Source organism: Equus caballus, chromosome 25 (genome assembly GCF_041296265.1).
Source record: "Equus caballus isolate H_3958 breed thoroughbred chromosome 25, TB-T2T, whole genome shotgun sequence".
NCBI classification, from domain to species: Eukaryota; Metazoa; Chordata; class Mammalia; order Perissodactyla; family Equidae; genus Equus; species Equus caballus.
Genome location: NC_091708.1, coordinates 44,784,725 through 44,854,496, shown reverse-complemented (window position 1 = coordinate 44,854,496; position 69,772 = coordinate 44,784,725). Strand labels below are relative to the sequence as shown.

Genomic DNA, 69,772 nt, shown 5'->3' with positions numbered 1-69,772 from the left:
GAACACTGGAGAAATGAAGCAGGACTCACACAGGTCCACACGCACCTGTCACTGCAGCTCTAGTCGCAGCAGCCAAGAGGCGGGAGCAGCCCTGATGCCCATCCACTGACCGATGGATGAGCAGCACGTGGTCCATCCAGACAGCGGAGTACTATCCAGCCGTAGAAAGGAACGAAGCCTGACACGTGGTACCATGTGGTTGAGCCTCAAAAACACGACACTCAGTGGAAGAAGCCAGATGCAAAGGGCCACTTGGTGCATGACTCCACTTAGACGAAATGTCCAGAACAGGCAAATCCATCGAGACAGAGAGCAAATGAGTGGTTGCCATGCACTTTGGGAGGGAGCAATGAAGGAGCGATGGCTGATGGGTACAGGATTTTGTTTGGGGTGATGGAAGTGTTTTGGAACTAGATAGAGGAAAAAATCATTGTAGGACATTGTGAATGTACCAAGTGCCACTGAATTGTTCACTTTAAAAGGTTTAACTTCATGTGATGTGAATCTTACTTCAAAAAATATATATATAGGGGCTGGCCCCGTGGCCGAGTGGTTACGTTCGCGCGCTCCGCTGCAGGCGGCCCAGTGTTTCGTCGGTTCGAATCCTGGGCGCGGACATGGCACTGCTCGTCAGACCACGCTGAGGCAGCGTCCCACATGCCACAACTAGAGGAACCCACAACAAAGAATACACAACTATGTACCGGGGGGCTTTGGGGAGAAAAAGAAAAAAATAAAATCTTTAAAAAAAAAAAAAAAAATATATATATATATATATATGTGTGAAGCCAGTCCCCAAAGAGGGTGCCAGGGGGTGCGATCTTACAGGCACACTGGGAAACGTCTGGAATTCAACCCTGCCAAGGGGTGGGGAGCTGGGATATTGATACCCCACCCCCCAGTTATGACGGTGAGGTGTCTCCAAGACACAGAGATGCGGCCGCTGTGGGGTGAGCTGTCTAGAAGAGGACACTGAAAGGGGAGGGTGGGGGGGTGTGGGTGGGCACAGACACCACTGCTCTGTTCTTTATAATAATAACAGTAACAAAACAGCCCAGCCTGGCAACACCCCCGTACACCTGCTGATCCCAGCCCGCTCCCCAGAGGCCATCTTTCTCCCGAATGCCGTGTTTACTGTCCCCCTGTGTGGCAGAGAGGATAGTGTCCCCAAAGGTGTTCTAATTCCAGACCCTGGGACTCTGTGACCTTACGTAGCAAAAGGGACTTTGCGGGTGAGACTGAGTCAAGGATCCTGAGGCGGGAGAGGATCCTGGATGACAAAGGGGCCCCATGTCATCACAAGGGTCCTCATGAGAAGGAGCAGGAGGCTCAGAGTCAGAGACAAGACGTGAGGACAGAAGCAGAGGTCGGAGGAGAGAAGACCCTGCTGCCCTGGGACTGGAGGGAGGGGCCACGAGCCAAGCAACGTGGGCGCCTCCAGCACTGGGGAAGGCCCAGAAGCAGGTTCTCCCTGGAGCCTGCGGGAGCCAGCCCTGCCCATACCTCGACTTCAGTCCAGCGAGACGGACTTGGACATCTGACCTCCAGGGCTGTCAGATACTAAACGCGTGCTGTTCGGAGCCACTGAATCCATGGTGATTTGCTGCAGCTGCAGAAGAAATGGTATTTGTGAAAGGAGCATTGATCAGCCATCTTTCTCCCACTCGCCTTTCTCTCTCAGCTGTGTCTGATGTTCACCCACATTGATATATGTAACCATTACTCATCCATTTACTGCCGTGGAATCTTCTGCCGCATGGACACGCCACCACGCATCTGTCCTGTCACCCGATGATGGGCGTTGGAGCTGTCTCCGTGCTTTGGTGCTGTAAACGATACTGTTATAAACATCCTTTTCCCTCTTTCCTGTTTTGTGGACCGGAGTTTCTCTGGACTCATATGTTCTGGTATTTATTTATTCAGTGAATACTTCTCGAGCATCTGTGCTAATTACCAGGAATGCAGCTGGGCAGGAGCGCGAGCACGCTGGGCTCCAACGCAGCTGGGCCGCCACCCACACCCCCGGGGGCATGAGTCAGGCTGCAGGGGGCTGGCTGGTGCCCCTTTGCCTGGCCTCCCGTGAGAAGGAAGGCCCCCCTTCTCCATGGCCACACAGCATCCCCACAGATCCCTCAAGAAATTGTCACCGCCACCTCTTGGAATGGATGCTGAGCTCTCCTTCTATGTGCCCTGGAGCAGGTGAGGCACAAACTGACAGGTGGTTTGGAACCTATTGTTCTTGGTATTTGTGCCCTTGCCCCAATTCCAGGACAAGAGGAAAGTCATGTTTAGCAGACGCATCAACACCCATCAGACCAGGAGCGCTTTTAGACCGGGCACCAGGTGGCGAAATGACGTATGGTACACGTGTGGGCCTTATTCTTCTCAAATGGCAGGGCCTTCTCTCTTCTCTCTTCTGCAGAACGAACTTCCCCTCTTCATGGGACTGTTCCCTGTCCCCGGATCTCAGTCTGGTTCATTTGATGAGCGGGAAGCCAGTCTTTCTATAGTCAGGACCCAGGCCAGAGGCTCAGAGTCTCTGTGCGCTTAGAATACATGGGACCGAATTTGAATAGGGAAATGATTCCTTCATTTCTCCCAGAAATATCCCCTGAGCTCTGCCGTGTGCTGGGATGTGTCAGGGAGCAAGACAGAGGGAGCGCCAGCCTCAGGGGGATCAAAGTGGGCCACTCCCACCGGAACACGCAGAGTCTGGTTCCCGCCTTGCACCAGTCAGGGCCCCAGCAGATCAGAGGCTCCCTCAAGTCAAGATAAGCAAGGAGGGCTTATTTATACAGGGATTACGTGCAGTGGTGTGGGCGAAAGGGAGCCCCAGGGACAGTGCAGTAATGGGGCTGTCATCCCAGGCCCCAAGGGAGGAGGGGAGGAGAGTTTCCAGACCCCACATGGAGAAGCCACCTGGGGAGGAGCAGCCGCCTTCACTCAGAGGCCCCGCCAGCCTGAGACCACCTCACAGGGAGGGTGCACAGTCTGCCTTCCTCTCCCCTGGCCCCACCCATGGCTGGGCCCAGCCTGAAGTCAGAGGGCTCTCTGATGGAGTCTACACGGACCACCTCCCAGGGCTGAGGGCAGAGCCGAGAATGGGCGACAGCGGGTCTGGAGGGGCAAGCAAAAACATCAACGGCTGTAAAATGGTACGGCCGCTGTGGAAGACAGTTTGGTGGCTCTTCATAAAGCTAGAAATAGAGTTTCCATGCGACCCAGCCATCCCACTCCTAGGTGCATATCCAAGAGAATTCACAACAGAACTCAAACAGATACTTGTACACGCGCATTAATAGCAGCATCATTCACAATAGCCAAAAGGTGCAAACAACCCGAGTGTCCGACAGCGGGTGATGGATAAACAAAATGTGGTCCATCCAAACAGTGGAATATTATTCAGCCATAAAAAGGAAAAGGTAGTGATTCAAGTTACAACATGGATAAACATTATGCTAAGTGAAAAAAGGCAGATACCAAAGAACAAATATTGTATGATTCTACTCACATGAAATCTCTAGAAGAGGCAAATTCCTAAAGACAGAAGGGAGACTGGAGGTTAGCAGGGGTGGGGGAAGGGGAAATGGGGAGTTAACTGCTTAACGGTTACAGAGTTTCTGTTGGGGTGACGAAAATGTTTTGTAAATGGATGGTGGTGGTGGTTGCACACATTGTCAAGGTAATTAATGCCACTGAATTGTACATTGAAAGGGGTGAATTTGGGGGTATGTGAATTATATCTCAATAAAGCTGTTTTTTAAAAAACACCCAACATGTTCCACCCCTTCTGCTCCTCAGCATCCACCAACCCTGAGCTTCATTTGGTTGGAAGGTTCACATCGCCAGCACAGAGGAGGCACGAGCTCCCGTGAGCACCTCCGTGGGTGACGTCAAGATGATTGCAGGATGCGCTCCCGCCAGCTCTCTTCACGCAAGGTGGAGTGGAAAGGGACGTGGGGGAGAGGAAGAGTGTGGGCACAGGGCAGGGCTCCCCAAGTTGAACTCCAGCTCCCTTCCTCCACCTCAGGTTCCATGTGCCCCTTGACCTCTGCCGTAACTTCCGCTGGTGGGGTGACCCAAGGCTTCACTTGCAAAGGATCTGAGTCCTTGGTGGCCCTGACTGTATTCTTTTTCCTTATAAGGAATTTCTTCTGTAAACAGCTCATCCCTGAGTTTGATATATTTCTCCAACGTGTCAATGTCTTTTAACTGGTAAGTTTGGTCCGTCTACATTTATTGTGATTATCGGCATATTGGAAATTACTCTGCCTTCCTTTGTGCTTTCTTTTTATCCCGATTTGTCCATGCTCTCCACTTGACACTTTCCTGCCTTTTTATGGATTGAAGTTTTCTTCAGTTCTGGTCTTCCCCTCTGCTCTATCAACCTATTTCGGCTATCCAACCTATTTCTATTTGTTTGGGACATATATACCTAAGTCTCGTTATGGTTGTGACGTATACACCTAAGCTGAAAATTGACTTCTCTCCCTTTCTCTGAAACAATAAGAGGAATCTAAAATACTTTAACTCCTATAAACCCTCCCATCTTCTGTTATTCTGGGATAGTATTTTGGTTCTTTTTTTTTCTTTCTGAGGAAGATTCCACCTAAGCTAACATCTGCTGCCAATCTTCCTCTTTTCCTACTTGAGGAAGATTAGCACTGAGCTAACATCTGTGCCAGTCTGTCTCTACTTTGTATTTGGGTTACCTCCACAGCATGGCTGATGAGGGGTGTAGGTCCACACCCAGGATCCAAACTCATGGACCCAGGCCACCGAAGCAGAGTAGGCCAAACTTAACCACGAGGCCACAGGGACAGGCCCCCTTGGTTCTATTTTTTTGACCCCTCAAATTAGAGGTGTTTTTTTTTAAAGATTGGCACCTGAGCTAACAACTTGCCAATTTTTTTTTCTTTTTTTGCTTTTTCTCCCCAAATCCCCTCAGTAGATAGTTGTATACTTTTAGTTGTGGGTCCTTCTAGTTGTGGCATGTGGGATGCCGCCTCAACACTGCCTCATGAGCGGTGCCATGTCTGCGCCCAGGATCCAAACCAGCGAAACCCTGGGCCACCAAAGTGAACTTAACCACTCGGCCACGGGGCCGGCCCCCAATTTAGAGGATTTTTTTTTACAGTCATAGTGGACAATGCTGGTGTTGGGCTGAGTCTCTTTACCATTTCCTCCAACAGCATCACTTCTGGCTCTTTGTGTGTGTGTAGTGACCTTGGGATGGTGGAGCCCATCTTGCCTCTGGGGGATGGGATAATGGACGCGGGCTGAAGCCCTGTCTGCAGGCTGTGCCTGAGACCTCGCCCTCCCTCCCCCTCCTCACCGACCTCCCGGGAGCCCTGCCTCGGTCGGTGTTTGGTGACCATGTGAGTGACTCTAAACATCGCCTTTGCAAACCGTCCCTTCTGGCGTCTCCTTTTCCCTTCTCGTCCTTCTGTCTCGTCCCGAATCACATTCTTCCTGGGTTCTTTTAGGGAGGGTCTCTGGGAACACTCCATCTCAGATTTGTTTCTCTGAAATCGTCTTCATCCGTCACTATTCAAATGACTCTTAACTGGGACTCGATTGAAGGTGACAGTTTTCGGAGATATTTCCTACTCGTTTTGGCTTTCCGTTGCTCCTTGAGAGCTTGTTGTTGCAGAGTTGTTCTTTGAGGGGGGATCGGTCCTCCCTGACTGGCTGCTCCAGGACTTTCTCTCCGCCTGCACTAGGTCACTTTACTGTCGCGCGTCTGAGGCGGCTTCCCTGTATTAACCCAGTTTGCCTTTGCTGACCTTCCTGGACCTGAGGATGCATGTCCTTCCTCAATTCTAGACACTGCTCAGCAGGGATCTCTTTCATCACTGCCCCCCTGTCTTCTCCGTTCCTTCCTCCTGGGGTGGGCAGCCCCCAGAACGGCGGTCCCCTCCCACACTGAGTCAGGGCTGGCCTGTGTGGCTTCCAGGACTGGGTTACAAAAGTCATTGCAGCTTCCCCCTTTCTCTCTGGGATCCCTCACTTTGGGGAAGCCAGCCACCACGTCACCCTGCCGCTGTGAGGATGCCCAAGCAGCCCCGTGGAGAGGCCCACGAGGAAAGGAGGCGAAGCCCCCCGCAGACAGCCTGCACCAATTTCCCCACCACGTGAGTGGCTCCTCAGAATAGAGACTAGGGGCTGCCTAGGACTTGGGGGAGGAGTTTGGGGGAGTGACCGTGAATGGGGGTTCCCTTGGAAGGGGATGAAAACGCTCTAGAACTGCATTGTGCTCATGATTGCACAACCCCGTGAATGACTAAGAACCCTTGACTCAGACGACCTAAAGGGTGAGTTGTATGGTGCGCGAGTTACGTCTCAACAGAACTATTCAAGAAACTAGATCACTGTCTCGCTGAAGTGTGTCTTCAGAGACCCCGCATCCCCCGTGTGTCTGAGACCCCACAGTCCACAAACCACTGGCACAAGGCCTTACCCCCGTCTCTAATTCCAGGTGGCTGGTTGTGGCCCATCCCAAGGAATCCTAAGGGTTCCTTGATCGGGCTCAGCGACGTTTTCAACGCACGCTTCCCCTGCCCCCACTCTAGGGAGTGTGGACTTTCCATCAGTTTCTGCTGTGTTCATTTATGCATTTCAAGGGAGATTTGTCGCAATTTATCCAGGACTTCTAAGTGTTTTGGAGTGGGGAGGGGATTCAAATGTCATATTGGCAGAAGAGCAGGGGCCTCAGGCTGGCATCCACCACAGTGATTCTACCGGAGGCTTATCAAAGAATGTTCCAGAACAAAGACTTTGACAGCAGACAGAGTGGGCTCCAATCCCGGCTCTGCCACTCAGCAGCTGTGAGACCGTGGGCGACTCGCTTAATTTCTCTGAGTCTTGGCTTCCACATCCACACAATAGCCCCCCTCGCACACACAGACTTCCTTGGCCATGAGCATCTGCGTCGCCTCTCTCTCCTCCAGGAAGTTTCTGGAACCTCCGCAGCCATTTATTTCTCCCTTCTCTGGGCGTCTTTCCATCGTTCAGCCCTTCAACTCTCCGTGCATGTCCCATTGTGTCATATGTCAGACATTCACTCGAGTGTCTTGATTTGTCCGCAGTTGATCAGTGTCTCTTTTCTTGTCTCCCTCATGGTGTCTGGTTGTGGGCCGTATCTGGTGCAAGGGCTCTCTGGCCCCCACGTGAGGCTGTGTAAAATTTCTTGGAGAGTCACTGCCCCAAAACAGACTTCCCCCAAAGAACCCACACGGCTGTCCTCCTGGAGAGGGACACTGCGTAACTGGCTCCCTACAGCCGTGGGGCCCCAAGGATGGGGACCCTTTTCATCTCATCGTCGCCAGCATCGTGTCCCCATGCAGGTCCCGACACACGGGAGGGGCTCAGTTTATATTTTCGGAATGAACGTGAACGGGGTTTTCTTTCCCTTTGGCGGCCGGCGGAGGAGTGCAGCGCAAACCACAGCCGTGTTCCGTCAGCCGAGAAGCCCTGTTGGCTCGGACCCGGCTTCCATTTCTCCCCGCTCCAGTTACAGTTTTCCCTGTTCCTGAGTTTCGTTTTGTTTTAACTTTTTTTTTCATTATTATTGTGGTAAAATACGCATAACATAAAATTGACCATTTTAACCACTTTAAAGTGTACAATTCAGGGGAGTTCAGTAAAGTCACAATGTTGTGCAACCATCATCACGACCGGGTTCCAGAACATTTGGCCCTGAGTTTCTAGTGTATTCACACTTTCATATTTCACTCCCTGTGTTTCCCGTGAGCTCCCTCAGATCCTCAGGGAAGGAGGCAATATTTCCACTAAGAAAAGACCTGAATTGAAAGGATTAAATTTAGGTTCTTCCAAACCCATGATCCCCCTGAAAACGCACGATGGGGAAAAGGCTGCACCGCGGGTTTCCAGGCAGCATCGGTCTGGTTGTCCGGCTCTTCCTGAATTTTGGCAACGAGGACTTCTTTCCACAGACGCCCCCAACCCCCAGCTCCCGTGCGCCAGGCCCCTCAGTGGCGGCCGACGTCCCCAGAGCTGCCACAGACTCCAGATTCTCTGCATCCCTTGGTTACACCCTAAAGTTTTGTCCCCTTGGTTCTGTGGAGGGGCTCTGTGTCATACCACTGACCACTGCCAAGAGGACATGGCCGTGAGCTGGCGTCCGGGAGCAGTCCAGCTCTGCCCTGCACTCTGCTGCCTGCCCATGGTGGGCCAGGGCCGGTCGGAGGAGACCCTGTGGAGGCCCCCGCAGCAGCTGCCTGGAGGGTAGAGCCCCCCCTGCCCCACCCCTCCCGAGTGGCTGCCTTTCTCCGCTGTTCCCCTCGCAGCATCTTTGCCAAACACTGAGTGGAAACATCTGAGCAGCGCTGGCTGGGGCTCGAGGCTGGGATTCGGACACCGTGATTTCGTCCTGGGCTGCAGCTCGGGGCTGCCATCTGGGCAGCGCATCTCAGCCTGCCCTTCCTGAAGCTTTGCGATGAGAGGTCTTGGATGAGAGACCCGGGTTCTGCCTTCTCCTGCAGCATGTCTGAATCCAGGCTGGCTCCCTGGAGGAGGAGGCAGAGGGGGAAGGGAGTGAATGGGAGAGGACGGGGAGATGGAGATAGCTGCTGACCCTCCCACCCCGTGAAGCTGCGTTTCACCTGTGATTTGGTCATTAAGTCTGGTCAGGAGTGCCCATGAGGCCACAGGAAGCATGAGGCCAAACGGGAACTCCCCAGCCCACTGCCCCGGGACAAGGCCTGGGCTCTTAGACTGAAGGTCCAATGGGCCAGAAGCAGCTGGACAGTGTCCGTCCCCTCCACTGCTTGGGGGAACCAGAGAAGAAATGAGGTCACTCTGCAATCACCGGGCCCACCCAGGATGGTGCGGGCCATGCTCAAGGCACCAGGCAGTGTCACTGGGTGTCCAGCAGAGCTGCCACAGGGTGGCCTCAGCCCTGTCGCCCCCACGCCTTGGCAACACCAGGCCTCCCTTGCGGCAAGGCGGGAAGGAGCGAGCTGGGCCCCAGTGGCTCCCGGCCCAGCCAAGGAGCCTGGCTCACATGTTGCTGGAAGGAGCCCGCCAGCGCTGGAACGGCCCCAGGGCCCAGGACGCCATGCGGCACGAAGTGCCGGGATGGAACAGGCAGCATCTTCCCAAAAACCTTCACTCCAACTGAATCCAGCCTTTAGCGTGAAATAAGGGGGCGGGGACAAGGAAAATGACACCCAAGGAAATCCAGGCAAGATAGTCTACCAGGCAGCCCACTCGGTCTCCAAACCATCTGTGAGCCGTGTCGTGGGAAAACACGAGCTGGGTGGGGGGGCCCCAGAGAACCCGTCAGAGACGGAACCAGATGTGGTACGTGAAACCATGTCCCGTGTCCAACATGTCAAACGACATAGGGTGCACTTTGAACGTGAGGGAGTGAACTGCGGCCTGGACAGTAGACAGCGGAAGCAGGTTGCCAGGTTTCCTAGGGGCCAGGAAGGAGTTGAGTGTGGGAAGGAAACGGTCCTTATTTTTAAGAGAAGAATGCTGAAGTGTTTGGAGGTAAAGTGTCATGATGTCTGCAACTTTCTGTCAACTGGTTGTTGGGCCAGAAAGGAGGAGGAGGGGGAGGAGAAGGAAGAAGGAGGAAGGGGAGGAGGGAAGGGAAAGAGGAGGAGGATGGGGAGGAAGGAGGAGGAAAGAGGAGGAGGATTGGAAGGAGGAGAAGGAAGAAAGAGGAGGCAGAATGAGGAGGGGAGGAGGGAGGAGGGGCAGGAGGGAGGAGGGCAGGAGGGGGGCAGGAGGAGGAGGGGCAGGAGGAGGGGGAAGAGGCAGGAGGGAGGAGGGGCAGGAGGAGGAGGGGAGGAGGGAGGAGGGGCAGGAGGGAGGAGGGGAGGAGGGAGGAGGAGGAGGAGGGAGGAGGGGCAGGAGGGAGGAGGGGCAGGAGGAGGAGGGGAGGAGGGAGGAGGGGCAGGAGGAGGAGAGGGAGAGGAGGAGACTCACACAGCCGTGAGTCAGGATCCAGACAGAAGGCACAGTTCGACTGGGTAGCTGAGGCCGTCACATGAAGGGACTAGTTACAAATAGTCTGGCCTCGGAGATGGAGACCCGGGAGGGTGCCAGCCCTGGTGGGAGCTGCTGACCCCCACTCAGGTCTGAAGAGGGCAGGGAGCAGGGGTGGTGACACGGCACGGGGCGCCCTGAGAGGAGCTGCAGCCTTCGGCCGAGGGTGCCGCTGGCCCTGCCACCCCGCGAGGAGGGAGCCAGGAGAACCGTGGAATCATTGTCGAGCCTGACTGGTGGCCACAGGGGTGACCGTGGTTCTATTTTTTTCCAGTTTTGTTTGAAATGTTGAATGTTTGAAAACTTTCATAATTAAAAAAAATGGGGGGGGGGCAGGGGGGAGTGAAGAGAAGGCCAGAAGAAAGAGGATGGAGAGCAGACCCCGGCTTGAGATGGGCTCCCGGAAAATCATCTGCAGGCAGAGAAGGGAGCAAAGCTCCTCCCCGGGCCGCTCCCTTGGGAGCTCCATGGGCCTCGCCCTGGGCGACGAGGGCACAGGTGGTCCCCAGGAGGCGGAGCAGGCACGTGCCTGCACACCCAAAAGTAAATGGGCAAAATGCGAGTAGCAAGGATCTCTGGAGGGAAAAACAACATTTTAGGCAAAACCAAACTCCCTTAGACAGGCTCCCACTTATTTTATGGCTTAGCGCTCTTTTTATTTGGAATTCCATGGGTGTGGGAGAGTTTTGGAGCTTGGCCCTCGAAGCAGACCCCGCCAGGTCCTCTGATCAACAGAACCAGGCAGAGCTTAGGAAATTCCACAGATCCTCAGATCTGCTCAGATGCGGCCCCCAGAGGTCCGAGGCCAGGCCTGCGGCCGTCACACAGACACACAGAGGGCAGGGTAACCCAGGGCCCAGATGGGAGTGGGAGCCTCCCCAGAGCCACCACCTGGCCCTCCAGACCATCCCACCCGGCCCTCCATGTTGTCCCGGCCCACAACGGGAAGCCAGCAGCTCAGGTTTGTGTCTCGGCTGCTTAGTGCCAGGAGCCGTGACCTCAGCGGCACAGAGAGAAGATGCAGCCCCCTGATCTGGGGAAGCTGGAGTGGAAAGAGAAGCAGGGCTGAGGGACAAGCCAGTGGGAGGCACGCCCAAATGTACAGAGGAAGCAGGAGGGAGCCCCATCACCCACCCTACACCAGGTGTGAAATGCACAGGCAGAACAGGCTGAGAGCATCGCCCTAGGATCAGACAGACCGGGATGGAACCCAGCATCCCTCTTCCAGGCTGAGTGCCCTGGGCAGGTCCCCTAGCATCTCTCAGTCCCTGTTTGCTGCTCTGTAAAATGGGCTTCCTAAAAGCACCTACTACACAGGCCCCTGGGGAGCCGCACATGAGACAGCTACAGTTGGCTGGCTTGGTGCGTTAATGTCCTGTGGCTGCTGTGACAAAGGGCCACAAGCTGGGGGCTTCAAACAACAGACATTTCTTCTCTCCCAGTTCTGGAAGCCGCAAGTCAGAGATGAAGGTGCCGCAGGATGGGGAGATGGGGAGCATCCCGACTTGGGCAGCAGCCCGAGGACTGGGTTCCAGCAAGGATCCGCGCCGGGGTCCAGCCCAGGGCGGCAAGAGCAGCAGCAGCTGGAGGTGGCAGCACCCAAGACGGGGCAGCCCGGGCAGGCCCAGCCCCACAGCTCCCGCCAGCTGCAGCCACCGGGGCGGAAGTTCTCAGGACAGGAAGGGGCTGCCCCAGAGGGCCAGGGACTTGGTCCTCCACCAGCTGACCTCCTCTGGAGCTGGGGTCACCTTTCACCGCCTCTTCCTCACCTCCCGAAGCCTACAGAGCCTGGGTGCTCCTCCCAGCCCTGGGGCTTTGGGAACCAACCAATGTGCACTGGCTTTGCTGGGCCCATGGTGCCGCGGAGGGTCACGGGGCATCGGAGCCCTCGGCGCTCGGCACCACCAGCTCCGGCACGGCATGCCCACCCCAGGAGGGGGTCCTCCCACTTGCTGAGGCTCCCAGGTTGTGCTTCTCACCAGAAAAGAAGAGCAGGACTCAGACCCAGGGCTGCCCCAAAGCCGTGTTCTTGGTCTTCCTCGCGATCAGGGTGGGGTGGGGAGGGAGCAAGGCTGATGGTGGACCCAGGGGGGCGTTTACCCAAATTGAGAAGGCAGGGGACGCGGGGGACATTTTAGCCCTTCTGAGGGAAAGAAGGTAGGATCGTTTCTCTGTTAATAGTTCAAACACGAGGAAGACACTCAACAAAGCCGAGCAGGTCAGAGGGCAGGAGGCGCCCCCGAGGCTGGGGCGCACGGCGGGTTGGGCACAGGAAAGCAGCTGTGAGTCTGTGTCAAGAGCCAAACAGAGGAGCCCAGGGTTGTGACGGATGTGGATCCAGGACACCCTGAGGTCCACGAGTACACAGCGAGAGGCAGATGGAGGCTCATACCCTTTCAATCGTCCTAAGGAAAAAAATTATTTATTTTGAGGAAGATTAGCCCTGAGCTAACTGCTGCCAATCTTCCTCTTTTTGCTGAGGAAGACTGGCCCTGAGCTAACATCCGTGCCCATCTTCCTCTACTTTATACGTGGGATGCCTACCACAGCATGGCGTGCCAAGCGGTGCCATGTCCGCACCCGGGATCTGAACCCACGAACCCTGGGCTGCCAAAGCGGAACGTGCGCACTTAACTGCTGCGCCACTGGGCCAGCCACCAGGAAAAAATCATTTTAAAAAAATGGGTGTGTGGGAAGCTCAGCACACAGAGATGTTCTTAGCAGTATCATTTGGAACGGTGACAAATTCACAGTAACTAAATGCACAGCACTGGGGACTGGGAAGTCTGGGGAATGTCTGCCCGATGCCATACCCCACCGACATCTAAGATGACATGGAGAAGAAGCCCCGAGGGGCTCGCCATGGGATAATGTCAACTAAAGAACAGAACAAGAGAGGTGCGTCCACCAGGACGACCACAATGTGACACACACAGAAAAAGCCACCTAGAAGGTGTCACACAAATGCAAATGGCAGTTATTTTAGGGGATAAAAACACATGTAAGTAAAAGGGCATGCCGAGAGGCCCAGTCGAGTGTGGCAGGGGTGCTGTGCACCTGGCCACGGGTGCAGCTCCCTACCTGAGGCCTGGGCAGGACCTCCATCACGCTGCATTAGGGCCCGCTCCACGGAAAGCCCCGCAGAGGTTGGAGCGGGCACCAGGGAGAGGCCACTTACCTTCAGCAGGAGCGTAAGCAAACCTGTTGCCCACCAGGGCAGCACAGAGGTGAGAGGAAGGGTTGCTCTCCAGGGGAAGGCCCTGGGGATGGTGGCCGTCTTCCCGCCTGCCCCAGTTCACATTCCCCGAAGCTGGGCTGTGGCTTTGGCAACCTCCCCCAGACCTGGTGCTCATCGGGGGGCACTGTGACCTGTTGGGGCTCAGCCCCCTCACTCTGTCCTCTCCCGACTCTTGTGTGGCCCCCAGGCCAGCAAGCCACTGAAAGGTGTCACCCTCTTTGTAAGGAGAGGAGACAGCACACAGTGCGTGTCCAGGGCTCCCTGCCCCGACCCAGTCCGAGTGAGGGGGTAGAGGCCAAGAGTGCACCTAGGGGTCAGCTGGCCACAGTTTCAAGGCTCAGCTCTGGCTCTGATGTCTCTGGCCTCAGTATCCTCATCTGTAGAATGGAGACAGCAACACTGGGAAGGTTAAATGTGATGACCTGCTTCCCTGGGTGGACTCTGAGCCCAGCACGGGGTGGAGTGGTCACTAACTGTCCACTCATAACTCCGGAGTCAGGGCCCGCGGGCACGAGGGCCGGAGACCACGATCTCAGGCCTCTCTGGCAAGAATGCTCAGCTTCCTGCAGCCTCAGTTTCCCCACTGAGGGCTCTGCACCTCGTAGCCTCACCGCCTTTTTCTGTGCGTGTCACATTGTGGTGCAAGATATGTGGGCCCTCCTGAAGCCCCCAGCGGCAGATACAGTTGGCCCTGAGGAGGTCCCGTGGCTCCCTGTCCTACGTCCCCTGGCCACAGGAGCAGGTACCCCAGCACAGGGGCGAGCAGTGGCCCCGTGCAGCCAGGCCTGGGCCCCGGCGAGGAGCTGTGCTGGCCGGCCTGCTGCCCACCTATGAGTGTGGCGCGGTGGGCCCCCAGGTAGCGGGAGCTGGGCCGCCCTCTCCAGGACAGGGCCCCACCAGGGCCCCCTGCGCGGCCATCGGCTCAGGCCGGGACCCGAGGCCAGGCGGCGGCTCTAGGGGGAGAGCAGCAGCCCCGCCAAGGCCCCTCCTCATTAGCCGGGCTCCCAGTCGAGCTGTCATGTGGCCGGCCGCCAGCCCCCGCCAGGCCCAGGGCTGCGATGACATCACCCTGGCCCGGGAGGCGGCTAAGTGGAAACAGATGGAAGGTCCCAGGCCAGGACCAGCCTTGGGGGGGGCACCTTGAGAGCAGCCCACCACTGAGTGGGCCCAGGGTGACCAGAGGTGCCAGAACAGCTGCCCATCACGGTCCCCACCCCACCGAGCTGTAATGGTCGTCTGCTGCTGCTCCCCCTGCGCTCGGCCAACAGGGTGGGTACTGTGCGCATCCTGGTCACTGCCGTCCCCCAGCCCCCAACACAGTGCCCAGCATGGGCTGGTGCTCAGGAAACACTCACGGGATGCATGAGAGGCCACCAGCCTGTCCCCGAGCTCTGGGCGGGAGTCTGGTGGGTCACCTTCATGGGGCTTCTGCTGCCCCCCGTGGGCTCCAGGAGTCACCAAAGACCGTATGGACATGAAACGTCCAGGAGAGGCAAATCCAGAAAAGGCAGACGAGTGGTTGCTGGGGGCCAGGGAACAGTTCTAAAATTGAATGCAGCGGTGGTTGCACGGGTCTGTGAGGGTACCAGAGCCGTTGCAGTGTAAGCGTTAAATGGGCGAATTGTACAGTGTGTGAATTATATCTCAGTACAGCTGTGTGAAAAACTGCAACAACCAAGAGCCAGCTGCAGATAAGAGGCCTGGGGCGGTGGCATCCAGGAGCACAGCCGTGAGGATCACCCACTTGTCAGGATCCAGCAGGTGCTGGGGCCAGGGGTGTCTGTTTGGCCCCCCGGTTTTAAGTGGGGCCTTCCCTCTGGCAGTGGAGATGCACGGAGACTGACAGCTTATTATTATCATTTTATTATAATTGTTCCTGAAGAGCTTTCTTGGATCTCATCTAGTCCATGTAAGAAACTTAGACTAATGGCATTATGGGCCCACTGTAATGGGGCAGCTGGAGCCCAGAGGGGCTAGGCAAGCTGCCCAAGGACACACAGCTGACGGGAGGCGGGGCATCTGGTCTGACAAGAGACTGAAGGCCAGCACGCGGCCACAGCACAGCACACAGCCGCGGTTGCCCACCGGTCTGTGACACTGTCGGAGTATGATTTTCAGAAAGTGACAAGCTCAACTGTCCTACACACACAGGATGAATTTGCATTGACAACTTATTGTGTCATTCACACAGCAACCAGTAGGAGGGTAAAACCAGGCCACAGAGCGGTGTGAGGACAGGACAGTGCTCTGAAACACGTGTGCGGAGACAGAGGAGAGCAGGGCAGGGTCCCACGGGCAACAGAACTGTCACCTTGGGGTGACCTTCTCTGCCAGACACAAACCTACAGGTTAACCTAACTTCACCAAGTCCGAATCCTAAATCCACAGTCAGCAGCAAAGTCAAACAGGTTCCTTTCTCTAGACAAGCCAGCTCCTGCCAAACGATGACCCAGCAGGACTCAGAAAGGATAGGTTTCTCCCCTCATTTTCAAGCTTTAAATAGTTTTTCTTGACACTGATAAAAGAAACTGAAGAAGACACAAGTAAGTGGAGAGACATTCCGTGTCCATGGATTGGAAGAATTAATATTGCTAAAATTTAGTCCATGCTCCCCAGAGCCGTCTGCAGACCCAGTGCAATCCCCACCAAAACTCCAACGGCATTCCCCACAGAAATACAACAAACAACGCTAAAATTTGTATGGAACCATAAAAGACCTCGAACAGCCACTGCAATCTTGAGAAAGAAGAGCAAAGCTGGAGGCATCATGCTTCCTGATTTCAAACTACATTACAAAGCTATGGTAATCGAAACGGTATGGTACTGGCATGAAAACAGACACAGATGAATTGAACAGAACAGAAAGCCTAGAAAGAAACCCACACGTATATGGTCAGTTAATTTACAACAAAGGAGCCAAGAATATACGACGGGAAAGGATAGGCTCTTCAATAAAGGGAGTTGGGAAAACTGGACAGCCACATGCAAAAGAATGAAACGGGACCACTTTCTTATACCATACACAAAAGTCAACTCAAAATGGATTAAAGACTTGCATGTAAGACCTGAAACCATAAAGCTCCTAGAAGAAAACATCGGCGGTAAGCTCCTTGACATAGGTCTGGATGACGATTTTTCAGATTTGACACCAAAAGCAAAAATAAACAAGTAGGACTACATCAAACTCCAGAGCTTCTATACGACAAAGGAAACCGCCAACAAAACAAAAAGGTAACCTACTGAATGGGAGAGGATGTTTGCAAACCCTGTATCTGACAAGGGGTGAATATCCAAAATGTAGAAAGAACTCACACAGCTCAATAGCAAAGAAACCAAGTAACCCATTTTAAAAGTAGGCAGGGGAACCGAACAGACATTTTTCCGAAGAAGACAGACAAGTACATGAAGAAGGGCTCAACATCACTAATCATTAGGGAAATGCAAATCAAACCACAATGAGATGTCACCTCGCGCCCATCAGAATGGCTCTTATCAAAAAGACAAGAACTAACAAGTGTCGGCGGCGAGGATGTGGAGAAAAGGGAACCCTTGTGCACAGTGGGTGAGAATGCAAACTGGTGCAGCCACTATGGAAAACAGCATGGAGTTTCCTCAAAAATTAAAAATAGAACTACCATGTGATCCTGCGATTTCACTTCTGGGCATTTATCTGAAAGGAATGAAAACCCCAGCTTGAAAAGATAGCTGCTCACTGCAGCATTAGTCACGATAGACATGGAAACAATCTACGTGTCCATCGATCGACGAACGCATAAAGAAAATGTGGGGAACACATACAATGGAATATTATTCAGCCATAAACAAGAAGGAAATCCTGCTATTTGTGAGAGCGTGGATGGACCTTGGGGGCATTATGCTAAGTGAAGTAAGTTGGACAGAGAAAGACAAAATCTGTATGGTCTCACTTATATGTGGGATCTGAAAAAAACAAGCTCATAGATACAGAGAACAGATTGGTGGTTGCCAGAGGCGGGGGGGTGGGGGTGCGGGAAATGGGTGAAGGGGGTCAAAAGGCACAAACTTAGAAAAAATAATAATAATTTTTCTTGACAAGGGGAGGGTGTGGATTAAGCCTCAAGCACCGAGTCTGTAAACGCCCCCCGCCCCCGGCCTCTAACCCCTTCTACCGAAAGTCTATTCGGAAACCAGAGGCCATGGCTTCTGTCTACGCCCCGTTCCTCCTGCCTCTGAGCAGTGTGCAGAGGGGCCAAGAGCATTCATTCATCCACAAGCATTTATTGAGCACCTACTAAGTACAGGCGCTGAGGGCTCGAAGCCAACGAGCCTGCGCTCTGGATGGGGAAGGAGCCCGACAAGTGCAGAGCGGGTGTGCCAACCTGACTGCAGTCGGCGATTCGTGCTATCACATGAAGAAGAGGAAGGCGAAGACGGATGAAGAAGACAGGCAGGAGGGGCCAGAGGACGGCGGGGCTTCTGGAAGGACTGGTCGGGGAAGGCCTTTCTGACGAGGGGAGGTTTGGGAAGCGACTTGAATGATGAGACGGATCCTTGAAGAACCTTCCGGGTCTCAGGGAAAGGACGTGAGGAGGGAGTGAGCTTGGCAGGGGCGCGGCGTGGCAAGAGGGCTAAAGTGGCCAGGGGCTGGTGAGCGGGGGGGGGGGGGGGGGAGAGACGGGGCCGGATCATGTGCGTGCGAGCTGGAGAGGCTGCACAGGAGCTCCGGCTCGCCCTCGGTGCTGCGGGGAGCCACGGAGGACCTTCAGCCGCAAAGCGTGGGACCTGGCGTGTGTTTTCCAAAGATCTCTGGCTGTCGGGGACCCCGAATGGCCCTGGGGAGCAGCGAGGAGCTTATTTCTGAGAGCAGGTAAGAGGAGAAGGGGCCTGGACGTGCGGTGGGCGGCACGGCGAGTGTATTTTCAGACCGAGCTGGTCTGCCTCCCTGACAACCAGGACGCGGGAGGTGAGGAAGTGGAATGGAGACCTGCCCTTCCCTTGCATTTCTGGTGAAAGGATGGGGAAGGGTGATCAGACCAAGGTCTCACTGAGGAACAAACATGCTGAAAAACATCTCTAAAGCAAAGAGGTGCCAAGATAGTGAGGAATAAAGAAGCCACAATCCAGCGGGGGGGGGGGGGGGGGGGGCGGCCAGGCCCGCAGAGATGTGCTCAGGGCCTGAAAGCGCTCTTGAGAGCTTGTGGCAAAACCAAAGGGACCTGGGGTTTCAATGGCCTCATGCAAGGCAGAGAGACCGCAGCCCCCGCCTGCTCGTCCTGGAGACCCACAGGAGGCCCTCCTCACAGAGCCAGGAGCACAGAGAGCCCCACCCTCAGGACGCAGGTGAACCAGGACAGACCCACATACGCCCCACCTCGGGGACCCCGGGGTAAGCTGCCTCAGTGCAGAGCACGGGGCTGGGGTGGAGAGGGACGTCTCCCTGGAAATCGGGGCCACAGTCAGCTCTGCGGCAGCCCCACAGCTCCTGCTGACTCCACGGAGCCTCGTCAATGAATTTAGACTACAGTGGCCCCCAGGTCTACAGCGGCCAGACCCAGAACAACCAAATGCAAACCCTCCCCGCTGGAATTCACCTTCGCCCGAGGCCTCGAAGAGCCCCACAAATTATGTGCTAAGGACGACGAGCAGGTCTCGGCACAAGTGGAAAAGGGAGCAAAACCCAACATGTGAGAAACAGGAGAGGAAGCAGCAGAAACTGACCCAGAGAACTCAGATACCGGAAAAATCAGACGTGATAAAACGACTATGTTTCTGTTAAGCTTAAAGAAATAAAAGCCAGATTGAAAAATCTATGATAAAGGGAAAAGTATTAAAAGTGAACTGATACGGTAAACCCAAGTAGAAAGCTGGAAATATGAAAACATAATCATTAAAATTATTTATTGAATTTTTATTTTCTTAGTGTATTCAATTCAACTGAAGGAGCAGTGACGAACAGAGTGGGTCAGAGACGTTACAGGGCGGGCTGCACAGTGAGGCAAGAAGGTGGGAAACACGAGGAGTCCAGAGACGTGGAGGGAAGAGCAGGGTGGTCTGACAGGTCCAGCCACGTTCCGGAAGGTGAGCAGAGAAACAGGGGGGCACTGAGGGGACCCCCAAAAAGCCCAAGGAACCCCAAGTAGGATGAACAAAAAAGAGTCCGTGTCTAGACCCATCTTAGTGAAACTGCGGAAAAAAAGAGTAGTGTGTGTAAAGCAGCCAAAGAAAGAGGCAGCTACTCTCCACAGACCAGCACTGAAGGCTGGCTCGTCGAACGCAGGAATGAAAACCAGAAGCCCATGAAATGACATCTTCGATGAGCTGAAAGAAAATACCCAGCGAAAATGCTTTCCAAGAACGAGGGCAAAGCAAAGACATTTTCAGAACAATCAAAACAGAGAGTTCAGCACGGCAGACTCTCTCCGCAGGGAGTCCAACAGGGTGAATTCCCGGCGAGGTCTCACGAGGCTCCAGATGGAAGGACTGCGTGGAAGAAGACAAGGTGAGCATAGAGAGTGGGTAGAAAAGGTGGGTGCATCTAAACGAGCACCGAAGGTATAAAAACAGGAGTCTTGTGTGTTAAAATGCAACCTGATAGTGTTAACACACCTACACGCCAGAGAGCAGTAACTAGGACGCGGAAGGGCTCTGCGCGTCTTGCACTGTCTGCTTAACTTTGCGTCTTCCTACGTGGTGGGTTGAATAGCGTCCTCCAAAATTCACGTCAACCCAGAACCTCAGAGTGTGAACTTGTGGGAAATGGGGTCTTTGCAGATGGAATTAGCTAAGGATGGAGATGAGCTCATCCTGGATTAGGGTGGACCCTACATCCCATGACCTGCGTCCTTATAAGAAGAGAAGACCCCGAGGGACGGAGAAGGGGTGATGGAGACGGAGGTTGGACCGAGGCAGCGATGGGCCTGAGTCACCAGAAGCTTAGCGAGGGAGGTGGGAGGGGAAAAACGGCAAGGGGAGGCAGGTGTGGGGAGGGCGTCCCAAACAGGGAGCTTGGGTGTGGAAAGGGACGTCTAGGATCCGAGGCTGGGCATTGACTGCTCAGTGTGGGGTGGGGGATCCTCCGGCCCTGAAGGACTGGGCCTCTGAACACCCTCGTCTGGCCCCAGTGTCGCATAGCCCACCACGTCTGATCAGGTGGAAATGGCCGTCAGGTGCTGGGAGCAGGAGGTTCCGGAGGCTGCCTCCAGCCAGTGGGGAAGTAGCGCCACTCATAGGGGTGGGGTCTGGCTCCCTGCCAGGCAGCTGCCACCTGGGCTGGACTGTGGCCCTCAGTACGAACAGCAGTGGTCTAGACTCAGAAAACTCGGGACCTTGGGCCTGCCCCCTCATCCCTGTGAGCCTCGGTTTCCCCAGCCCAGGCCGCTGTACCAGGAGGGACGGTGAGTGTCCTCCAGCTACGCAGCCCCAACTGGGGGACCCACTGTCCCGTGTGCCCAGGACTCTGCCGGCTTCAGCACTGAAAGGCTCGGGTGTGTCCCCGGAAACTCCTCCCTTTCAGGCAATGCAGGCTGGACATGGGGATGGCCGTGTCCATGCCCGGGCCACCCCGTAGTGCAGCGCCCTGCAGCCTGAGACAGGCTTTCCCAGGGAGGTCAGCAGGCGGGGGAGCCGGCTGTGAGTAACGCTCCCTCCTCCCCGCTCCGTTTGCAATAACACAAGGATATCCCCCAGGCCTGAGAACAGCTGGGCCCCATCCCGCGCTCAGCTCTCAGCTCCCGATGAGTCAGCCTGCCGGGCCTCCCACGGATGAGGCCGGCCAGCAAGCGCTGCAGACGCCACGTCCCCACCTCCTGCCCTCCACCAGGCAGCTCTGCACCTCCTGAGGCCCCCGGGCCCTAGTGGGCCTCTCGGCTCCAGCCCCACCATCTGCAGCGGCGGCAGGAGCCTGGGGTAGCTGGGGGTCTGAAGGGCAGGAAAGAGCCAGGCTGGTCCAGGCCCCGTGGCCACGCTCACGGCCACACTCCTCGTCCATCCTCTCTGATCGACCAGGCCCGTGCCCAGGGCTCTTCCTGGGAGTAAAGTCTTCCCCAGGCTCCCCCATATGAGACAGACAGACCAAGGTGGGCCGCTCAGGCCTGGGCCGGCCTCTCCCTGCATCCCCTCCTCACACCTGAGGCCCCTCCATGAAACCCTGCTGGCTGCAGCCAGTATGCTTATCTGTCACCAGAAGCTCAGAGTGGGTCATGCAGCCGCTCTGGAGCAACCAAAGGTGGCCCGCCACCTTCTCCCCACGTCTGGGCCTGAGCCTGCTCCTTGCACAAGGAGGGAGCAGAAGTTGAGTCCCACTGGAGCCCAGAGAAGGAGAGACCCATGGTGACCTGCCTGGGTTTGCAGGGCAGACGGGGGGGGCTGGCGCATCTGTGCCCAGAGGCGGGTGGTGGCATCCCAGCCACACAGCTGGCCTTCAAATGCTTGCTTGACCCTGGGCCTTGACTGAGCCCTCATCCCCCCAGGTCCTCTCCGGACCCCACTGTGACCCTGTGGAAAGAGTCCGGCTGGGGGCATGATGAGAGCCGGCCCCCTGGGGGTGTCAGGATCTGCACCAGGAGGCACAGGCCCTGTTGGGGGGAATCAAGGAAGAACCCACAAAACCCACCCCTGCAGGAGCTGTCCTTCTAAGGGGGGTGGGTCGCCAGCGACAGGGACAGAGCCACATATGGCCCCCACGTGGCAGGAGCAGCCGAGGAGGGCTGCGCGCAGCCAGCAGACCCTCCTTCCCCGAATCCGGGGGGTCCAAACCCCCCAGCCCTGACATGCCTTGTTGGGGGGCGGAGGGTGCTGAAGCTGAGGGGGGTTTTGATTCAGATTGGTCTAGACTCCTAAATACCCCTGGTGAGCCACACCCCAAGGGCCCCAAAGCCCATGGGATCTGCCCAAGTCGTCCCCCAGGGGCTGGGAGGGGTTCCGCACGGGCGTGGGGGTGAAAGAAAGGCCATTCCCTGAAGACCCCGACTGACAGGCCAGCTCACAAACCGGGTGTCATTAGCCTGATTATAGCTGGAAACCGTGAGAGGGCTCCGAAGCCAGAGCCCACCAGCAGGAGGCCGTGAGGGCGCCAGGAAGTATGCTGGGCTGGGGCTGGGGTGGGGGTCAAGGAGGAGGGGTGACCGGGAAGGCAGAGAAGGGAGAGGGTCCCAGGCCAAGAGGCAGCCTGAGGTGGGAGGGTCGCAGCCTAATCATTCATTCGTTCGTTCATTAATTCATCAAAACGTCTGGAGACTGTGCTCTGGGCTGGCAGGTCCTGGCGGCAGGGACACAGCGAGGAGCGAGTCTGACCTGAAGGGGCCTGTCCTCCTGGGGCCAACGGCGCAGACATGGGCACCAGCGAGAAGGAAGGAGAGAGGGTGTAAGGGGCGAGTGCTGCCAAGACAATCCGAAGAGTGACGATGGCGGGCCAGCACTCTCCCTCGCCCCGAGCTGGGGTGACACGAGGATTCATCCCCTGCACAGGACGCCACTAAGTGCCAGGACGCGAACGATGAAGTTCCAAAGGCCAGCCATGCATATCTCACCTACAAGTTGGCTGGCTTATAATGGAGGCCCCGTAAAATAGTTCTACTCAAAGACCATTTTCAAAAGTAAAATGCTTCCTAAACGGTGAAAGCAGATCTATGCACATCACAGCAAAAGGAAATGACGCTTATATCTATTATCCCTGGAACGTTGCATCACCCCTTCCCACTCAGCAGCTCGGCGGCCTGGGTCTCTAATACTTGTCACTGGTGTTTATTTCAATTTGGTCTTTTTTTTTTTTTTCATGACATTGCTGGCAAATCATTCAAACTGATGTTAATTAATTAGAAATTCTTGAGGCCCTCAATAGCCCTTTCTCTGTAAACCATAGATTTTTACTTGCGAAAACATACAAATATACTCTTGATCGACACTGAGCTATCTGATAAGCTTGGAGAAATTTCTGCTGGGTGGAGGGTATTCACATCTGAGGATTGTTTGTTGTTTTTGTTTAGCTTAAATGTGTAAATATTTCATCCCCAATACTCTCCCAGGTGCTGTATTCGGGTCTTTCTTCAGGACATCTATTCAAAGGGCAAATTTCGGGTAGGTTGTCTCTGCGTGTTGAATTCCGTCTCAGTTCTGTTCCATTTAGTTTCAGAATATAACTTTATCCAACCAAGCCTAAAAGCACCATCAAAACACTCTTCCCACAAGTCGGATTTTCCAAAGCACCGTCACACAAGTCTGAAGTCAGATCTGCACGCGGGGGAGCCCTGAGCGTCACAGCTGTCCTGTCCCCTCCCTGCTCATCAGGATAAGCGTCAGCGCACTCGACTGCAAGCTCTGTTCTCAGTCACGACCGTTCTGAAAAGACACAAAAGTCAAGTGCTTTGGCACTGCATTTGTCAAATAGTTTAATCAAAACTCTCCAAATAAATTTAAATAAAATGCAACCAAAATTTAGAAACTCATTTTCAAAAGTGTTCGGCGTCGTCGTGGGTCATTCTTCAATGGCAAAAACATCTCTGAAAACAGGCAGCAAACGACAGGGCTCCTGCTGGGCTGAGGGCATTCTGTCACCACGCGTCACCTTTGGAACAGACTTGGCAGCCCAGCTCTCCTGCGTGTGCATAACGCCATCTGGACCTTGAGAACCACACCTCCTGTGTCTGCTGGCTGCACATCCAGCTGCTTTAAATGCAGTTAGGAGTTTGCGAGCCCCACAGTCAGTTCCCGATAGTAACAGGGTTCTTAATTTGGTCAATTTATTGTATTTTTAACCAAAGTGCTGTCATCCTCCAAAATCTGTCTTCTGGTGTCACCTTCAAAACAAACAAAAGGTCAACACTGAAGGTGTTTTTTGTTTGTTTTTTACTGAATTTACAGTAATATTGACAGTACGTCAGACGCCTCACATTTGGTGGAAGAAACTTCTAGATGCTTTACCTATATTTCATCAGCTGGATGGAAAAAAATCAAAACGTTCTTGGAATTAATGTGACTGATTTCCTGTGAAACTATTGATGACACCAACAGGCATTGCTCAGTGGCTTTCAAAGTTCCTCTGAGAATACGTGCACAAGAAAGATCGGAATGAAAAACAAGCAAAATTAATTTCAAAGAACAGACGTCTACCCTGAAGGACCGCGGGCCTCACAGAGTCCCGTGGAAACGCGCCTTCTGCGCGGCGCCTGCGCCGTGTCTTCAGGCCTCTCCACGGAACCAGCGACCCGCGCAACGCCGAGGCCCCTGGTCTCAGGCGCTCAGTCCCGTCACTGCTGCCCGGCTGGATGGCAACGTTAGCACCCACCTTACACAAGTTAAACGTCCACCCACTCTCCTGAGAAAACGAAACGAAAATTCAGCATTTTACTAAGCATGACTTTCACGTTTTCTGCTTGCTGCTGCTGACTGGGTCTACTGCAAAATTTTGAAAGCATTACCAAACAATAAAAAAATAGTTGTGGGTTTGCACCATTCAAGAAATGGCAAACCTCAGTGGTAGTTAACACTATTCTCCATCTCCTCCACGGCAGGCCCACTCGGCCTACATTTTCCACACGCAGTCCCTGTTTTCCTAGCGTGTGATTTCCCACTGACCCCACCGCTGGCTTCCCAGTGACTCGTGCGTGTCAAGACCACAGCACCCACCAGCTTCAGCCCTGCTCACTGCGGGTGGCCCTGGAAGACAGAGCTTCAGGCAGGACATCTGCCATCGAGGTTGTATGGAGGGAGAGGTGGCAGGAGATTAGGGTAAACAATGACTCCAGGGCAGGAGCAAGTGGCTTGGAAGGGACGGTGTTGGAAGGTCGGAGACCAAGAGGTCTTGGGGAGAGGCGGGCTCCCGATGAGTGAACTGTCGTCCAGTGCCTTCTCTGCAGGCAATGGTCTCTGGGGGGCTGGTGTGAACCCGGCCAGGAAGACAGGACGCTCGCCCAGTGAGGGTCAGCCAGCCTCTCTCCCCACACCCAGAGCTTGAACGATGAGCACACGAGCAGAGCAGCACGGTCAGGGTTGGGGGCTGCACACCGCCCAGCAACCTTGCGTTCCTCTCAAGGCTGCTCTAGCTTCTGCCTCTGCTGAGCATGCAACCATCAGCAGCACAGACCAACTCTGAGCCCTGGATAGGGTGCGTTACTCCACGTACCAACGGGCATCCTGCGACAAGGCAGGTGTATCAGAACCCACCAGACCTTCCACCCTGGAGGAATTCGCCTTCCTGCACTGATCACTGGTCCAGGCACGGGTTTGCCTTCCCTGTGTCCACACGGTCTCTGCCAACTGCACTCACCAAGGGCTCCCAGAGTACCTCATTTACACAGGATCCGGCACAACGTTTCCTCAAGCCAACGGGTCCTCATTACAACGAAGGAGGTGTGACAATGGGACCATGGCCCCAAGACCCACTGGTCCTGTCTTATACCTTGTCGCCCAGAACCAACCAGCCTGACAAAATATGAAGAGGCTCCTGAATGACTTAGTGAATGCCTCGGCTGGACGCTGACCTCTGTGGAGTCAGGACACTGTCCTTCGAGATACAGCGTGTAGCAGACAGAAGGTGGAAACAGCCCGAACACCCGGCGACAGATGACGGATGAATAAAATGCGGTCTATCCACACTGTGGAGCATCAGCCCAGCGTAAAAAGCAGTGATGTGCTGGTGCGCGCCACAGCACGGATGACCTTGAAAACATTGTACTCCATGAAAGAGGCCAGGCACCAGGCCATGCGTCGTGTGACCCCCTGCGTACGAAGCATCCAGCACAAGCAAATCACAGAAACAGAAAGCAGACAGGGGGTCGCTGGGAGGTGGGAAGAGGGGGCACAGGGAGTGACTGTTACGGGGAGGGGCTGTCCTCCCGGGGTGATGAAAACACTGTAGAGAACTAGAGAGAGGTGGCAGTCGCACGACACTGTGAGTGCACTAAGTGCCACCGAATTGTTCGCTTTAAAGTAGATAATTGTATATTCTGTGAATTTCATCTTGATAAAAAGTGAATTAAATAAAAGAGAAAATGAAAACGTTTGATAGATATCTTGAGCCACTGTCTTTCCAGGTACAATGTATGTGTGGAACTAATGGCCATTACGCGGGTCCATGATCCCAGCCGTTGGAGGACGTGGGCCCGGGAAGCAGGCATGGAGGCGGGAGGGACCTTCTCACTAAGCGTCCGGTGCCCACTCCCAGACTTTACACTCGCAGGCTGAGAGGTCCTGGTCCCCAGGGATGGAGGCTTCCTCCAGGGAGCCTGTTCAGGGGCCCACAGAACCTGCCACACTGCTGCCTGCTTACCACGGCTCCTCGGGGCAGCGGAGCAGCGAGCAAAGGAAGGCAGCCCTCCCTTCCGCCTCTTTGCCCTCCCTGGGGAGCTGGGGAGCTCTGTGTAAGGGGGCAGGGAGGCCTGGTCCTGGGCCCCCTCTTGGGGCTTCCGTCCCGGGGAAAACAGTAAAGGGACAATCGCAGCAGCCACGGCCTGGCAGGGGGGAAGAGCCTGGAGGATGAAGGCAGAGGTGACTCCACAGCAAGGCGGCAACCTGGGCCAGCAGAGGTGCCAGTGCAGGGGGGCCAGGCGGGGGTCTCCCAGTGCTGGAGGAACAGTGGTGACAGGGCTGCAGCTTGTCCCACCAGCTCTCTTGCATTAAGAGGGGTTTTATTTTGGGTGGGAGGTGATGCTGAGAACCACCACACTAAAGAATCAAGGACAAGACAGGGTGGACCTACGGAGGCACTCAGGGAATTTGAACGATGCACGGGGTGGACTGTAGCAGCCGGTTGGCACCCTCCCCACATGCCTCTGCCTGCCCCAGGGTCACCTGCAGACACTCCCCATAATGACCCCTGCCTCCCACGTTTCTTCGCTCCAGGATTCCTCTGGTGTGAGGCTTGCTCTGTCCCTGAATGCACAGAACTCAAAGCCCTCAGAATGACACTCTAATAGGGGACAAGAAAAGCCAAGTGCACAGGGTCATTCACCCCCTCAGTGGGCAAGGCAGACGGTCCCCAGCGGGCTGAGCCCCCGGGGGCCACTCAGCAGGGCACACCTGGTCGGCCTCCCTCCCCGACTGCCTCATGGTGACCCCTGAAATCGCCTCCTAAGTCAAACTCTCGCCTCCGTAGCTTTGTCTGGGGCCTGTTGTGGCGGGAGGCCAGTCTCGGACAGACAGAGGGCCCTCCCTGCAGGCTGTCCTGGGCGGGAGGGGGCCGGCGAGGTCTCAAAGGAGAAGGAAAGGTGCCGGGTTCCCCCAGCTAGCGTCTCAGCACCATCCACAGCGTGACGGGACCCCTGTGTTCCCTGCACATTCGTCTCGTGCGCCAGGAAAAGAGGCTTCAGAGCGGGCTTTCCAGGCGGAGCCAGAGCGAGCCCATCCCAGGCGGTGGCTCCCTTCCTTCTCCACGGCTGACACGTTGCCCTCCGCTCCGCGTCCACCCACCCACCTTGGACCAAGCCACCAGCACCTTCTCTCGCCCAGAGGGCTGCAGAAACCTCGCCCCTGGTGGTACGTCCTCTGCAGGTCCTCGACAGCTGGTCCTCACCCCGCAGCCAGGGGGGCTTAACCGTATGCCACCTGATTATGTCCCCACCCCACACTCTAGTCCCACTGAAAACTGTCGCTCCCTGGGGCTGCAGTGCAGCTGGACACCGGAGCCGCTGGGACAGGGTGTAAATATCGAAACGCTGCCTTCCAGTCAGCAAACAGTGACAGTGACCTTCCACGCTCCCTTCTCCTTCCCAAACACTGTATCTTTCGGGGATCAAGGCCCTGCTCCAGCCCGGCTCTCCATTCTCATCAACCTGCCCGCACGCACCTCCCCATGCCTCCCGGTTGCCCACAGTCCCTTGGCACCAGCCTCACTCACCTCCTTTGAGCCCAGCCACTGGCCACGCTACCTCCTCCCAAAGAGCACACGCTGGCCCCTCTGCCTGGGCCGCTGTGGCCCCGGCTCTCCGCCTCACTCACTCCTTTTCATCCATCAAAATCTGACTCCAATGCTGCTTCCTCCAGGAAGCCCCCTCTGATCCCTGAGACAAGTTCTGGCCCCACGACTTCTTCCCATGGCCCAGGGCACCTCCCTCTCACCTTGGTAATTACACTCAGTCTCGGGGTACCTGGCTTAACCTCCCTTCTCCTCTGCATGGCTAGCTTCTTTGGGGTGGAAACAGGTTGGGTTTTTTCCTTCTCACCAATACATTCTCAGCACTGAGCAAGGAACCAGCCCAGAGCAGGAATACAACAGCTCTCTGCTAAGTGAATGAATGAATGAACGAGTGAAGTGCCCTCCTCACTGGGCTCTGAGGTCCCCGCCAGCTCCCCACCCAGTCATGGTGAGCAGCACGCACAAGAAGCCCGGGCTTCGCTGTGACTCTGGACTCTCAGGAATGCTCTGGCAGCACAAAGAATTCTGCTCCAAACCCCAGCCGGACTTCTTATCTTCAAGGATTGCACAAAACCCTGGAACTCGCCTTAATCCTAACTGTCCGTTTCGAGAACACGCAAACCGGTCCTGCTCAGGGGCCGGCGGGGGGGAACTCACCGATCCATAATCCGCAGCAGATGCTGGGCAGGGCGTGAGCTGGCTTCCCCGAAACACACGGATGGCCTCTTAGTGCTCGGGCTGAAGTCCTTTGGCGGCGTGTCTGGGCTCGCTGGCCGCGCAGGCCTCAGCTGGAGTGCTGGAAATAGGCCCTCTTTGCCGACCAGTGGGGGGCTTTGGTAGGGGTCCACCTCTCCTCTCACGAGCCTAGACCTCAGGAGCGTCTCAGATGTGGCCAGGCAGGGGCACCCCAACCAGCCTCCAAGAAAACCCAAGTCCCAGCTTCTCTAGCACCTTCCTTGACACCCATTTTCCTGACCCCGAGGGCTCGCACAGAATTTTACACAGCTTAGCAAAGATCTGGTCTCCAACTCGGTCATTTGACAAAAATATTTACCCGGCACTTACTCTACCACAGCAGGAGGGGCTGGGAGGCGAGAGGAGGCGAGGAGAGTGAAACTGTTACGACAAAGGAGGGCAGGGCATCTGAGCAGTTGAGTGGGGGTCCCTGGAGCTGGACATGGGTCCAAACCATGGCTCCCCTACTCTGTCTCCCCATGACCCATGGCAAGTCACTTTATCACTGACTGCCCAGTTCCCTCAGCTACAAACAGGGAACAAACACTATTCTTTCATGGCGTCAACATGTGCGCTGTGCCTGACACAAATCAGGCACTCGATGTCTGTGAGTGAGTTTCCTCAGGGCTCAATCAATGACAGCCCTCATGAGGGACACTCTCCTGGGGGCCATACTTCTGGCCACAGAAGGATCTTGTCTGTAGCTCAGATTATAATGAAGCCCCTTCATCCACGGTGAGAACACAGACCCAGAACAACACCATGCAAATGAGGAAAGAGAGACGGGAAGAATCTCGTGAAAGCGTAAGGAGGCAGCAAAGCCACGCCCAGGAACAGGCAAGAGGCAGCCACAGTTTCTGCAGAGCTTCTTAGAGGAAGCAAGCAGACACAAATTCTCTGCTGGAAGGTTCTTCCAGTGAGTCCTTAAGTGAGATGAAGTTGAAGGGCCCCAGCCTCACCGGCGCACTCAGGCTGGGCCGGGGCCACGTGGCACCAGCAGAAACACAGTAACAAAACCTACTCTGGCTTCTTATGATCCTTGGTTGTCCTTGCTGAGCGGTCACTCTGATGGGGTCTCAGGCTAAATGCTGGTCACCTGCTCTCTCGTGGATTCTTCCAACAGCCCAACATGGCAGGTACCATCGCCACCCCGATTTCCCAAATGGGAAGCTCTGAAGGGTCAGCCACTTGCGCGGAATCCCAGGTGGTGCGGTCAGGATTTTCACGCAGGCCACTGACCCCAAGACTGCTCTCTCAGGACCACTGTCACGGAAGAGAGGGGTGTGGACCGGAGCAGACACCTGTCCTCAGCAACATCAGCTGTTGGCGCCCCAGATTCTTCGGTGAGAAGGAGCTGGGCTTTTATGCTCAGGTCCCCACTGCTATCTCTTCTAAACGTTGGATGCCACTGCATCTCACTGACTTCAGAGTGTCCTCCCCACGCTGTCAAGCTAAAGCGTAGGCTCAGCCATTTGCAACTGTCCTTGTCCCCCGAAATCCTGAGGGAGAAAATTCCTGCTTCCTAGGGGTGTGAGGCACGAGTGCCTGCGAGGAGCAGACCCTGCTCACTGCTGCCGCCGAGGTTCTGGAGCCCCGAGTAGGAAACCAGTTACCGATTCAGGCACCTGCCACACGCCAGCTTCTTGGCATCACTGCTCACCCTTAACCCTCCCAAGCTGCACGAGTGAGGGGGCATCAGGCCATCTTACAGCGGGATACAGGCTCCAAGAGGGGCCCCGACCTTGGGCAGCAGAGTTTGGATCTGAACCCAGGTTGGTGGCTTGAAAGCCTGGGGTCTTCTCCTCATGTTGCCCCTTCAACTCCCATCATGGGATGTCCTCTTCACCGCTTGTTTCCTTTGGGAAGGGCCACCCTAGGACAGAGTGGGTTCCCTGTCTCAAGAGTTCAGTCACCTCCAGAGGGCGGGCCCTGCGGCCGAGTGGTTCAAGTTCTGCACGCTCCACTTCGGCAGCCCAGGGTTCGTGGGTTCAGATCCCGGGCGCTGACGTCCTCCACTCATCAGCCGTGCTGCGGAGGCCTCCCCTACACAAAGTGGGGGAAGGCTGGCACGGATGTTAGCTGAGGGCGAATCTTCCTCACTCACAAAAAAAGAGTTCCATTATCTCTTTACGGCTGGACCGTAAGCTCATCAAGGGCAGGACTTTCCATGACGTGTCTTGATTTCTGCATTTCCCACAGGCCGGAAATGGGGCAGGTGCTGAGTGAAGACGGAAATCGTCAGGGAACGGTCTAGTGCGGTGCAGCATGGAGACGAGCCCCTCATGGTGGGAACAGCAGACGGCTGTCATCTTGGAAGCTTCCTGCAACCCAGAGGCAGTGCCCACCCCACCCCCGGGTGAGCGACTGAGTGTGCAGACGGTCAATGGCCAGACCACACGTGAACACAGATCTCTGTCCCACGGGCTGCAGCACCGAGCCCAGGAAACCATCCCACCGTCTACGGTCACCAGCCAGGAGTGCGGTGGCCCTAAGTCAGACTTGGAGGAAGTCAGACTGCCGTCTTTAGTTCGATCCAAGAAGCCCAACAGTAACCCCTGTGACAACCGGCTGCAAATGGACATGATTAATAACTTGCAGCTTCCTAATTCTTGTCCTTGCTTCCAACTTAGGACCAGGCAGACAAAATCAAATTGTGCGCCCCCACCAGTCACACAGCCCGCCCCACCTCTCCTGAGCCCTCCTCCAGCTGCCCGGGCCCACAGCCCTTCCCCAGGGCACAGCAGGAAGCTTCCTTCTTTCCACTCCAGAGCTTTCCCACTCCTCCACTCACCTCTGCGTCTCTGCCAAAATGAGAGCACTGACCCGAACCCCTGCCACAGCAAGCTAGGAACAAATAGCCTTTGCTGGGCTGGCCGTCCTTTATTTTCACCATGTTAAGAAGGATTCAGAGGCTCCCTCTGGGCTCAGTGGTCAGTTAGCAATGTCTGCCATGGCCACAGGCCCGTGGGCGGTGGCATCAGTGCTAGGAATCTGCCGCCTTTTGCAAGCATTTCCTTCTGCTTTGGCCAGAAAAATGGCTCTGTCCAGACGCCCACCGTCTGCTTCCCTGGTGCAGCTGACATACAGACTGGAATGCAGGACAGGCAGCTGGGGGGAGACGGGAGCGTGCTACCCACACAGTCTAGCCAAAGCCACCTCGCGCTCAGCTGTGCTCTCCACTGTCCCCCATCTAGCACTGAAACCAAAGGCAAGACACAAAAGGTTCAAAGACAGACCGGAGATGTCCCCAAATGCAGATCACATGACCATCAAATCAACACAAACGGAGTGAGATCACAGATGGCTAAAATCTCCCCGAGGATGTGCACTCAGGCCAAGATGTGGAGGCCGGAGCCTGCCGCAGATACAGCCAGTGGGCCACCCAAGGTCTGACTGCCTCTCCGGGCAGTAGACTCCTTGTTGGGAAGCCGCAGCCCGACCAGGGACGTTTCCAGGCTCCCTTGCAGCTGGGTGGAACCACGTGAGTCCTTCTCACCAATGGAAGCAAGAGGAAGTGCCCGGAAGCACTTCCGGGTCGAGGTGGTCGCAGGTGTGGGGGCCGCCATGCTTTCTCTCTGCACCGGACTCCTGGGAGGCCTGGGGTGGAGCTGCCGCACGAAGCAAGCCAGGCGTCCCAGGGGGCCCCCGGGAGGAAAGCTGCGGGGCGGGAGCAGCCCACCTCCTGCTGAGCCACCCAGCCACCAGCTCCCAGTGGTGACTGCGCGTCCGAGGAGGGCCTGGGGCCCCGGGAGCGCGCAGGCCTCCCCCTGTCCAATCAAAGAGGAGAGTGAGATGCGAAAGCTCCTGTGCTGGCGCTGCGGGGACGCGGACCCCCGGCCTGGACGGAGAATGGAGGCTGGGCGGCTGCCCCGGGGCCCGTGTGTCAATCTGTGTAAATACAGGAAGAAGCGCTTGATGGGAATTAGCAGCACTCGCGGAGGAAGCCGCCCCCCGGAGCGGCGGGGCAGACACCAGGAGGGCTGTCGAAGCAGCAGTCCCTTAACGCCACCCAGGTGCCTCCAGCGGCAGGTGGGGAAAGAGAGCTGGCTGTGATCAGGCTGCGGGGCATTTCTGCGGTCTGTTAGGGGCCCAGGGACGCCTAAACCCGCCCTGCCCATCCCTGCTCACAGAGGGAGGGACAGTGAGGACAGCGGCGCCGACCCGCGGACACCCGCTTCCTGTGACCTGGGCTTTGGCTCCTGCCTCGGATGCGGAGCCCCAGCAAAGCAGTGGGCTCAAACCCAGATCTGGAGGTGTCCCCACGCTCCGCCTCACCCCGGGGCCCAGGAAGCCAGTGCAGCGACCAGCACGCTCAGGCACAGAGTGGACAGAGAGCAAGATGGCCAGGAGTCCAGAGGACACCGCGGCTCAGCTTCCAGCTCTGCCTGCATGGAGTGGGGGAGGGCCAGAGAGGCTGAGGACTCGCCCCCGACTGGGACTCGCCCTCCAACCAACTGGGAGGGGACCTGGAGGCGAGGGAGGAGGAGAGAGTGCTGAGACCACCCCGCCTTAGAGAGCAATGGTGTCCTCTCGCAGCAAGACGTGGCGTTACAATGACTGGGGGACACACACTGACTGTGAGAAGCCAGAGCCGGCGCACGTCATCCATCATATTTCTAGGCCTGGGGGTTTGGGCGGTGCTGTGTCCAGTAGTCTGGATTTGGGGCCATTTTTCCTCCGATGTGAACCTGCCTTTACCGTTTGAATTGTCTACAATGAGCACACTATCTGTAGAGAAAAAACTTTTTTTTTTTTAAGGAAGATTAGCCCTGAGCTAACATCTGCCGCCAATCCTCCTCTTTCGCTGAGGAAGACGGGCCCTGAGCTAACAACTGTACCGATCTTCCTCTACTTTATATGTGGGACGCCTGCCGCAGCATGGCTTGCCAAGCGGTGCCATGTCCCCACCCGGGATCCGAACCAGTGAACCCTGAGCCGCCGAAGCAGAACGTGTGCACGTAACCACTGTGCCATGAGGCCGGCCCCAAGAAAAAACTATTTTTAATGAGTTGTCAGAGAAGCGATCATTGAGGGAGCCTCCTAGAGGAGGGCAGAGGCAAGGTGGCACGGGCACCCGGAGAAGGAGGACCCAGCACGGGACAGAAGTTGGTCCTCGTCTGAAGGGGTGCCCTCCAGCGCAGGACAGGGCCACTGCACTGGTCCTCCCAGTGTCCCCAAGAACCCCTGCCCGGGCCCAGCCCCTCCCTCCACTCCTGTCCCAAGCCACCCAAGCACGTGGCCGCCACGACCTGGAGAGGAAGTGGAGCTAGGGCCGGGCCGTCTGGTAGTCGTAGTTGCTGGGAAGGCTTCCCATGGTGAATATGTCTCAATGCCACCACAAAGTCGCTTTGAAACTGGCACACCCTTCCCTCCCTGGGCCGCTCTCTCCCTCTGTCCAGCACGGAGACGGAGCAGAGGGCTCTCTGCGGCCCACCCGGCCCCAGGAATCCAATGACTTCATGGGCCCATGCTTATTATCCTTGGATAAACTCTCCAGCCCACAGGACCATGAACCGAGAAGCTAATTCCAGAGCCGAGGAGTCGTGTGGAGACGTGTGGCTCACACCCACCACACCAGCCCAGCTTTGGCGCGGAGCTGAAATCACCCCGGCCTTACATGGAAAAACCATTCGCAGCTCAGGTCCACACAAAAGCAGGCAACAGGCCAGACGTGGCTCCCAGGCCATCGTGTGCTGAGCCCTGCTCATCCATGCAGCCCAGAGCTCAGTGGCTTACAAAATAAAAGTTTACCTCTTGTTCTTATAAGATCCAACGATCGTGGCGGCGGCTGGCCTGCTATTCCAGGCTGGGTCGTTGTTCAGGGCCCCAGGCTCACAAAGGCTCTGCCGTCTTCAACGTGTGGTTTCCCAGAGTCCCTCTGAGCATCAAGGGCACATCCACATCCAGTTAGGAAGGAAGGGAGGGAGAGTGCGGGCGATGCGTGGGAGCATTTATGGGCCAGGGATCAAGGTGGCCTGTGTACATATGTCTGCCCACGTTCGGCTGGCCTGACCTCGGCCACATGGCTCCGCCCACGTGCACTGGGGGTGTTGGGAAATGTCATCGCTGACCCAGCAGCTAGTCCTCACCAGCAGCCCAAGGGGCCAGATCTTTCACTGGGCAATTGTGGTCGTGGTGACACCACAGATTGGTGGTGAGGGCTAAGTGAGCATAACGCTCATAAGGCGGTGGTGGCCCCGGGGGACATTCCGTATTTATTATCTCATGTACCAGACAAACAAAAGGCTATAACACAGGTATATTTTATTTTAAAGAACAATAAAAATGAAGTCAGCTCTCCCATGTCCACTGCCCAGATTAAGAAATAAAGCTCTACCAGTCGTTTTGAAACCACCGTGTGTCGCTAGACTCATGGCTCCGATGTTCCCAGAGATAAGCAGCACCCTCGGTTCTGTGCCCTGGCCCCCATTTTCCTGTAGTTTCACCCCCTCTGTGTTCCCCTCTAAGAACCCATCGCTCGGCGGCGCCTGGTGTCCAGCCTACCGTGCAAGGCCCGTGCTCCCGTGCTCTCCAGGTGGGTCGTCTCCTCTGCGCACCTGGCGGTCACGTGTTTGCACAACCGAGATCAGGGATTTCCATCGCTGTGGTCTGTTTATGTACTCACCGCAGTTTACGTCCCCATTTTCTATTGGAGACAGTGGGGCTGCTCCTCGGTGTCGAGCGGCATTGCTGTGAACAGGTTTGTGCACATCTGTGGGGGCACGTGTGCACCGAGGAGAAGAGCCCCCAGGTCATAGTGTTCGGGCACATTCAGTTCTAACAGAGAAGGCCAAACGCCGTCCTGTGGGGCCGCATCGCTGGGCACTTCCCCAGCGGCCAGGGACACTCAGGACCACAGGCAGCATTGCCCCGTTCTCCTACCTGTGGGTATGTGGCCCTCCACACCTAGAGCCTTGGGATGCTCTCCTCCCACATAATGGTCATTACCATTCAGTGAGACACACGGGGCCGAGTCACTGTCCCCATTTGATGATCAAGAAGCTGAGCGGCTTTGCCTGACCCCTCAGCAGGTCGGAAGTGGGGCATTTGCCCTTGACCCCACCAACAAGGCCCTGCTCTGAAAGGAGTGCACGTCCCTGTCCTCTATGCTGGTGACCCCAGGGTCAAGCACTCAGGATGGGGCCTGCTGGGTCCTCGTCACACCTTGCTTTCTCCCTGAGCCCAGGCTCAGGCCAAGCCAGGGCCAGCCCAAGCACATGAGGCCCCCAGGGAGGGAGGCAGGAAGTTCCAAGGGCTGCACACGGCTCGTCGGTTTGTAAAACGATGTTGACTGAAGTTTCAGGGTGCGAGTGTCCACACCCAGCATCGGGGGTAGAGAGGCCCTGCAGGAGCCCAGGCGACGGCACCTTCCCCTCTGCACCGGTGGCCTCCGCGCCTGGACTGGCCCGCCCAGAGCCGCCGCCTGTGCTCCTTGTCCTCCTGCCTGTGGCATCTCTTCCCTTCTCCTCCTCCTCCTGCACCTCAGGCAGAAGCGGCGAGGCAGACGTGGGGACAGCCTCAAGCCACCGCCATTTCCTGTGTAGCTTTTGCAGGCCCTCCTTCCTCTGAGCCTCAGAAGAGGGCGAGCCCTGGGACCCTGCAGTGCACCGCTGGGGTCTCAGGACGCATGTGGGAGCCCACCGAGCACAGGGTCCCCACCTCGGAGGACATGTAAGACCACTGCCCTAGGAAGCCAGGGTTACGTTGAGAAGATTCTCAAGATCCTTATTTTATTTGGCCAGGGGGTAAAAACACAACCTTCTACAAGATGAATTGATGAAAGTGACAATAAAGAACAGATGTTTAGCACACTTTGAGCAAGAACTTTCAAACATGGGTCATCCCAGACACAACTGCCTGGGTTGGAAAGAGGTGGGTCGTCAGGGCCCCAGAGGGATGTAGATGGCGAAATCCTCGGGGTCAAATGAAGAGAGTTCGGGGAAGGGGTGGCTACAGAGGGAAGCCTTCGCCATCCCCAGACGGGACGGAGCAAAGAGGAGGGAACGTCAGGACCAGACGAGAGAGTTTGAAGTCACGGAAGAGGGGCCTCCTGACAGGCGTGGTAACCCTGCAGGCCGTCAGGCAGTGGGGCAGGGAGGGAGTGGGAGAAATGAGTGCCCTCCCTTCTTCCCTTTGATCTCCTGCCATCACCTCCCATCGGCCAAACCCAATGGGTGGTCCCTAGAGTTCAGCTTCCCAGCCATGGAGCAGGACAGGGAAGGGAGGAGGATGGGTCTGAGGAGCAGAAGGAGCAGAGCCAGATCTGAGGGTGAGTGCCTCATCGTGGAGGACAACTTTAGGAGGGACCCCAGCTACCCCACCTCCTAGAACCCCAGCGGTTGGGTAAGCCCCTCTCTCAAGTGTGGGTGAGACCTGATGGCTTTTAAACAATGGCACGTGACAAAGGTAAGGGTGTGTCACTTCTGTAGTCAGGTTACCTAAGATTGCAATGTCTCTGTTTCTGAGGCCTCTCTCTCTGACTGGCTTTCCTGAAGCAAGCGGCCATACCGGAGAGGCCAACATGGCAATGAATGGAAGATGGCCTGTGGCTAACAACCAGCTAGGAGCTGAGAATGGCCTCTAGCCAACAGCCTGCAAGAAACGGGGGACTTCAGTCCCACAGCCACGAGGAACTGAGTTCTGCCAACAACCACACGAGCTTGGAAGTGGCTCCTTCCCCATTCGGGCCTCCAGAGAAGACCCCAGACTCACTTAACATGTTGATGGCGGCGTTTGAGACCCTGAAGCCGAGGACCCGGCTAAACCACGCCCAGACCCACAGTGAGATAATAAATGTGTGTTGTTCTAAGCCACTAAGAGTGCGGTAATACTGTTATGCCCCTCCAGCTAAGTAATCTGTAATTTGGCATCTGGAAGTGAGGGCTGTCATAACAAACATCTAGAAATGTGGGAGTGGCTTTGGAACTGGGCAGTCGGCGGAGGCTGGAAGAATTTTTAGGAGAATGGTAGAGAAAGCCTGAATCGCCTTGAACAGAGGGTTAGTAGAAACCTGAACTTTAAGATCACTGCCAGTGACGACTTAGAGGGAAGTAAGGAAAACATTATTGGAAACCGAGGCAGGGGGATCGTTGCAATGGAGGAGCAGAAAGTCCAGCGAAGTTGTCACCTGCGTCATGAGGGAAGCAGAACTCGTAAATGACAATCTCAGTTATTGACTAAAGAGATTTCCAGGCAAAGCGTTGACAGGGCTGATCGGTTTCTTCTCGCTGCTTATAATAAAATGCGGAAGGAAAGAGAAAAACTGAGTGAGTAACTCTTAAACAAAAAGGTGCCAGAACTTGACGATTTTGAAAGTTCTAAGGCTCTCTAAAAGGCAAATTGGATGAAATAAGAAATGGCTTCGGAGCATAGTCAGCAAAGGGTGGTCGAGAGAAAAAGCTGAGAGTGTGACCGCACAGGCCGTTGGAAAATTGAGAGAGTCGAAGGATCAGAGTGTAAGTCGCACCAAAGACCCTGTGAAGAGGTGAAGGGTCGCAGAGGCGCTCGGTCAAACCCCACGACCTCTAGGGAGCTTACGGGCATCACGCCTTGGTCGTCTCAGCAAGAGCCGAGGTAGAGAAGAGCTTATTTTAAAAGGATCTGCGAGTGGCTCTTTCTAACAGAATGAGCCCCAATATCATTTACAGGAGAACACTGCTTTAAAATAAAAAAACGATTTCAGCAAAGACACGGTCAGCTTAGTTCACTAATGAGGACAGAGAGAGACAAAGTGAAAGGAGGCTGTCAGATCCCCAAAATCCTACTGGCAGAGGCAGGCTGATACAATCGCTCAGCTGCAGACATGCGCTACTTTTCATGAAAAAGGAAAGTGGTTCAGTGGGCAGAACCGAGAGGCCAGAGGGCAAAGCCAGGAAGAACCAGGCAGAATTAGTCCTGTGACTTGCAACCTACTCAAGCAATGCCCAGCATTCCCCCTGCTGGATTTCAGAATTGCCATGGACCAGTGACTCACTGGTAGCTCCAATATCCCCTAGTTTGAACGGAACGTCTGTAGCTGGCGTCCTGTGCCTGTCGCACACTGTACGTTGGCTGTTTAGGGGGAGGCAGGTAGACAACTTGTCTCTTTAGGTTTTTTTCCCTGCTTTTTCTCCCCAAATCCCCCCCTACATAGTTGTACATTTTGGCTGTGGGTCCTTCTAGTGGTGGCATGTGGGACTCCACCTCGGCATGGCTTGATGAGCGGTGCCATGTCCGCACCCAGGATCCGAGCTGGCAAAACCCTGGGCCAACGAAGCAGAGCGCGCAAGCTTAACCCCTCGGCCACTGGGCCGGCCCCAACTTGTCTCTCTAGTTTTACAAGTTGACAGATCGAGGGAACTGCGTCCAAGGAGCCTCGTCTGCCCCTGCTCCTGGTGTAGGGGGTGAGTTTCTGGACTCCGAGCAGATGCCGTAATGGGATCAGTCCCTTGGGAACCTTGGAAGGAGGACTGTATTTTACACATAGGAGGAGCGTGAATCATGGGCGCCGGAGAGCAGCCTCTGACGGATTCTAAGGTGGCTTCCATGATCCGTGCCTCCTGGGATTCAGGCCCTCGTGTGTAATCCCTTCCCTTGAGTGGAGGTGTGGCCTGTGCAAAGGTTGTGGAATGTCACCTTCTTGAGGATATTGCAGAATACTGTAATACCCATCTTGCCTGGAGACTCTTTCCCTTGCTGGCTTTGACATATTAGAGGGCCCATGTAACTGAGGCAGCCTCCCCAACAACCAGGGGGGAACTGAGGACGGCTGGGTGACAGCCAGCAAGAAACTGAAGCCCTCATATGACAACCCACAAGGACTGGATCTTCCCAACAACCACATGCACTTGGATCCTTCCCCAGTCAAACTTTCAGATGGGAGCCCAGCCCCCCAACACCTTGATGGCAGCCTTCCCAAGGACCAGCCATGCCCAGACTCCTCCCACTCAAACGATGGGATGGCACATGTGTGTTACTTCAAGCTGCTAAGCTGGTGGTAATGGCATGCAGCACAAGGCAACACGCTTATCACAAGGTCCTCAAACATTGGCAGCAACATTGGATGGAGGCTTTACTATGCTGAGGCAATTTAAGTAAAATAATCTCTGCGACTTGAATGATCATGCTTCAATGTACAGAGTACTATTCAAATGTTGGAGACAGCCATGGCCCCCAAGACCCATTAACAGGAGTGAGGGTCAAACCCCCAAACAAACTCATTCCCTGGATTTCTAAGCCCTCTTTGATTTGGGAACTTGCCTTGGCTCTGGTGGGATAATGTCATCCCTTTCTTTTTTGGAGTTTCCAGATCATCAGAAGATTCTCACACACAGCTCTCTGCTGGCTCCCACTCAAGGGCATTGTTGTACCTGGCCCACCAAAGCCACCAATGGTGCCGCACCAGCATTGCTCAGCGTTCGGGCGTTTGGGCTCTGTCCTCGGCGGCTCAGGCTGCCATAAGGAAACACCATAGACTGAGGGGCTTAAACAACAAATTTATTTCTCACAGTTCTGGGAGCTGGACGTCCAAGATCCATTCAGTCTCTGGTGAGGGCTCTCTTCCTGGCTTGGAGACGGCCACCTGCTAACTGCGTGCTCAGGTGGCAGGGAGAGAGAGGTCACATATCTCCTTAAGACTTGAATCCTACAGGCTCAGGGCCCCACCCTTCTGACCTCACTGAATCTTAATTACTGCATAAAAGCCCTGAATCCAGAGACAGTCACAGTGGGAGTTTGGCTTCAGCATAAGAATTTGGAGGGGGGACACACACGTTCAGTCCATCACAGACCCCCACGGCCATCTGCAATGAGGCTTGAGGCCTCTCCCTCAACCGTGGACAAGGGCACATAGCCCGGACTCTCTTATTTGCTTTAACAATAAAGATTTCCACGAAAACACTTTCCAAAACGTTTTCCATCAAACATCAGCGTGCACACAAGAGTAACAGGTATTTTGAGAAAAAAATAATTTCACGGTGAAATAGGTTTGGGGTGACGGGGTTAAACCGAGCAGGACGGCCTCTCCAAGGCTTTAGCAGGCGTGGGCACGTGGCCTGGAGAGGGACACCAGCACCCAGCCCGGGGTGGTTCTGCTGGATGGCAGGCGAGGGATGGTGTCTCCGGCCCAGACACCACATGACCACTCGCCCACTGAATCCGAGGCCAGCCATTGAATACGGTCAGCCATCCCCAAGGTGAGTCAGAGCCTGGCGATGGGACGCACCTTCTCCAGCAGACAGATGAGCCCCGAGGGAGCCCCATCCAGGGCAGCACTGCCATCCCCACCCATTTGCTGACCCTGCCTCGGCCCTGGCTTACTGCTGCTTATAAATGGCCTGTGCTCACTTCTGCCAACCATGAGCAAAGCCAGACAAGAAGCTTCTCCTCCCTTCAGACGTCGGCAAGGCCATCCGAGGTCCCATCACTGCACCCAGCTTCCCTCTTGGACTCACCACTCCAGGCGGCCAGCAGGCACGAGGGCAGGGCCAAGAAAGGACCCGTGACCCCACCGGGGTTGGACAGGACCACCCCCCAGGGTCACTCTCTGATCCATCTGCCTTTCACCAGCGTCTCCCACAAGACCCCGTCTCTGGGGGCTGAGAGGGGTATCAAAGCGCCTGAGTCCCGATGGTGTGGGGGACAACAGGAAGCACGTGGTCGAAGCCCCCCGAGTCCTGACGGAGTGGGGGACCCTGTGGAAGGCCCATGGGGACGACCACACTGTGCCTCACTCAGCCCTCCTCTGGGAAATAATCAGAGCCTGGCACATAGTTGACACTCAAAATAGATACAGCGAAGCCACACCCAGACACGGCTACAGCAGCCAAGCACAGATGCCACCCCTGTCTGCCCGGAGCTGCCAGCCCACAGGGAATTCAGACAAAAAGAACAGCAAATCCAGGACGCTGACCCTGACCCTCCGCGGCCAACCTCACTGCCACTGGGGTCTGTGTCAGCGCCTTCACCCACTCGCCCTGGTTTCCGTACCTGTCCGTGGGAGAGCAGAGCACGCCTTCCAGAGCGTGACGGAGGCCTGATGTCTGTAGGACCCGGGGTGGGCACAGATCCCCCATCGAGGGGTCCTCTCCTTCGGGCCAGCCTCGGATGCAGAGGGCTGTGGTGCCCAAGGCCATGCCCTTTCCGGCATCCCACACAAAGGTCCAGCCATTGCAGAGTGACCCTGGACACACTGACAGGCGGCACTGGCTCCAGGGCGCCCCCAGAGCTGGACGAGGCCTTCCCTGTGCACCTACAGCCATTTTCCCCACCTGGGCCTGCAACTGCTGCCCTGCACGGTATGGGGCCCTCGTGTACTGCTGGCACCCCAGACTCCACGTCTGCTGCCAGCACACCCACCCTGGGATGGTGGCTAGAGAAGGCAGGCCCTAGATGGTATCTGGGAGCAAAACATCCAGGGGCCCCATCCCTGCTGGTCCACAAGGCGTAAACAGCCCTGCAGGGTGGCTGTCCTGTGGTTGCAACTTTGCTGGCAAGAACTGAGAAGGAGTGTGGCTGGAGGGGACCAAACAGGAGCTGTGAGGACCAAGGACTGGATGGTCACTGTGAAGCCCACTGATGCTCTAGAGAAAGACAGGAGACCCCTGAAGGCCAGGAGCAGGCGGTTAGAACCCACTGGGGGGCGGAAAGCACAGGGACCAAGCCCGTGGTCCTGGGTGGTCAGAGTGGCGGGACTCCACAGACAGCCACCCGTCCGAGAGGCAGGCCTGCGAGGCCGAGACCAGGGGCCGCAACACGTGGGTGGAATATCTGAAGATGCTCCCTCGCCGGCTCCTCCTAGCCTTCTGAGCCGGCAGATGCAGCCCACCCGGCCCTGAGAGAGCTCCGCAGGGGGCGTCTCCCCCGTGAGACAGCGCGTCCCCGTCCGCCACCCTGCTGGATGCTGGGCCTATACCAGGGTTAAGTTACATCACAGCTTGATTAGGGAAGAGGGAACAGGCCCCCAGGGAGCGGAGTGACCTGCGGGTACACGTGGGGTTCGAGCTTGGGGTGCTGGCACAGGCCGCTGGGTCATAGGATCACGTAGGGAAGAGGCTACGTGGACAGAGACACAGGGTTTGTTGCCAAGCCCAGCGGGAGGAACGCTGAGGACCCCTGACAGGAGCAGGCCCGTCTTCGAGGAGAACCGTATGCCTCTTGAATGGCATCTCCCGCATGCTCTGGCCCTGGCAGAGACTGAGGGCCTGACCGTTTAACCCCGGACCTCCAAGTGGCAAGGTCATGTGCCCTGGAACATCCTCCGTCAGGCTGAGTGGCACCCACTCCCTAGACCCCGCGTGAGCAGGGCTGTGGGAGCGGAGCCCAGGCCCCCGTGCCTCCGCTGGCGCACCCTCCTCAGCTCGGGGGTCCCACACGACTAGCTGAAGGAGGAGGAAGCCCCAAGCTGGGGTGCTGGGTGGTCGGCGCAGGGTGTGGGTGCAGGTTGGACATGGATGGCTGTCACTACAGCCTCTGCCTGCGTGGCCTCCCAGCCCAACCCCAAACCCACCCCCTCCCACCCCGAGCTCCCAAGAGGAGGCCGAGCTCACTAGACCCGCAGCTCCTTCTCCTGACCCTGCAGGCGTCCTGAGGGGCCTGGCCTGGCTTCTCCTCAAATACTGAATACGGAAACGTGTTTCCATTCCCCTTGAAAGGAGCATCAAAAACTGCACTTGAAGCATTTTTCGTACATGTCACTACTCTTGTAAAACCTAAATGCAGCTAATTTTGTCCACCTGGTTTCTGTATTTCCTAAATAAAACTTCACAAAGAGCTAAACTTCTTTCCCGTTTCAAAGTTCAAAGTGCGCTCGAGAGCACATTTCCAAGGTGGTGAGTCAGACCTCACTGGGGAGGGAGGGGGCCGGGAGACGAGGAGGAGAGACTCAGACAGGGAGCGAGAGAGGGAAAGGGAGGGACAGAGAGCGGGAGAGGGAGGGAGAGAGACAGAGACAGAGAGAGAGGGAGAGAGAGAGAAAGAGCAGAGAGAGAGGGAGATAAGGAAAGAGAGAGAGACAGAGACAGACAGAGAGGAAGAGAGAGAGAGGGAGAGAGCAGAAACATGCGTCCAGTCCCAGGACTCAGGACACAGCCCGCACCCCCGTATGACGTCACCAGAGCACCCCTGGACCACTGGCTCCAGGGCACAGCAGAGTTTTGCCCCGAGTGGCACTCTGGCTCTTTGAGGCCCAGCCCAAGGCGTCACTCGGCCCCCCTAGCTGCCCGCTCCGGCTGCCCGCAGCTGAGTCAGTCTCGGTGGAGGAGAAGAGGTGGTGTCCAGGCCACAGCTCGTCCTGGACTTGCTGATGGCAGGACTGCCTGTCTGGGCTGACACCCGAGAAGCAGGGGCAGGAAGTGGTGGGAGGACATCCCTGTGCTCGCCTGCCCCCCACCCTCCTCCTCCCTGGGCTCCGGCCCTCCTCAGCGCCCCCAGGATCCTGCGGCCTGGCCCCAAGCTCCCGGCCCAGGGCTGAGGCTTTCCACCAGGGCCCGGCCAGCACACTCTAGAGCGTCCCCAGAAGTGGCACCGCCAGGCCCTGGGTGGGCAGGAACAGCTGCAACTGTGGCAGCAACTCTGCCCGGTGGCCAAGCATTCACTCAGCACCCATTTCACAGGCAGAGAAACTGCTATGAGGCTTGGGGGGCAGAGGAGCCACTTGCTCAAGGCTACACAGCTGAGACCCAGACCCCTGCCTGTCCCCCACCAAAGCCTGTGCCGAAACCCACACTCTCGTCTACACCCGTCTCGCCGGCCTTGCAGCTCTCAGGTGTCACCTGCTCCTCACACAGACAGGTGAACCTAGGTTTGGAGAGGAAGCAACTGGCCGGGTGGTGGTGCAGATGGACATCCCACCTGGCTCTCAGCACAGGCCGTGTTCACTGCTCTGTGCTGAAGAAGCTCTGAGGCTCTAGGGGTTTCCAGGGACCCCCACCCTGGAAGATGTGGGGGCTGCAGCGGCAGCTGACCTTGGCTGCATCCCCAGACCCAGGCTCCCAACAAACCCACGCATGGCCTGGGCTTCAGGGCTCTGGGGCCGGTGGAGTTGTGGTGTGGCCTGTGTAGGGGGAGGCTGGCAGGGAGAGGGGACAAGGAGGCCTCCCAGCCCCGTGCAGGGGCAGAACGAGGAGCAGATCCGCGGCCAGGGCCCGCCTCCCCGCCTGCAGCTCCAGCCTCCCCTGGAAGCGGCCCAGAAGAGGAGGAGGACGGAGCTCATTTCCTGAATGAGCCTGAGGAGGGACAGCCCACGGGCGGTGTCCACGTGGCAGCTCCCAGGCGCCCGCGTCGCCGGCAGCCTCGCCCCCAGGGGCTCTCGCGGTGTGTTTCTGCTGGGACCCGCAGCACCCCCTCTCACTGTGGGCCCCTCGCGCTGCTTCCCCTCGTGCCCTTCTCAAACTCTGCCCCTCCTCCGCTCTGCGGAATGGGCTCCTGCTTCTCCCGGGACAGCTGCGGAAGGGCCCTGAGCAGCCGGTCAGGGTCGGGGCATGCAGGTCTCTCCCACCAGCAGGAGCAGCCCACCCAGCTCCTCCGGCCGGGGCCAGCTCTCCCCCGGGTCCAAAATCTCCACCTCCATGTACCAGGCCTGCACCGGGGACACACGTATGTCTGTGCTTTGGGTCCCATGAAAACAGCGAATAAACTGGCACACACAAGATGCTGTCCTGGCGTGAGGACGGAGACAGGAGGGCAGGGGCAGGGTGGGGACAGACTGAAGAGACCGTGGGAGAGGGCCCTGCCGGGAAGTGACACCAGAGGGAGGATGTGACTGGAGAGATGCCGGGGGTCTGGGGAAGTGCTCCAGGCAGAGGCCCTGCAAATGCAAAGCCTGGGCAGGAGGTGCTCCCCGAGGCAGGAGGTGCTCCCCGGGGCAGGAGGTGCTCCCTGCTGCAGCCTCAGGAGGCTGGTGTGGGAGGGAGTGAGGAGGCCGAGCCCAGGCCTGGAGCAGGACGGGTCACTGCCTTCAGCCCTTCCCTTGTCCCAAGAGGGACAAAGACACCTGACACCTGGGAGGAAAGGTTGTGGGCCGTGCAGTTACACATGCCATCCTCGCTAAACACACATTGAGCGCCAGCTGTGTGCCTGGTTCGGTGGGGGTGGGGCTCTTCTTTGGCAGCTCAGGGACACATGCACCAGCCGACTGCCACTCTGGGGTCATCACAGTGGGACGAGGGGCCACGGTCCCCAAGTTTGGGCCTCACACTCATGGAGTGTCTCGGAGGCAGACTCTGGGTGTTCCCTCGGTCTGGCTAAACCCTCCCCCTGGAGAGCCGTTGTGGGGACCCAGGAAGCCGGTCACCAGACAACAGAGCGCCAATGAAAATGCTGCCAGCAGGCCCTGTGCCCCCGAGTCCTCTTTTGGCCTCCCTGCCTCCCTCCCTCCCTCCCTGCAGCCGCTGCTGTTCACACACCTCAAACGTGAGCACTCTGGGGAGGCCCGTGATGATGGAGCCCCCAGGAGGCGCTCAGAAGATTCTGGGGCGTTTGCCAGCACGTCCTCCTGCATCCCGAGGTGTCTGAAGGAAGCTGCGGAAGCACAGTGTTGGCTGAAGGCTGTAGGGGGTGGGAGACACAGGGCTCATCCCAAGAGCGGTGGGGCAGCGCTAATGGGGCTCTCAGGGCCCGCCATCCTGCCGTCTCCAGGAAGAAACAAGGTCCTCACGGGCCCCCCTCCTGCCCCTCTGCACCCCTCTCTCTGCTCCTTGCCTCCTCGTGGATCCCCCAAAAGAGATACAACAGTCAAACAGCTGCATTGACGGGGGCTGGCTCAGGCCCCCAGGCACTGAACACGCGTGACCTCCCACAACTCAGAGCAGAGGGGTGCCCGCCCCCATGGGACTTGCCCAGCTGCGCAGCCCGGCAGGCTCCATCGGGCTCACCCGGGTCAGGCAGCCGCGAAGCCAAGCATCCATTCTCGATGTTGCGCTCTGTGTTCCACGCTTACAGCCACGTCGGCTCCTGCTTCTTCCAAGACGAAGGCAGGTCAGCAGAGTCAGAGGATGGCAGAGCTTCTCCTGGAAGCCAGCCCAGGCCCAGCACCCCAGCCTCACAGGGCAGAGTGTGGACAGGCAGATTCCCCATGGGGGCATCAGGGCGGGCTTCCTGGAGCAGGTGTGATGCTCGGGGCTTGGAGAGGAGGGAGCATGAAGCGGGGTAGGAGAGCCAGCAGCTGCCCCTGTTCCTGCCGAGGTGCCGGCCTCTCCTACACGCTGTGAAGGTTCCCACCCCGGCCTCGAGACAGCCTAGGCCAGGCCTTTCCTTCCAGCACATCCACTCCTGCCCATCCCAGTGGCTTCTCTGTCTGGGTGGGCGGCCCAGGCCCGGGCCAGGTGAGGGAGCGCAGAGCCCCTGCAGGGCTCCCTTCCTGCTCCAGAGCCCTCCTCGGGTCAGGTGGGCGGATTCCCTGAGAACAAACTGCTGACTTCTGTCGACTGAACCAGCATGAAATCCGACCGTGTAGTGGAGGGCTTTCGATTCCAAGGCATCGTGGGCAAAACATCCCTGGTAGCTTGACGAGCTCGTGGAGGCAACGTGGGAACGAGAAGCTGGCAACTTGGAACCTGCGTCCACCCAGAGCGACCAGCCCTGAAGGGCGAGTGGGGGAGATGGGACTGAGCTCCGGCCTGAGCTGGGGACCCCTGTCCTCCTGGGCCCCCCTGGACCTCAGGGGTCCGGTTCCCTCCTGCCTGGGATGGGGCTTGCTCATCCCCTTGCCCCCCAACACGAGAGGAGCGTGGAACCTGAGCCTCACCCTCCTGTGACACTGGGCGTGGGACTTGAGCCGGGGCCTCACCTGGGAGAGGGTGGACAGGCCACCTCCCACCCCAGACGCAGGGAGGACGAAACCAGAGGACATGGGAGCCGTGGAAACCCAGAGCCTGGTACGTACACAGTCGGCACCGGATTAACACTGAACAGGAGCCCACCGTGAGCCCTGGCCATGGCACCAATCCATGCTCCTCACACCCTGGAAGGGGAGCACCAGGGAAGCCCCAGCTGGGACCTCCAGCCATTTCTGGGGATAAAGCTGACAGTGGGGGTGGGCCGTCCAGGGCTCCCACTCCAGCTGGGACCCCTGAGGAGCCTAGGGCTCCTCCCCAGGCCTGACAGCAATGTGGCCCTGGGGGTCCCTCAGCCACAAGACGACATGGCAGCCCTAACGCCCCGCTGGAGAAGGAATCCATCCAGATCCCTGCTCTGGACGTTAGGACGTGGGAGGACAGAACCTGGGGTGTGGCAGGTGTGAGTGACCCGTCTGGGAAGTGAAGGATCCTCAGAAAGGCCCCATGCAGCAGGTGACCCCACTCTGCCAGCTGGGAACCGGGGCTCGGGGGCTGGGGACATGGCTCCAAAGGGCCAGGCCAGACCCTCCATCTCCAAGAGCCTCAAGGTCTGGCCGTGAGCCTCCAGATGGTTCCGTTAAACCCGGGGCCCAGGACACCACTGAGGAAGGCGCTTCCCGCCCCAGCCCAGCCCCCCTCCGGCCCCCTGGGCTGCCCGTGGCCAGGCCTCTGCTAGGCGGCCTCCTCTGCTCTCTGGTCCCAGCATTCAGGGCCGTGTGGCTGCCCCCACCCACGGGGGACGGAGAGCACAGTGACCTGGTCATTCTGAGAGCTCTGTGGCCAGGACCCGGGGCCAGTCACACCCACAGCCCTGTGCTCCCCTGGCTGAGCCACACCCGGAGGGGTCTGAGCGGCTATGGAGGCGTGAGGCGGAAGGCTGAGACCCCACAGGCACCCAAGCCACGCTGGCCCACAGGCCCGTGTTCAGGAGCCCACGCTCAGGCCGACGGTCTGTGGCTTTCCTCCTGAAATCCGTACTCATTTTTGAGTGAGGAGCCTACATTTCCCTTTCGCCATGGGTCCCACAAATCCTGCAGCTGGTCCGGCTCCCACTCTCACACTGGCTGGAGCCCGGCTAGGTCCACAGTCTCCCTCTTTCGAGTAGGCGTCCCCTCTTCCTCCTGGCCCCGCCCCCCTCACCAAGGAGCTGGGAGGACTCGGCGTGAAGCCCGTGGAAAAGAAGCGGCTGCACATTTTCCAAGATGTTTTAAATATTGTTTTGGCAACGCTGTGGCTCCTGCAGGGCCCCAGTCATCCTGACATGAAGCAAGCCTGATCCGCGACTCCAGCGCCCTCCTCCCGGCCGGCCCAGGCCCCCAGCTGCCTGCTGGACAGACCGGGTGGGAAGAGCCAGCCTGCCCTCTTCAAATGGCCTCCTTTTTGAGTTAAAATACGCCCCTTGACGAGTTCGTCTCCACAGTTGCTGAATAGCAGCAGTGCGTCAGTGTGGACGATTTCACACCCTGTGCAGACTTCCTGGGCCAGAAGGGGCCCAGGTCGAGTGGCATAAACCCCTCATGGCACAGGGGGAGAAACTGAGGCCCAGAGAGGCCGAGGAGGCTGCCTGGCTTCAGAGCAAGTGGCTGAGTTGGGGGCAGTCCCCAGGCGTTGTCCCTAACAGTGGGTCGTGGGACATCAGAGGGTTCTGGTCTTGGGGAGCACAGCCCAGGTGGCCGCCCGGTGGGGCTCTCTGAACCTCCCTTTCCTCATCTGTAAATGAGGATTGAGGATGTTTTAAACATTAAGGACCTCATTGTACCTGAAATACGTGGCCCAGGGCCTGATTCCCGGAACACAACAAAAACCGGCAGCACATTCAGGAAAAGAGGTAGCACCTGTGAATTCAGGGCTGGACGGGTGAGTAGGAGTTCACCAGGGTGACCAGGCAGAGACAGGGATCCAGGCTGCCTAGTGGGCAGCAGAAAGGAGATTAGCAGACCCCACACTGGGTGGGAACAGGCCCATCTCCTCTCGCTTCATACCAGCTCCACTCAACGTGCCGGGGGCTCCAGGGACATCTCCTGCTGAGGAGGTAAAACTTTTCATCTACTCTGTTAGGTTCAGTATTGGAGGCCTGCAAATTAAACTGACAAAAGACAGCTTAGTGAGAGAAAAGACAGATTTTTATTCACGTATGTATGTACTTGGGAGTTCACAGAGAAATGTGACTCAAAGCAGTGGTTAGAATTTGGGGCTTATCTGCCATCTTAGGGGAAGTTGACAGGGGAAGGGAGAAGGGCACTTATAGGAAAACAAGCGACCTTTGGAAAGATGAAGGGGCCCTTCAGAGGAGTGGCAGGAGCCGGCAGAGCTGTGCACAGTGTCTGTTCGGGTGTGGTGTGTAGCCTGCTCGTCTCCGTGGTGACAGTCTTCCCTGGCTGCTGCAAGGAAGAGATTTATGACAACTGGATTCTTCTGAGTTCTTTTTGGGAGGTTCCACTCTCAGACAGATAAGAGATTTCAGGAACTCAAACGCCTTCTGGTCAAATGATTTTTACACCCCAGCACTGTATTCTGAACCCCTGCACCGCCCTCTCCAGTCCCTCCACCACTTTGCAGGTGGGTGTCTCCAGGGTGTGCTGAGGACACGGGGGCTCATAAAGCTTCGGGGCCCCCCGACATCCCCTCAGAAGGCCACGCTTGGCAGCACTTGCCGCAGGCAGGGCCAGGCCAGCTCAGGTGCACACTCCCTCCCTGGGAACAAGGCTGCTCGGGGCTGAGACAGCAGCACCCCCCATGGGGGCCTCCCCGAGGGCTGAGCCACCATGCGGGGCAGCTGCTTGGGAAAGCCACGCGGGGCACAGCCTCCCACTCTGCAAGGGTGAGAAATAACCACACCCCTGGAGTCTGTGCATGTCTGGTCATCACAGCATAACACCAGGTGCTGCTACTGGGGTCTCCTTTCTCAGGCCCCCCTTACACCTGGACTCTTGGTCAGGCCCCTGCATGCAGGGCGTGTGGCAGAGTGGAGGTCCTTCTGCTAGGCCGGGGGAGAGGAGGAGATCAAGGGTGGCAGTGGACCCCCAGAGCTCAACTCCCCTTTCTGCCCCTAAGCTCCCCCCCCCACACACAAGCTGCCACTAAGGTCCCTGGGCCCTCACCTTGCTCAGGGTGGCCAGCACCAGGTGATCTCACCTGCCAGCTCCAGACCTGGAATGGGCATGTGAGCCGAGGCAGCAGGCCCAGTGGGACTGAAGCCAGGGACACAGGTCAGGGGTGGGCGTGGAGCCGAGTGGTCACTGCCCAGGCATGGGGCAGGCCAGCCCAGCGAGCCGAACAGAGCAGAGCAGTAGAAGAAGAAGAAGCAGGACACGGGGGCTTGAGAGAGGCAGTGGCTTCCCAGCTCCCCCCCAAGGGGCCTGCTGGGTCCCCTTCCTGCCCAGGAAGCCCCAAGATGGCCCATCAGGGCCCCAGACACTGCGGCCCTCCACACGGGCTGGCCCCAGTGGGTGTCAGGCCCTCACAAGCACGAGACATTGCTGAGGACCCCACAATGTCTGGGGCCCCACGCACCCACCTGCTGTGGGGCTTCCCTGCCTCTCCCCGAAGGACACAGAGCTTCACCATCCGTGCGCTCAACCTCACCCCGAGTTCCCCTACAAGGACCCAAATCTCCAGCACAGAACGAGAGCTCTGCCCGCAGCGGGATCTCCTGGGGCCGGGGCCGCTAGCCCAGAACTGACTGGCCACGTAGGCCCCAAACTGGCTGGGTCACGACCAAGGGCGAGTCCGTGCACTGGCGTTAACTCTCCGTATGGCCCACGTTTGTGGAAATCGGCTTCATTTCTCTTCCCCCAGCCCACGGGGCTGCCAGATCACATGTCTGGGCGGCTCCTTGTCCCCACCCCCACTCACCATCACGATGCCCAGAAGGTGTCTGAACTGTGGGCACCTCATGTGCTCAGACGCCCCCTGGACACCTCCGCTGGCCGAGCTGGAGGACATGGAAGGAGGGAGGCCCCCTGGGAGCCCACGGAGGCCACGGCCCGATGGTGGAAGTGGACAGTGGGCTGCAGCTCCACGGGACACAGGGAACGGGGGCGTGCAGGGGGGCGCCCGTGACCCACCCGGGTGTCTCGGGGGTCCCGGCTGAGCACTGAAGGATGAGGAAGAGGGAACCAGGTGAAGAGAGGGCTGGGAAGCTCAAAGAGAACCTCCGGAGGGTGAGGGCTGCCGTGGGGGCTGGAATCAGGAGAGGGGCGGTCCAGCCTGACCCGAAGCTTGAGAACAGCTTCAGGGGCAGAAGGTCAGATTGGCAACCTCACCGTGGGTGGAGGACAGATGACAGAGGGAACTCTGGCCAGAGAGGGGAGGCAGGACTGCTGGTCCTGCAGGGGACGGTGATGGTGGCCTCACAGGGAGGCGGCCTCATGTGGAGGTGGCCGTGGGGACGGGGAGGAACAGGACAGAGGCTGCTGTCCCCACACCCACCCAGCTTCCGTGGGGAGCCTGGAGGCCCAGGGGCAGAGACGTCCCAGCTCCCGTGCCTTCTCAGGTGGAGGCTGGGTGCCGAGCGAGCCTTGAATGTGACCCTCTGCTCTCCCTGTAAGCTTTCTTTTTCCCTTTTAATGAACAGAAGCAGTGAGTAACCCGGAATGAACGCTGTTGCTATGGAGATGCTTGGGCCAGACTCTAGACCAGTGACCTGCAAAACACAGAACCTTCTGGAGCACGGGGCAGGGCCAGGGCAACACGCCCACGGACGGACGCCAGATGGCCCAGGACAACCAGTGGCCACCCAGCCTCAGCCACCAGCGTCTCCCAGTTGCATCGTCCTGCCAGGCTGGGCGTTTTGTTGGCTGGGTTTTTTTATTGTCAAGTTGTTCTAAAGGTTTATTTTTCTCCCTTCCTCCAACAAAATTGATGCCCTTGCCCTTCAGGCTGCCGTCGGCTTCAGGCAGAGAAATGCAACAGGGGAGCCTGTGGCTGTCCAGCTCGTGAGGACGAGGCAGAAAGCACACTGGAAACCAAGAGCTCACAAACCCCACGATGTTCGGGGCGTGGCTACAGCCCCTGTCTTGTGGCCCCTGCCCGGTCCTATTTCCGAGGTGCCACCTCATTCCCCCTCCTCCGTATCCGGGCTCTGGCCCTCCTCCACCCAAGCAGAGCGGTACCCTGGCATCATAACAATGGGCTGCCTGGTTCCTGGCTATTCCCCGGGCCGCAGCCACTGACCACGGCCTGTAACTGGGGAGTGAGTGCCCCTTTCCCACTTCCGTCCTCCTCCCTTCTTCCTTCCAGCTCCTCCTACAGCTGGCACGGCCCAGCGCAGCCCTGCGAAGGCAGCGGCCAGAGCACAGACGTGGCACCTGGTCGGCCCTGAGCACATTGCTGTGTGAACAACCCCCATGGTGCTGGCTTGGCTTCAGCCAGGGGCTGAGCCGAAACCTTTACACAACTTCTCAGCGGCCAGAGGAGGGGGTTCCACTGTTATCCCATTTGACAGACTTGAAAACTGAGGCCCGGGATGCTCCGTGATGCGCCTGAGGCCGCACAGCCAGGGTTGGAACGCATGTCCCTCTCTCGGGACACCACCACATCGCAACACTCCATCTGAGGCACAGAACGGCCCACGCAGGCCCTCCGGCGTCCGATTCACCAGAAGCCCTGGGCTGAAGGCTGGCTGGGAGGCCTGTGGGCCCAGCTCAACCCAAACGCCGCTGAACCCATGCCATATATCAGACGCTGGGGGCCCATCGTGGAGAGGAGCAGACGTGTGTGAAAATGGACACAGGATGGGGCCACGAGGGCCGTCTCAGACAAGGGCCACTGCTGGGACCTGACTGAGCCGGGGCAGGCCATCTGCGGGCCAGGTGACCAACAGAAAGAACACTGCGCAAGCAGCGATGCGTGACTTCCGAGGGGGCTCGTGGAAGCTCTGCGGCTCCCCTCCACCTGCCAGGCTGCTCATGCTGGGGGGTGCCGGCCGCCCTGCCGCGAGGGCGCTCCAGCATCCCCATGGCGGGAGGTAGCCAGCCCACCGTGAGGGTGAGCAGCCTGGGAAGTGGCTCCTCCAGCCCCGGTCAGACCTTCAGATGGTGCAGCCTCCGCCAGCATTGTCCTGGGGGAGCCCCGAGCCGGAACCTCCCACTGAGCTGCTTCTGAATTCCCGCCCACAGGAACCCAGGTGATCAACGGTTGCTGTTGTCTAAACCCACAGTTTTGGGTGATTTGTTACGCAGACGCTGCCCAGCTGTCCTCGCCCTAAGGAAAGAGGGCGGAAGATCCTGACCCAGGACCCACCCCCACAAGTGCCCCATGATGCCTGTCGCTCAGCGTTTTCTGCCACTCGCCCCCCCGTGGGCACATGCCGGGTCCCCCACCCTCCTGGTGTGGGGCTCAGGGGAGGCGGCTGGGCACCCCCGCCTTGGACAGAATGACATGAACAAAGGGCAACAGGTCCTTCCCATGCATCTCAAGAGAGCACCAGAGCAGCCCGCTCAGGAGACGGTTCCAGCTGCGGGAGGAAGAGGAGGAGGCGGCCGACCCCAGGGTCCCGGCGGCCCCCTCAGGGCCGTCACCCCGTCCTCCGAGCCCACGGCCTCCTGACCCCAACATGGTCACAGAGAGGCCGCCTCACTGCCGATGGCCACCCCGTGAGGGATGAGTCTGGCAGACTCTCTGAACAGCAGGGACACGACGTCTCAGAGGTGAGGGAGCTGTTCCAGAACCCTCTCTTCCCACTGCGGCGCCAACCTCCCACGGGCCCCCTGTCTCGCGCCCCCGCAGCGTAATGTCTGTTTTTTGGGGACGGCCTGGGCAGAGCTGTCCGTTTGGTGCTGGTGGCTTCTGGAAGGAGCCATGAGACCCTGAGCCACCTCGTCGCGCCCCCTCAGGTAGGCGAGTCACACCTCCTCGGCGTCTCCTCCCACGACCCCGAGCGCTCCGGACCTCTCCCCTTCAGGCGACCAAAACGCCCATCGGGGTCCCATCAAGTTTCAAGACTCAAAAGGGGCCCGCTGCCCAGCACGGCAACGCCACCTGAACACCCACTGGGAGAAATGCTCACAAATGTCGGGCAGGGACGTCCACAGCTGCATGGCCCCGTGAGGTCCCCAACCGGAATCAGCCTAAATCCCCATGAGAAGGGGGCCGCCGGGAGGAGCGGGCAGCTCCACGGAGACACCGCGGATCTAGGGCCCGGCGCCCGGTGGGGAGGGAGGGCGGGAGGAAGAGGGGGTATCTGTGTGTCTAAACAAACTCACAGGTGGTGCGAGGGCCAGAACATTCTGGAAGGAAGAGCATCAACGGCAGAAGGGCCCACGGAGCAAGGGAAGCTCACCCTTCACTGAACTCGCCTCTGGAAGGTTCTTTCTCCTGCACACAGGCACCTATCGGTGCAGAGAGCAAGGACAAACCCACCCAGCCGAGAATCACGGCTCCGCCCCTCACCGTCTGCCAGAGCTTCTGCCAACATCTTCCCTCCTCTGGGCCTCAGAGTCGCCCTTTGTCACCCAGAAGGTCTCTAGGGACAGGAACCCCAGGAGCCAGGTGTTAATGCTCCTGCGACAGAGCTCCCCGCCAGCATGGAGGCCCGGATGGCTCACCTGGGCCCACAGGGCGCCGGGGGCAGGACCGCGAGGGCCAGGCCTCCAGCCGCAAGGGCTGCAGGTGAGGGAGCGAGGGGACTCGAAGCGCGCTCAGGCCGACTCACAGAGTCTTCCCGATGCCCCACGAGGTGGGCACACGCTGAAAATGAAGCAGAAATGCCTGACCGGGGAGAATGCTGTGGAGAACCACGGAGGAAGAGGCAACACCTGGACTGGTCTGAATCCCGCCTGACTCAGGAGGAGGGTTTATTTCTCTAGGTTGGGGTTTTGTCCCCAGGGGACATTTGGCCAGGGCTGGACACCCTGCACTGCCCAGCACGGCACCACTGCAAAGACCCAGTCAAGATGCCGGTAGACTGAGCTAGGGAAGCCGTGCTCTGGGCCAAGAAGGCCGAGGATGCTTCCTAGCCCCTCAGGACTCTGCCCACAGGGAAGAAGTGGCCCCGTCCCCCAGGAGCCCCAAGGGCCCTGGAGGCAGGCTTTAGGGACCCATTGCAGAGGGCCCGACCCCCACAGCCCAGGGCTGGGACTCCATCCGCAGGCAATGGGGAGCCACAGAAGGTGCTTCTGTTCCTCCGCAGAAGGAGGAACAATGTCGAAGCTTCTTAGCTTTGGACTCAAGGAAGCCAAGGGTGGGGTCCAGGGCTCACTCAGCACGGCTGCCGTCTCCTGAAATGAGTTCTCAAAAGTTGGCACTGGTCATCGTGGGAGGGTCCTGCACTCAGAGACCTGAGTGCTCCCCTCTCCACCCGCTCTGTGCCCCAGGCCACCTGCAGTCCCCCTTGCCCTCCAGCATCCTGCCGGCTCCCAGCACCGGCGGGGGCATAACCTAGTCGTTCCACATCTCCCCTCCAGGCCACAGGGCCACAGCAGCACCTCTGACGGCCCTCTTGCCTTGGCTCTGTCCCCAGGTCCAGGCCCCACCCCGCCTTGGGCCCAGCCGTGGTGACAGCAGCCCCCTGTTCCTCGCCGGCCCCACACTAGCCCTCGAGAGTCCCTTTACCAAACCCCATCTTTGTGCAGGGTGACCTCCTTAAACTTGCTCAAATTGCCCCAGTGGTGTGGGTGTCCGTTTCCTGCTGGGACCCCACTCTCTCCAGGTCCCTGAGGTCCGTTACTCAGAAGGTGACTAGCCAGCCACCGCCAGAAAGGATGAGCTCACTGGCTGCCAACTCTGCGACCTCTCTAGGCCTCGGTTTCCCCAGTCTGTGAAGCGAGAGCTTGTTCTGGGGGCTTTTGAAAGACTCGCCCTACAGATGGCTCCTGGCCTTGGAGAGAGAGCACAGGGGGCCCGGAGAAGCTCCAGGAGTGGGCTTTCAACAACTGGCCGCCCCACCTGGGCGACCCACGGCCCCGGAGCACCCTGCAGAGCAGCCTGCGGCCCCGGAGCGTCCCACAGCCCCGGCCCTGAGAAAGGTTTTACATCCGGCAGCTCAGCCTCATCCAGCAACCTGATGAGGAGGGTGTCAGCCACATGGTACAAATGGGGAAACTGAGGCTTGGGGAGAGACCCTCATTGCCTGAGGTCAGAGAGCTGATGAGGGCCTGACTGGGCTCCCGTGGTACAGGCCCAGAGCCCTCGTCTGCCTATCCCGCTGCTTTGTGACAAACAAGGCCACTCCCCCGGGAGCCGCCCAGAACCTCTGTACCCGGCCCTGAACCCACCGTCGGTCAGTCGCGCGCAGTGGAGACACAGCAGGCAGGAGCCACCACGGATGCTAAAATGAACGGGCAAAGGTTCAAGAAGAGACGGGATACCTGGATAGTCTCCAAGTACCCTCTCCCCTTACAAAAATCTCGCCAGTGTGGGTGGCCCGGCGTTTCCCAGGACGGAGAAGGCACCGAGGCCTGGGCAGGGTTGGGGGCCTGCTAGACGAGGCTGGGCCCAGGATGGCCTGCAGGGCCTGGAGAAGGAGCAGGCCCAGCACACGCCCGGCATTCTGAGTGCAGGGCCCCACCGGCTTGGCCCCGGCAGGGAGGGGGCAGCTCTCGGCCTCTGCACTCCAGGCGCCGGACCAGAGCTTGCATCCATCACCCCCTTAGAGGCCAGTGCTGCGAAGACCCCTTTTCACAGAAGGGGAAACTGAGGCTCAGAGCAATGGGCAGCCTGCCCGAGGCGATGCAGGTTGTGGGTGGCATAGCTGGGAGTCACACCCAGTGCCCTCTCCGGGCCTGCACTCCTGGCGCCCGGTCTCCTCTCAGTCGACACAACCAGCCATTATAGGGGGGCCCTGCCCCCGGCTGTCCGGAGAGACAAGACTTCCTTTCACAACATAGAAGACGTAAAGGTCAGACCATGCGGTCCACATGCCAAACACACCAGAGTCCAAAGGAGAAAAAAACTCAGGTGGGCAGAGGTGGCTCAGGAGGGCTTCCTGGAGGAGGAGTGGAATCGGAGGTGGTCACAGAGCTTCCCCTGTTGAAGCCCCAGGGCCTTGTTGCCAAGTCCACTCAGGGATAATCCGCTTGGGTGTTTCCCTGGTGACACCCATGCCCAGCCAGGTGCCCATCACCCAGGTTGGGGACCCGCTGCCTGAGGTCGGCCTGTCCACCACCCCACTCCCACCCGTGCTACCGAGAGGAAAAGAGTGAGGTGCCAAGCTCAGCCGCAGACCGCTGCTCGCCCAGGTGTCACCGAGCCATGGATCCGCACTGCAGACTTGCCGTCCCACAGCTCGAGTCCCTCCGTCAGCGCACGGCCTTGGGCTCCGGGGCGCCAGCGTTTCCCGTGGGGGGACGAGGCCTCCAAGGGGCTCCAGGAAGCTTCTGACTGAGTGGTTGACAGCCAGGGTCCCTGGCAGAGAACTAGCCGGGCTACCACACAAGGCAGGGAGGTGCCCCTCCACCAGGACTCCGGCAGGGCGGTTTTGGGGTGGCTGCTCCTAAATTCAGCATCGGCAGACACGCAAGGATCTGCCACTGTCCCCCCGCCCCATTTTCGGCAGTTCCCAGGAGGACGATGGACCTCCTGCCCCTCCCTACCCCAACCCCGTCCTCCCCTTGAAGAGTTAATGGAGGAGTCGTGTTTGTCCCCTTACAGCCAGACCCTTGGCATCCCTTGTCCCATCTCACCCCAAAGTGAGCTGCAGACAGACAGCGGACCGGAGGCTCAAAGGGCAGGCGCCTGCGCGAGGCCCACCAGGCTCCAAACCGCCCGTCTGACCCCTGCCTGGCGCTCCCAGCCCGCCCCAGGTCATGGAAAGTCCGGCGAAGAGAACCCGCCCCGAGGACAGCACAGCCCACTGCCAAGGCCCCCGAGGGCGGTGGGAGGGGGCCGAGCGCTCGCTGCTGAGCAGGGCCAGCGGCTACTTTCCACGGAAAAAATGTCTTCAGACACCCCCCCCACCACCTCCCTGAGGCCAGGAGGCCCCAGCCCATGACTCAAGCCTCTGCTGCAGCCACTGCTGAACCGCTTCCCAGACAACGGGGCCGTCCAAGCCAGGCTCTGCCCCCACCGCCCCCCTGTCGGGGCCTAGGGACAGCGAGGGCCCATCCCCCGCCAGGCCCCACAGCTCCTGCCCCGCACCCTGGCGGTGGCTGAGCCCGACAGCACGGGCCCTCCTGCAGGTCCCTTGTCCTCGGGACCTCAGCTTCCCCGCTGTAAGTGGAAGGAGAGCTGGGTGGTTTCTCATTGGACCCCAGAGCCCACAGAGGGTTTGAGCCCTGGGCGCTGCTAGGGGGTTCTGAGGGCGGGGCCTTGAGTTCAGGCCTGGCACCAGTCAGCTGTCAATAAACGCTGGCCAATGTGACTCTGAGTCCCTTCAGGCAGATGCCTGCACCTCCGGCTGTGTCACTGGGCTTCTCTGCTGGGTTTTACTTCAAGAAGCATTTCTGAGACAAAGCATGGAGATGACGCTAAGCTAGGCCACCTGTGCAGACCCCTCTGGCTGTGACATCCTCGGAGATGGCAGGGCATGTGACCAAGGTGGCTCTACAAGGGGCAGGCGAGGTCCTTCCTGCCGGGGTGGCTCCCTGGCTCTAGGGGCGGGAGGGGTCTGAAGCGGGTCCCCAGGTGAGTGTGTGGTGACCTTGGCCTGGAGGCCTGGGCTCCATCAGGGCAGGGAGGCCTTGGAATCTTGGGGATGGGGAGTTGGCATCCTTTTCTGCGCAGCGACGACCATGTCAGCTCGTGTTATGTTCCAGAACCCCCGGCTCAGGGCCACACCCTCTGGAGACCCCACCCTCTTGACCCCAGGACAAGCAGGGTCCTGACCCAGGGGCCAGAAGCATCCCAGGGCAGCAGGGACAGAGGTGGGCTGCCATCCCCACTCCTGCTCCAGGGTCCACGGTGGCCAGGAGCTGGGGACTCCACACGGGTGACGGACACCCAACCCCACGCTACAGAGCAGACTGTGGAAAGTGCTGGACCTAGAGCACGCTGAAAGGGGGCAGGGCCGAGGGACCCCCGGGCAGCCCCAGGGGAACCTCCCAGGCCTGGGAGCCCTGTCACCAGCCGAGGCGTGGAGGGGATTGCAGAACAGGCCAGGAAAGCCAAGCATGTCTACCCCTGGAGTGGCAGGCTCCCCGTGGAGTGACGGAAACTGCGATTTCAGGAGGAGCCAGGGAGCTCTTCTCCCCTCCCCTCCGACGAGGGGCAGCAGCCCCTCGGCCAGGCCGGTTGTTTGAGACCAGACAACCCAGGAAGTCCAAAGCCAGGGACCCCACTTGCCGCTTCTGTCTTTCTCCTTCTAGAAAAGACCCCTCGCTTCATCAGCTGTCCTGGTCCAGGGCCCAGGAGCCGGGGGACCTGTTTCGTGTTGTGTGTGTCACACAACCATCGGCCGAGCTTCATACTTTCCCACTGACGTCACCGGCATGGTTTGAATCTGAAGTGCCTGCGAAACCCTCAGAGGCAGGATTGCAGTTGTCTTTGCAAAGTGAAATCAGATGGGTTTTCCAACCGCCCCCGGCCCTGCCTCCTCCCGCTCCCTCGCGCTCTCTCTTTCTCATTATGTTCCTTGGACCCCATCCAGATGTTTCCTGCAACAGCAGCCCTCCAAAACTGTACAGAAAGGGAGCAAGCGCGCGGCTTCCTGCCTGCCGGGGTGGAAGCAGCGACGTGGCAGGGCGGGGGCGGCGGCCACGTCGGCAGGCCAGGCCGGGGAGGCGGCAGGCTGCAGTCAGGCCTGGAGCTGGACAGCGGAAGGACACGGCCACAGGGCGCTGGGGACAGCCCCTCCCTGGATGCCAGGCCCCGGCCCAAGCTGTGGGCCGAACAGAGGCCATGGCCCGGGAGAGGGCAGGGCAGAGGGTCAAGGCCAGCTCTGGGCTCCCGGCTGACATGGGTGTGACTCCCAGCTCCACTGCTCCCATGTGTGGCCGTGGGAGGCCACGTCTCCACGTGGAGCCCCGCTGCTTGCCCACAGAGGTGGTGTCGGGCTCTAACTAAAGTCAGTCTCTGGCCGGTGCTGGCCTCAGGGAGCATCTCCCCCAGCCCAGCTCACCTGGAGGCAGGTGTGGAGTTGAACAGGGAGGGCGGTCCCAGAGGGTTCATGGGAGAGGGGGCATCTGAGCCTCGAAGGAGGCCCGGTCTCCCCCAGGCAAAGATGGGGAAGGGTGTTCCAGGCAAGGGGCACTTGGCACAAAGACCCGCACAGACCCACTGTTGGGGCCCCAGGCACCCCTGGGAGGGCTGGCATGTGAGGCCCCCAGAGGGGCTGCAAGGTGGGGCCAGGCATCCCCAGCTCCCCAGGATGCCACCAAAGCCTTGGTGAGAACAACATGGAAGTGTCACTTGAGCCAGAGGAGAAAGATCCAGGTGCTGCCTTTGGAAGACCCACCCAGGCCCCAGCCCCCAGCACCCCACCTTCTGAGACCACACAGAGTCTTCCCGTCCCGTCTTCCTGGCCAGCCCCCCTCCACCCTGTCTGCCCCTGTGCTCAGAATTCAGAACTGAGTTGGGGGTGCTTGGTCCAGCTGGGGCAGCTGAGGCTAGCCCAGGCCCCCACCTCCGTCAGCAGGTCCCCCCCAGGGAGGCTCCCCCCACCTGGAACAGTTTGATCTCTCCAGGGACACTGGGAGGGCAGGTGGATGCCCCTGGCGGGCAGAGCTGGGGACATGGACAGGTGGGGCGGGGTGTCAAAGGCCAGGGAAGGACTCAGCACAACGTCCACGGGTCAGAAAATGTGCTGCAGGGCCTCCTGGAAACAAGACGTCCTGCTGGGGGCCGTGAGAGAGACGGGCTGGACAGCTGACACCGTCCCCTCCCAGCTGCCTTCAGGACCAGGACACTGCAGTTCAAGGGTCCCCAGGACCACGCTCAGGCTCAACGATTCGCAAGAATTCTCACAGAACGGAGCCAAGCCTCTGCGGTCACCATGACGGTTTATCGCAGCAGAAGCACAGAGATGAAGACAGCACAGCGGAGGGGCAGGTCCTGGAGAGACCGGCGCTTCCAGTTGCCCCCTCCCAGCGGAGGCCTGTGGACGGCGCGCAGCTCTCCCAGAACCACGTGGGACAACACGAGACGGGGTCGCCAACCAGGGAAGCCCCCCGAGCTTTGTGTCCAGGTGCTCAGTGTGTGTCGGTCACGTAGGCACAGCTGACCCCCGTGCGGCTGACCCTAGCCTCCAGCCTCTGCAGAGGTCGAGCCCAAGGCTCCCCGTAAATCCCGTCACCAGCAAAGACTCGCTGGCGTGGCCCAGGGCCCCAGGGAACAAAGACACTCCGATCAGGCAGGACTCCCCAGGGCTGGAGGGTCCCTCCCGGGAGCTGGGCCAGGGCCAGACCAGGGTGTGGGTACCCCAGGTCTGCTGAGTTAACCCTTCGCTGCCCAGTGACCGCGTCCCCCGCACCGTGTTGGGAGGCAGCAGCCCGCATGAGCCTCCCCAGGCCGGGGAGCGAGGAGAAGAAGAGTGTGAGGCCGGACTGCAGCCCCTGCCCGACACACGGCAGGCACGGCGGGAGCAGGGTGGTGCCAGGGTGGGTGCCGGGGCGGAGGCTGGATGGGGGTCCCGGAGCCAGCCTGCGCCAGGGCCCAGATCCACCCCCGGATCGCACGCTGCAGCCCACGCTCCTCCACGCACCCCCTCTGCCTCTTCAGCAGCAGAGCGAGCCGGGCCCAAGCCTCGAGGGACCCTGAAAGCAGGGGGCCCGGGAGTTCGGCTGGCAAACAGTTTCCCGTCAGTCACTCTCGGTTCTTCCTCACCTTCGGATGGAGTTGGGACTTTGACACGAGCGCCCTTCACAGCGGCCACGCCGCTGGGCCCTGCTCAGACCTGCCCTGCAGCACTGAGAAGAGCGAGGTGGGACCACTTCCGTCGGGGAACGTGCAGCAAGCGTCTGCGACAGGAAGGGCGATGCTGAACCCGCCGGGATGGAGCTCGGATTCCCGACAGCAGGAGGGAGGTCCTGGGGGGGCTTCCTGCTGCCCACCCACCACCTGGAACCAGAGTGTCGATTCCAGAACCGCCTCTGTTAACACGAGGGAGAGTGGACACTTCCCGAGAGTGGAGGGGCCGTGCATCTGGTCACACGGAGCTGTCCCAGTCCTCGGCCACCCTCACCCTGGCCACCTACCCGGAGAGGCCCTGACATGGGTTTCATCTTTTGATTCTTTGTAGAACATTTTAGGAGACGCGTGTCTAAGAGTTTCTACGAACACGGCGGCTTTCCAGGCTGGTCCCCGGGGATGGCCATCGGTGCAGGTGGTGCCCGAGCGGCCCTGGGGCCCCAACGGCAGCAGGAGAGACTTCAGGAAGACCTAAGGCAGATGACACAGCAGTACCGGGCGATCACGTCTGGGTGCAGACAGGTTTTGGGAATCCCCACCTGCACCAACTCCCTGTAACATATAAGCAAAGGTTCTGGAAGGTTCCCAGGCACATAGACAACGGCCTTATACAAGAGTATTTGGACCAGGTAATGCTCAATATTCATGGCCGCCTGTTAGTAGCTGGACCTCTAGACCTCAGTGTTTGTAACTAGAAGACGGGAGACATCAGCACTGCCCCAGAGCAGAAATAAGACGATTTAAACCAGTAGTTCCCTCAGGGACACCTGCTAGGGAGGTCATCAAAGGTCTTGGTTACTTCAGGCTGTCCTTGATCTTCAGGAGCCCTACCTGGGGAACCAGGAATGAACTTAGATTTCTTTTCCCTATTTTGTAGCCAAAGAACACCTGTCCACCCTTCAGTGCCCAGCTCAAATGCCACCTCCTCTGAGAAGCCTTCCAGCCTCCTCCCCCACTGGCTGCTCCCCACTCTGTGCCCCCACAGCCCCTCGAATGTGGCCTCCTCCTGGCACAGATCAGCCCACATTTGCTGCCTGCATACAGCCCTGTGAGAATGTTCTAGACTTTCACTTTCCAATACGCCAGTCACGAGCCACATGTGACTTCCGAGAGCTTCAAATGCGGCTTGTACAAATCGAGATGTGCTGTCAGTGTCAAATATATACCAAATCTCAGATTCGGTACCCAAAAAGTGAATGTAAAATAGCTCATTAATTATTTTTATACTGCTTGCATGTTGAAATAATAATAGTTTGATATACTGGGTTAAGCAAAACATATTATTAAAATTCAAGTGGTTCCTAATGTGGCCACTAGACAATTTTTAATCGCACAGATGGCCCACGTTACATCTCTACCAGACAGTTAGCATCTCTATCGGAGTTAGCATCTCTGTGCTCACTCTGCTCTGTCCTGAGCCAGCACAGGGCCTGACGCACGTGGGTTTCCAGGCAGCGTTTGGTGAATGAGTGGGTGGGAACTCGGGGCCAAACACCATTACCTTTGCCCCTGAACCTCTGACTTGTGGCAGGATGACCGTCCTGTCTAAATACAGACAATCTGTGAAGTTTCCTGAACCACAGCCCCCTCCTCTGGGGTCTACGCCCAACCCACGTGTCATGTGATCAGCCCCCTGGGCACCTGGCCCTGAGTTGGGTCTCAGGGGACCCCGAGGAGAAGACAGGGGCTCCAGCGAGTGAGGAGCCACAGAGGTCCACAAGCACACCCTTGACCAAGAAGCGGGCGGTGTGTGGCCCTAGAGGGGCCTGGCGCCGGCCTTCTGCTCGGGACAAGTAAGAGTCTGCCAGGCCAAGGAGGAGGGGGCAGGAAGGAGGGGGATCAGGAGGGAGTGGCATGGGGACAGCACGAGCTGACCCTCCTGAGCGGGAGGGAATGCTCGTGAAGGGTTGGTGGGAGGCAGACTCCCTTGGCGGGGAACTGAGAGGAGGCGACCAGGACTGTCAGCCGTCTGGCCGAAGCTCAGCACTGCGGGCCCTGCCACGCTGCCCGTGGGCCCCACCCCACCTCCCTCCTCTTTCTCATCTCCGTGCTATTCTTTGAACACCCGCACACTCCTGCCTCTGAGCCTTCATACCTGCTGTTCCCCTGTGGGATGTCCTTCCCTGGATCTTCGCGTGGTTGGCTCCTCAGTGAGGCCGCCTGGCCATGCTGTCTGGGCTGGTGCCTGTCTCCCGGCCTGCCTCCTCACGCTCCTCACCTGCCCACACCTTGCTTAGCTGGGACTAATGGCCCTGGCCCCCGGATGCAGGTGCTGGATGCCCCGTGCAGGCTGCAGGCATGCCCTGACCATCCTCCTCCTCTGTATCTCGCTCTGAATTGGGACGGTGCCCTCCTGAGGCTTTCTGCAGGCTCTGGGGAAAGAATGGGGTGTCACATTGGGGTCCAAGGTGGTCAGTATTCATAATCATTTCACACCTGACAAGGTCTGGCCACAGCGGGGGCTCCCACCAGGACTCCTCCAGGACTAGCTGGGGGCAGATGACCCAGGCAGCCCCCCCCTTCCCCGCAGCTCATGTCCTGCATTCTGCACCCCCTCCCCCGCCCTCAGCAGCAGGTGGACCCTCCCCAGCCCAGCCCCCATCACCAGGTGTGAGATGATCAGCCCAGGAGGGAGCGGGACACAGGGGCTCCACAAGGAGGATGCTGCTCACAGGGTTCTGCGGCCTTCACACCTGGCTCTGAAAGCTCTCTCTTTTTTCCACTCTGTCTCCACAGCAGGATGTGGGAAGACAAGCATTTGAGGAAAAGGAGGACCCCCGAGCCAAGTTGAAATCAGAGATGCTGGTTTGGAGGCCCTCGCAGCTTCCACCACCCGGCACGGTCCATTCGGGCAGCTCCTCGGCCCCGGGAGTGGGGACAGAGTGGAGGGACCACACCTGCCCATCACATCAGCAGCATGCTGTGCGCGGGCACCGGCAGAGGGAGGGCTGGAGACGGTTGCCAGGGAGACGGCAGGGCTTAGCCAATCAGCACAGGGCGCCGGGCTTGAAGGTGGGGTGCGCTTGGTGGGGCAACGCCGCCCTCTGGTGGCGGAAGAGGGTGCTAACAGCCCTGCGCCTAACCGCCATCGCGCTGGGTGGAGGCACCTGGTGACGGTTCCCCCTTATTCGAGGGACATTACAAATACCAAGCAGGTATGGGCTTCCCCCGGGGGAGAATGCTGAATACCTCCTGCCGTGGCGAGGTTCACACCCATCCTGTTCTCCAGGGAGGTTACCGTTTGTCGGGGTCACCCTCAACTGCAGCCCCACAAGTCAAGGAAAGCAGTGTGCAGGGAATAGAAAGTCCATAAAACACCTCTTTGCTTGAATCTGACTTAATTCAATGTTATTACCCACAGAATTCAGTGTGCAAAAATAGGCTTTATTGAACATGTTCAATGGATACGTTGTTTTGGTTTTATAAATCCTAAAGTTGCAAAATTGAGGGACTTCCAGCTCGGAATAATTAGAGAGCGCCACCTACTGCCCACCCAGAGAACTGCAACCCAGCTTTACAAGCTATTGTAACTCATCCAACAGAAGAGCCAGGGCCTCTGACTGTGGCGGGGTTGGGGGGTTAGGAGAGGGTGTCCAGAGACTGGTGAATCTAGAGCCCTGAGAGGGGCTGACGTGACCAACAGAAAGAAACCACCAGAGTCAGAGGGATGACCAAGTGAAGTCAGCTGGCTCTGGCCCTTTAAGCCAGTTGCCCTCTCCAACCCTCACATTCCAATGGGCCGTTAAAGGGTGCAGTCCACAGCGACAGCTCTGTCAGGCTGGCAGGTGCACAGCCTCCTCTCTCCTAAGGCTGCAGCAGAGCCAGCCAGCCAGGGCATCTGTCTACTGTGCCCAGACGAGGCCTCAGAATCCTTCTCAACCCAGTGCTCCAGGCAGCCCTGCTATTGCCAGGAACAGCAGACAGCTAGCACTCGAGATGAACAGCTCAGAGCAGCTACTCACTCCAATCCCATTTGCTCCTGACTCACCTGTTGTTTTTTTCTAAACTGCTTTTTTCCCATTGAAGTATCACTTACTTGTTTCACCCCAGGTTTATTGTCTTTGTACTTACTGGCAAATTCCTGGACCCTTTCCTGTCACCCCCGTCCCCACCCAGGGCCCTCTGCAACCTCATGACCCTCCTGCAACCCTGCTCTCTCCGTCCTCTACCCCCTAGATGTTTTCCACTTTGTTCATCCCAGAGCCCATGGCCCAGGTGAGCCCCACCTCCACTCCCACTTCCGGCCTGCGACGCTCTGCTCCACAACGGGAACAGCTCCCCCCATGCCCCGGGAGGCTCTCGCTCGCAGCATTTGGTTCTCGAGAGACTCGCATTTGTCACGGATGCTGTGCCGTCCCCAGCTAGACCTCACTCCTCCCCAGTGCCCAGAGAAAGGACCTCCATGGGAAACGCCACTGAGGCTGCAAAGCCAGGCCCTTGGGAGGGTCTCTGGTCCTCAGTCCAGCCAAGCCGCCCCTGCCGAGTGCTCTGTGGTGCCAGGGCGGGTGAGCTATTGCCTGTGAGCGCTCAGCTCAGCTCAGCTCAGCGCCTTGACGGAGGTGCCAGGATAGGCCCCACTTCACAGACAGAGAAATTGAGGCTGACTTGATGAGCAAGTAGGAGAGCTGACAGGTGTGACTCCGGAACCAGCGCCCCCCCAGGGGGAGGGGGAAGAAGGCCAAGACTGGGTTCCAGGGTTGCCACCACCTGCAGGGCCCTGGGTCTCCTGGCCCCCAGGCACCACCTGAGACACTGCCCCAGAAGTTCTGCAGAGCCCACTTCTTCCTGTTCCATGTGAGATGCTCCTCTCTCCCCTCCTACACACACCCCATCCAACCCCCGACAAACAAGAACCCTCGGGAAACCCTGCCTCTCTGCCGGGAGGGCGCTGCTCTTCAGACCCCCATCCCTGGGGCCTCAACACGGGTCCTACGGCCCTGGAACTCGGGGCGTATTTTTGTGGGAGAGCTGGAGACTGACTCACGGACAGGTAACATATGGGGTGGCCTGGGTACCCAGCTGAGGCTCCTGGCCCACCTGCCATCCCTGGGGTGTTGATGACACGGGACCTGGGAGCCAGGCCACAGGTCAGCCAGGGGCACGCTGGCTGTGGGAGGGGCCGGTCTCTGCCCAGCAGCCTTCCCGGCCTGTCCCCAAAGCACCCAGGCTGCTCCTGTCTCAGCTGAGCCCAGGGGCCTTTCAGACTGAAATACAGAAGCCCAACTAAAAACTGCAAACTTGCCACCGCGGTTCTGTGATTGGGCCACACCCATCCCCAGTCAGCTTGCACTTGGAGAAACTGAGGCTTGGGCACAAGCAACAGTGACCCTAGTTAGTGACCCCAACCTCTGAGGGCAGGAGGGAGGGGGAGGGGGGAGAGAGGTGAGGGGAGAGCCCGTCAGCCCAGCAGGTCACCTCCCCAGACCCCAGCTCTCCCGCCCCGTCTGAAGACGGGATGTTGATAAAGGCTCGACAGGGACACTCTCTGAAGAAGATAAGCCCCGACCACAGCAGCTTCAGAAGCAGCGGGGGTCTTCGTTAAACACGACGGTTCCGCGAGTCGACGGGCACGCGATATTTGTGACATTTCTTACGGACACTTGCTCCTTGAATTTTCTAAATCATCTTTTTAACTTTAGAATAGTCTTAGATTTACAAGGAGTTCAAAGGAAGCACAGAGACTTCCCATGGACCCCAGCCCAGTCCCCCGACGCTGACACGTCACGGTCCTGTGGTCCGCGTGTCGTGACAGTGGACCAGCACTGATACGTTCTCGCTCAGGCCCACGCTCTATTTGGCTTTTCTTCATTTTTTACCTACTGCCCTTTCTCCATCCCGGGATCCCATCCAGGATCCCCTATGTCAGGGAGTCGTCCCGTCTCCTCGGGCTCCTCTGGGCCGTGACCATTTCTCAGACTGTCCTGTTTTTGATGCCTGGACCATTTAGAGGAGGACCAGCAGGGACGCTGGAGACTGTCCTTCCGTCGGGACTTGTCTGAGGCGTCTCACACGACTGGGGTGCTGGGCACGAGGGTGAAGAGCACAGAGGGGAGCGTCCTTCCCCTCACACGGCATCAGGAGGGGTGCTGGGACCAGCACTTCGCCCGTCGGTTTGACCTCGAGCACCGGCTGAGGCCGGGTCTGCCAGGCTTCTCCCCTGCGACGTTACTCGTCTTCTCCTCCCTGTGCTCTCCTCTTCATCGGGAAGTCACCGCACAGCTCACACTCAAGGAGTGGGATTAAGCTCCCCCCTCCGCGAGGGCGGCCTGAGCATCTGCATGAACCATTTGGAATTCCTCCAGCCCATTTGTTTATTTATTCAGCCCTTTATTTACGTGAGGAGGAACTCACAGACCTCTCTGTTATACTCGAGTTATAATCCAGTACGACTTTATTTCTTCTGCTCCGGCTGCAGCTGTTCCAGCCCTGGCGGCTGGGAGCTGTGTGGTTGCCCCCATGTCCCTCGGACGCACCCCTTGTGTTTTCACTGTTGCTCCTGCACCTCTTTACCTCTGGCACAACGCGATGCTCCGGGTGCATTGTGCACGTTTCCTGCCCGGAGCCCTAGAATCAGCCATTTCTCCAGGGATCCCTGGTCCTCTCATTGGAGAATGGTGTTAGACCCCAAGTTCTGGGTGCTGGTGTGCTCGTCGCTTCTGGGAGCTTCCCGTTGCTTCTAGTCTCTCTCAACTGACAGAGCAAGGAAATTCATGTGTGTCCCCTAACCCGTGTAACGCACACATATCTATAGAAGTTCCTGAATGTGGCCATCTGTGTGAAGCTGAACGTGAGTCCATACTGATGTCTCCAACTCTAATCCATCACCCATGGCTCATTCTAGCATCCCCCTCCGCTTACCTGTCACTCCCCCTCCGAGGTGGCCAGCCTGGCTCCCGCCACGGTTCACGGCTCAGTTCCAGGGTATGTGGACAGCAGCGTCAGAGCTGTGGACCCACAGCCCGGGGAAGCAGCTTTATCAGCTGGGGTACAGTCTCACACACACACACATCCTCTCTCCTGTATTTCTGCAAACCACACTCATTTCCAAAGCTATCAGGCCAGCGGCTTTTTCCTCCACCCACTTCAGTGAGGTCGTGTCCTACATTTGTGCCCCAGGTGGCCTGTTCTGTCACAGGCTGCATTGCACCCTGGATTCCCCGTCCTCCTGAGTAATCTTTTAAGTTGGCAGACAGCAAGGCTCCCTGTGGGTGCTCTAAGTCCCGTGGGTTTTGACAAGCGCATCGTGTCGTGTATCCACCATTACGGTATCCTAGAGAATAGTTTCACCTTCCTAAAAAAACCCTCAGTGTTCCAACTACTCAACCTTCCCCCAGTGAACCCCTGGCAACCACTGGTGTGTTT

At 58.2% G+C, this 69,772-nt stretch overlaps 3 long non-coding RNA genes across 4 annotated transcripts; all 3 read right to left on the bottom strand.

Moving 5' to 3' along the window:
• Positions 1-7,541: 7,541 nt before the first annotated feature.
• Positions 7,542-34,707, bottom strand: LOC138920693 (uncharacterized). 2 transcript variants are annotated; one of them, XR_011432345.1, is made up of 2 exons: positions 34,569-34,697; positions 7,542-8,528 (listed from the first exon to the last, which is right to left on the bottom strand). It is a non-coding gene; the product is annotated as an uncharacterized lncRNA (long non-coding RNA). The 2 variants fall into 2 exon arrangements; XR_011432346.1 differs by lacking the exon at positions 7,542-8,528 and adding an exon at positions 23,076-23,569 and having other exon boundaries at positions 34,569-34,707.
• Positions 34,708-49,730: 15,023 nt separating this feature from the next.
• On the bottom strand, positions 49,731-58,237 carry LOC111770630 (uncharacterized). The gene is made up of 2 exons (XR_002803990.2): positions 50,731-58,237; positions 49,731-50,010 (listed from the first exon to the last, which is right to left on the bottom strand). It is a non-coding gene; the product is annotated as an uncharacterized lncRNA (long non-coding RNA).
• Positions 58,238-61,486: 3,249 nt separating this feature from the next.
• On the bottom strand, positions 61,487-65,366 carry LOC138920807 (uncharacterized). The gene is made up of 4 exons (XR_011432633.1): positions 65,083-65,366; positions 64,506-64,782; positions 62,698-62,881; positions 61,487-62,460 (listed from the first exon to the last, which is right to left on the bottom strand). It is a non-coding gene; the product is annotated as an uncharacterized lncRNA (long non-coding RNA).
• Positions 65,367-69,772: the final 4,406 nt, after the last annotated feature.